Below are 72,089 nucleotides of genomic sequence, written 5' to 3'. Positions count from 1 at the left end.
GGCAAGTCTCATAAGAAAAAATTTGCATTTGGATGTTGGCTAATTGACACATGGTACAGCTGCAGAGCTGTGGGGTCTACCTGGCTGCCAGGGAGAAGAAGAGAGCAGCTGACACCTCTAGAGCTTTATTCAAGCTGTCCACATATGCTGACAGGCAGCAGTGACATACACTTTTTTTCTGTCAAAATTCAGGCTTAGCTCTACAATTATAATGCTAAAAAATATCTATTATGAACTCAGGTTCTAGATGCCAATTCTGTGATTCAGTGTGGCTAATGCGAGGTGAAGATCAATAAGAGTTTGTTTATTATAATTTCTATAGGAGAAAATGATTAATTTAAATGTCAGAAACTCAAATTTCCGCATGTCTTTAGAGATGAAAGATGGAACCAAACTACATGTCCTCTTTGCTCTACTAGAAATTGATGAAATAAAATTGAAAAATAGCCCTCATCACCAGCAGAGAAATTATTAATAACTGGTTAGGCCAAGAGCAGATATGTGATTGGATGGCAAGGAGTTCAGATTTTGTTCTCAGACTCCAGAGTTAACATTAATTCATTAGGGTTGCATATTTTTACTGAAATTTGGGAGTTCTGAAGCTGCTAACGGTTTGAATAGTTTTTTACTCAGTACTACTGTAATTTTAATATACTTTCATTAATTGAATTCCTAAATGCAATGGTACTAATTCCTCATGACACCTGTTCTGCAGAAACTGAAATTAAAGTTAACATCAGAAACGTGTGAGTAGGTTTAATTCTTATTAAAGTACCAGCCATAGAAATAGGGATGGACGGGGCTGAAATAAAGGGGTGTAGAGTTGGAACTAAAGGACAGTAACACAAGATTACATTCTTAGCTGCTGTGGGGGGGCAAATGGTTCTGGCTGAAAACATTCAAAAAGAGCATGAAGATATTCCTGCCACCCTGTTTATTCCACCAGGCAACTGCTGGCACTCTCAAGCAGCTAAGAAAATATTACTGCACTGAAAATTTTCCTGTCTTTCTCTAGTCACAAGATCTGTGGTTACAATGCAGAGACAAAAAATCTTTGCTGCATTTTCTCAAATTTATTAACTGTGATGGCCTTCTAGGGAACTTCACATGCCTTATGGTAGCTGTCTGTAATCAGGAGGCATTGCAACAGGACAGGCTGTTCTAGTACTTCTTTTTCTCATTATAATATTTTTGTGATAATGACAATGAATTCATAGTAATGCAACTGCTTTTATGAGCCTGCACAAAGGGGCGAGTGCTCTGAGCAAAAGCTGAATTGCTGTATGATGGCCATTAATCCTGGGCTGGTGTCCCTCACAGGGACAGTCAACAGTCTGCTTGCAATCCAGCACATGTCCTATGTGTTCTACCATACCTTCTGGGGAGGATTTCTAGAGAAGAGAGAGCAGTAATTGGCTATTCACAGTTTTTGACATTAGACTTTCCAGCTCTGTGTTTCCACACTAACCTGGACAGTTGGTTAGCTGCTTTGGTGCAGCATGCAGGAGGCTCATTCCATGCAGATAGCTCAGTGTGCAGTTTCAGGTTGAGCTCTGGGTGACTGGAGCCCCAGGCAAGAGGCTGGGAACTGACTGAACACCCAGAGATATGGCAGGAGCTGATGACCCCAGACTTTTGCATGCTTAGACTTGAAGAGTATAAAATCCATGGCTTCCTTTGTTCAGGGCTCCTCCCTGGAGGCACCCAGCTTGAGCTCGAGGTGTTATTTTGTTGTTGCACCAGGATGAAATGATTTTAAATATTGAGATATCTGAGGCTCTGTTATGGGAAACCTTGGGCTGAGCAGGAAAGAAAAACTTGTCTGACTATGTGAGTATAGGGTTTGCAGCTCAGTCCCAGCTGAGGTGGTGTGAATGTGGCTGCTGGAGTGGCTCCTGGGCTGGCAGACAGGGAAGATTCCTTCACAGTGATTGACCACCTGTCAGTCAGAAGCATGTATTGATTCAAACCCTTCCAGTGCTCAGCGATCTACCTGCCAGTCTCTCATAGACAAAGTTGTAGATGCATGCAAGAAAACTTGAACTTAGTTACTGAGACATGGCTCTGATGATTTTTAATTTCATGCCTGATACACAGAGCAAAAAGCAAACTGTTTTGGCTGAAAATCACATCTTCTATGTTTGCTCTCCGTGCAAGGTCAGAGTGTTGTTCCATCTCATGTGCACTTCTACATCTCTCAGATGGAGAATGTCAGAATTGGGGAATATGTAGGAAATGTAGGTTGACATTGGGTCAGATGGTGATACAATTCCAGTCCTTTGGTTTGGCTCACGCATGTCCACCTATATAACATAAAACAATGGCAACCAGAAATAATGAACTTAAAAAACTCAAATAGGGAAGATAAAGGAACGCGTGTAAGAAATAATGCTTTTGTGGTGCAATATAAGTGCTGTGTTGACTACAATTAAATTAGCACCTACACACTTGCATACTGTATATTGCTATGTTTGCATATATGTGTGTCTATATATAGTAATAGAAGGAGAAAAATAATGTGGAGCTTGCAAATGTGTAAATCGATGGATGCATGGATTTCAGCTTTTGGGTTTTAGGAAAGTATATAAAACACATGCTAACAGAGAACTGGGAAAATCTAGATGGAGGGATACTAGAGGGTATAGGCAAGATTCTGTTGCTGTAATACAAATCTCCATCTGGTCAGTATTACTGTGTTCCTGAATACTTACTATTTCTTATAAAAATTGTGATTTTTAGTTATTTCCTGGCTAGTTCTCTGTTCCCTTCCCTCTCTGGAATTTGACAGAAGGTGCATATATATGAAACAGTCATTTGTGTCCCTGAAGATACATTTCAGTCAAAACTGCATGTTCTGCAAAGCCAGCCTTGGCAATAGCATGCTCCTTGGCCAAGGACTTTTGCCTTTGGTGGGTTAACCCTACACCAAGATCATGCAGCTGTTTTCCTCAGCCAGATGAATTTCATTCATTGGTGCTACAGGGAAGTAGACCCTTCTCTGCTCCTGACATTTCTCTGCTTTGGGCAGCTGGTAGTGATGTGTTGGTATTTGGATATTTTTGAGTAGCAACAAATATTGCGGGGGAGTTAAAAGTAGCAACAGTTCTCAACTCTAAAATCTCCTTTTGCTGTCATTAAGATGTAACTACGGTAACTTTTTGTTGCAAAGCCTCTGTCTGGGTGATGAAAATAGATAAATTTTGGGCACTTTATTCCATTTTAGAGATGATTTGCAGAGTCCAATGCAGAACCACCGAGTCATTACAAAATCATTGAGAGGGTGTTCTAGTTTTGCATCAGCAGTGGGCTTTGAGGTTGTAACATTCAAGCTTGTCACTCTGGATTCTAGAGCCGTTACTAATTGATCCCTGTATCATTTCTCCCTGGAATTTCTGATTCACTTTTTAGTTACAGAGGACATTTTATTAAAGGCTGTTTTTCTTGCTGAGTTTTTTATTAAGGCTGTTTTTCTTGCTCCCTTTAAAAGAAAGTCCTTCCAAAGACAAGATTGTTGGCACATATGAATTGTCTAATGCTGAAATGATAGATGAGCTGTCATCAGGGTACAAACCTGTGACTGTTAGAACAAAGGTTGGCAAATTCAAATGGGAAATAAAGGCTTTTTTTTGTTTTTTTTTTTTTTTTTAGCAAGGGAAATTAATAATTGAAACAACTCACCTATGGATTCAGTCAAGAACAGATGTCTTCCTAAAAGCTGTGCCCCAGTTCAACAAGATGTTATTGCGCTCCATGCAGGAATCCACTGGTGAAATTCTCTGGGCTACATCTGGCAGAGGTCAAGAGCAGAGGATTCAATGGTATCTGCTGAATCAATAAAGCAAAACTAAACTCCCTCTGAAGGAGCAACAAACAGCTTTTCTCTGTAGATCAGGTGTTAAAGCAGAGAAATGTAGCATTTGGCAAGTGTGCTGTATATAGTAATTAAATTGCTTCTATGCTTATTTACAAATTTCTACTTCCTCTTCTCAACTGCATTTTTTATCCTGTCTTTTCTCCCTTCATTTTCTCTCTTTTATAGCTTTTTATTCCAGAGCCTTCAAACTGGAGCTGAACTTTTGAACCATACATAGAGTTTCTTTATCTTTAATCACCAACTCACACTGTAGTGCTAAAATTCTGTAGTATTCTAGAGCAGACATCCTGAAATTGCAATATAAAGAGGGAATGGACAACCTTTAGGATTAAAACGGTTTAAAATATCTTAGAAAAAGAAATTACAGCAACAAATCAGAATGATTTAACTCATTTACTGGTGGCAGCCAAGGGCATGTGCTAGCAATTGCAGCATTTGTATCAAAGGAAGGTGGGCTGAGTTTGAACTGCTGGCAGCAGTTCAGATTAATTTCACTTTATGAGTGAGGTCCTCTCTTCCTGCAGGGAATGGGAACTGTTGTCTTTCTGCTGGAGCCTTGGCTTCTACTGACCAAAACACAATTCAGCCTGCACAAGTGTGGACTAATGCAGGTACTAAAGCAGTAGGACCTCATTTACATGTTGCTATTTTCTGGTGTGAAAGTAGCAACAAACTTGGGGGGGGTCTCTGCATTGCCAGTGTGTGTTTTTCTCCTGCTTGTTTGTATCCATTCTTCTATTGTCTCATATGACAAACTGCAAGCTGCTCACAGGAGGCTCTGTCTTTCTGTTCTGTCTTTTTAATATACAGGACTTGTAATGCCTGACTGTGAGTCCTAAGTGTTATGATGGTAATTTCAATAACACTTCAGTTACTTTGGCAGTGATTAATTGTGCCAGGCTATTGATACCAAATTAACCACATTTGCATCCTGAATCTCTAACAGCAAGCTGCAGCATAATGGCCTGAAATTTCTCTATCTGAAAATAATTCATCAGTATTAAATGCATTCTTAAATTAAATGTGATAATGTCTTTCAGTCACTTGAAAAACTTCTGATTGCCCAGTTATAAACCTTGCTGCTCTATTTTTATGTATATCATAATTATTTATGAGATATTATTTGTAAAAGCTTTATTTATTTTTATGGCAGTCAGAGCACCATAGATCCTATCTTGTTATACAGCCTTTATTCCACTGGAATGGGAATGTCCATAGTTCTCAGATGGAAGCAGCCATTGCTGTCATCTAATCTGAGGCAATTACAAGTAATTTCTGTCCTTGACTCTGTCTCCAAATCCTCTCATACTGTCCCACTTACTACACCTACATTCCCAGATCAACACCCCAGTAATACATTCCTTGGTCATTCTAAGAGGAATTACCAGCTTGTTTGTTTGTAGCATTCACATTCTTGTAGGATTTACCTCTGGTCATCTGGCCCATTGTTAAGTACTATTTTGCCTGCCTACATTGAAGTCTCTGATGTTAAATATTGTTTCATGGATAACTTCTTTTTCTGTGGTACCTAAGAGTACCTGGAAATATTAGAAGTCACTCTCTGGTAGGATCATCTCTCCCACTTGTATGCTCCCAACACTCACAATGGAAATGTCAGCACTTTCCTGTAGCTCCACAGGAGCTGCTGCAAAGTTGGTGCTGGTCACAATTCATCAAAATCGTGTAGGTACCTAACTCTGATATTAGCTTTGAGAGTCATTGGCCTTGAGATGTAGTTGGTGGGTGTAAGTGCTTTCTAAATGAAGTGGTTTTGGTGTGGATGAGCAAGAATCTCATAATCTGGCCAATAGCCAGGACCCAGAGACCAGGGAGCCAGAAGAGTTTGCTTCCAACATCTGTTTCCAGTGCATCTGCGTAACTCTCAGTTTTTCAACCCTTCACACTGTCGAGTTAAAAAAATGCATAAAATAATTGGATTATATATTAAGACTTTTGAGAGAGTTACTTATTGACCTCCTTCTACTTCAGTGAATTTAGCTGTGAAAAATTGGGTAAAAAGCAGGGCCTTGCTGAAAGCGAGATACTACATCTGAGCAGTGCACTCTTGGATAAGCAGAAATTACTGTGTAAATAACAAAATGTGAAGAAATAAGATCGAAATTGAAGTGTGGAAATTGTGGAGTGTAGAAGTGATTGCTTTTATAAATACTTTTAAATGCATATTTGCACTCTGAGTTTCACTATAAATTGTAATGAAGTGCCTTTAAGTTCAGATGTGAATAAGGCCAAATGTTATTCGGGGGAAAAAACTCCCAAACCCTTTGAAAAAACAATCTTCCAAGTGAAGATAACTGTGTTTTACCTCCCTAAACATAGCAGGTTTGGTTCTGAGTATCCCAGAATATCACAGCAGTCTGATTCTTGTGCTAAGCATTTGCTTTAACCTTTTGGACCTTCCTTGTCATTCATGCTTGATATAAAATAAAGCTACACAAAAAATAGTGAATTTAAAAAAAATCTCATACATTCTGTCTGTAATTATCCTAGTGGCATGGTGTGACCTGCTGATTCAATTCTTATTGAGATGAATATGAGCTGTTAGTAGACCAAGGTTCAGTGAATACATTAAATCTTGAGGCCTCAATCAATTACCTGCTTCCTCATGGAAGTGTCTAGGATGTCTGGAAAATAAGAAGTATCAGAGATAATTAGAAAATACCTCCTTGGATGTAAAATGTCTCAGAAAATTGAATATCAATTTTAGAAGCATTTTTCCTGGTGACTTATTAAGTTTAACTTGTTTTTCCGTATTACAAGAGAAAGCAGAATGTTGCACTGTTTTCCATTGTCAGTGTACTAAGGAGGGACTGGCTAAGCTGTGACACTGACACAATCTGCTTTGTCGGCTGTACTGGGGTGCCAGCACACAGCAGCCTTTTCCAAATAGGAGCAGAACACCTCTTTTTTTTTTTTTCCTGCCAGAATCCACTTTGTTAAGTGGATCTTGGGATGAGGGTGAGGATGCTGTCACTTCTCAGAAAGCAGCTTCAGTATAGAGAGCCAGAAAAGGAAGAGCAGTCACTTTGGTCTAAATTTAAAAGGCAATGCTTTAACCTTCCATGGAAATGGTCAAGTGGCTCTTGTGCTATTTCTTCTCTCAGCAGTCTAACCCAATGGTAGAAAGGGATTTTTAAGTATGAATGTTCCCATCATCTACACAGCAATGACCATCATGACTGATTCTTTTATAGAGCAGAGGGGCACACAGCAACCTATGGAGTGGTTCTGCTTGTATTCTCCTGGTCTTGTTTCAGCCGTTTGACTATTTTTTTCGCATCAGCTTCTTTCTGTGTACTTTTCTGTACATGTATTGTACATAAAGTCTTTCTCACTCACACCCACTTTTTCTCCTTTCCTGGTGGGAGCTGTTCTGCTAATGATACAATCAGGGAATACTGTGGGGAGACAAAGGGTGAAATTTGCATCATCAACTGAGCCTGTTAAACTTTAAATGTTCCATTTCATTAATTCTGTATGGCTGTGCTATAAGAGCAAAAGACTATTCCCATACCCAGGGACCTACTCATCTCCTAGTAAGGTCTTTAGTTGGCATATACTGGAAAATTTCTAGTTCTAATGTGGGTGCCAGCCTACAAATGCTCATGGAAGTAGACCAACTGGACTGAGAGTTGTGGGTTTTGTTTGTGAGAGTTTGTGTGTTTTGCTAACTGGAGTGTGTAATTATATCTAATTATTTGGGCAATTCACTAATTCTTTCATGTTAGAACAAGTTCCAAGGTTCTTTTTTTCTTTTGATCTCACTAAACTTTTCAGATTTTTATGTCTTGTAGATATTAAAAGAAAGAAGTCACAGAAGTCTATTGCTATATTGTGAAGACCGTAGTATTGTAACAGGACAAGTATCTTGTCTGGGATCACCTGGCAGAACTGGGAACAGAACTTGCCTTCTGACTTCCAGCAAGATGCTCCATCCATCACTGCCTCTGAAAGAACAGTTAAGTGGATAGATGAGATCTGAATTCCTGCTTCTCAGGCCTATACCTCAGTGCACCTTCTTCTAATCCAATGGGAATTTTGATAAATAGTAAAATAATTATCAATAAGTATGCAGTAAGATAGGGGATGCTACTCTTACAAGCAATGATTTAATTAGAAATATTTACATTTTGGAAGTGGCTTCTTTTTCAGTTTTCAGTGTATAATTTACAAAGATGCAAATAAACTACCTTTCCTCTGGAAAACAGTTTATCGGGCTGTTCTACGCTGATATGATCAGTCATATGCTGTACATCTCTTCTCCTTCTCTTCCTACATATAAATTATTCAGAACTATTATAGCTAAACTGTGAGGAGATGATTTTATTTCTGTCTTCTGAAGTGCTAGAAAGGATTTGATTTAAAAAGAAAGGGCTGACATCCTTTTGAGGTACTGGGAAAGCAGGAATCAATTGTGACTGGCAGGCTTACTCCTGGAGAAATGGAAAAAATGGTTGGAAAGATCTCTTTTAGTTAAAAATATTAGCAGATTTCATAGAAAGTATTTAAGCCTTTAGAACTTCCTATCAAATATAACAATGAGCACATCAAAGTTTATGGAATGTTTTCCTAAGATAATTCTATTCCCACTCACTTAACTGAGATGCTGTTAATATGGCTTTGTAGAATAAATTTAACCTCTTGCAATGCCCAAAGATTTAGGTCTTTTCACCTGAAAACATTTGATATAGTCTTCTATAATCAAGGGGTTACTGGTTTCTCTTACACACAAATACACGATTCTGTGAACTCAGTCTGTAATTCCCTCAGATCCACAGGCTTTGTCACTTAACTACTTTGAATTGCACTTCCCAGGAGCATTTGGGCTGAGGAGCAGACACCAAGTGAATCCCTTCAGGTGTTTTGGGACTGCAGAGGAGTGTGGTCTGTGCCTCGGGATGAAATTTGAAGCTGTGGGTGTTGGGCTGCTTTGTGCAAGCTTTCCCTTTTGTTCCAATACAACACAGGGTTAAGGTAGGTTTAGCCTCTTATTTGTGTTTTCTTCCAAACCACCTACAGCAGGCTTTACCATCTTTTACATGGAAAAACAGTCCATTTCTTTGACACAGGTTCTGTTTGTGCACCTTGCAGCTCCTATACAGCACTTGCTTTTTGGGGCTCATTGCCCACTCGATGAGCAGCTCTACAGAGCTATGGGACATTTTATCTTGATTCAGCTGCATGGTCTGGACTGCAAAATATGTAATTTTTTCTTTTAGTGATCCTGAGGAAGTACAGTAACTGTAGAATGCTTCTGTGATTTCTGTTTTGACTCTGAGGCATCAGCTTTGTCCTCCATGAGGGGTTATATGCTCTTGATGTGGTGGAGTAGCCAGTGGTTTATTCCTGAATCCTACTCTAAATATCACATACCTAATATTTTCTAAATAAATGATCTTTAAAATCCCTTTCAAACCAAACCATTCAACAAGTCTATGACAAGATTTTCTGCTTTATGCCAAGTGGTTTATAGGGAATGGTATTGATACAGAGAGAAATGAGATGGGGGCATTCTTTAGTAGTGCTGATTTGAATGACTCTGAGCTAACATTTGGCAGGCCAGAAAGGAGCAGCCTATGAACTTTAGGGAGAGTGTTCAGTAAAATCTAGTAGCTCAGGTTGGTGATCTGTGATATTGTAGGATGCCGTTCTAACTAGTGATGGTCCTGGTCATAAATTTTGAGTTTGGATTCAGTACAGCCTGAACTTCAGAGGTGCTTCATTTACATGTTAATCCAAGTATTTTTGACAAGATGGGGTACTTGCAGAATATATAGTGTATAGATATAATTTTCAATTTATTATTTTCAGTATCAATATTTTAAATATTCAATTTATTATTTGCTCTTTCTCTTAAAAGTCTGAATCCAAATCTTTTTGCCTTTGCCTCATCTTTGTGTGCACTTATGCTGAAAACAGAAATGCTGTTTCTGGCAAAAATCCCAAGTTTTTACGAAGTTGTATCTGTAAGAAGTTTCTTCCTGTTATTTTGTTTAGTGCAAAGAAAGAAATTAATTCTGTGGTGACATATAATTTGTCCTCATTAGCAGGAAACAGAATTTATATGACTCAAAAGCTATTTGTTAGTCTAACATACCAGCCTAAAATTTTAGCCACCACTGATTGTGCATTGTTGAGTTGACAGCAGAAGTAACCATAACTTAGACTTAATGAATGCTTTCATGCAGTATGCACAGTCCTCCAAGAGTCCTTATTTCATACTATTTAATGCTGTGCTGAACAGTTGAGTTTGATAAAGGCTGAAACAGTCAGAATTATGCTTCTATTTGAATTTTAATTTTTAAAGGGGGAAGGCAGATGGTATTGTTTTACAGAGAGAATAGCCCAGCGTGTCCTGCCATACTAAAAGTCTCTTTGAGCCCATCTGATACTGGTCTCTGAGTTTTTTCTCTGCTGGTTTCCTCAGCTTATGCATTGTCTTCAAATTGCATATATTAGTTTCCTATCAGAATAACTTGCAGGCATGGAAACTGGCCATGTTCTGTGAAGGTCACTGAAAAATTCATTCCCAAATAGGCAGGTTTTGTATAGCATTGATGCTCTTCTTGGTGCCAAAGCCTTAACTTTACAAATGGACATGAGTTCAAAGGCAAATGTTAATTCAAAGCAGCAGCATGTCTTTGGAAGCATAGTCTCCTTGTCTAGTATCCAGGAACAAATTGTATTTAAATCATTCCCACTCAAGGGATAACTTGTCTGACCAAAAGTTAAAGCATGTTTCCTAAGGCCATTGTCCAAATGCTCCTTAAACACTGACGGGCTTGAGGCATCAACATCTTTGTTGGACACCTGTCCCAGTGTTTGACCACCCCCTTGACAAAGAAATAAGCATGCTCACAAGTAAAATACAATGATCTGATAATTTCCTTTTCTTTTTTGACAGCTTCCCCATTTTTTTTTCCCTGCATGTAATTTACTAGTAAGGCTGCTTGCTTCAGTGTGTAATATTTACCATTCTGCCTCTTACAGATCTTCTCTTGAGTCCCTTTAGCCTTCCTAAGAAGATGCCATCTGACCCTTCCCACCCGTGGTTTCCTGGTTCAAACATCTGTTTTAAAAGCTGTTGTAACGTCTGTATAGGTCTGCCTCAAACGAGACCAAATTCCTCTCTCATAAATCTCTCCTGATGCTTCCACATCCTTGCTTTTTCCCAAAAGCTTAGGAAGCAGTATCCATTATTTGCTTGGCTCAACCTCCTAGATAAAAGTTCAAAGATTTTGATGTTGGCACAAATCAGTTTAAATTATATGATTTTTAAAAACCCCAACAAACAAAAACCCCTCCAAAAATCACCAAGAAAAAAGTACTTTGTTTCATGTTTGGTAAATTTCGTGCAAGTGATAGGAAAAAAAAATGCAGATGAAACAAATAATATAACACTAGATCTGATTCAAAACCGTTAGCTACCATCATTGGCTGTAAAGAAAAAGGCAGCAGTTGAAAACCTCATTCCTTGCAATACTAGCAAAGGTGATAAAGAATCAATTCTTTGAAACCAAAGTCCCATTTAAAAACTTATTGTGAAGAGTTGATGGATAGTCAGAGGTGGACCCTGCTATGTTGTGGGAAGTAGAGAGGGAGCAGGCCAGTAGCTAATTCTGTCATGAGTGACAGTGGAAGTGGGTGAGTGAGGGACATCTAGGAAAACAAGGCTGGAGCCTAGGGAAAAGCTTTCTGCCATCAAGACAAATTCATAACTGCAGTGCATACTGCTGGGAGGTTCTTGGTGATCTTCAGGAGCAGACTAGAGAGTGATGGATATGCCAAAACTGTAGAAAATTTGTTTTCCTAGCTGCTAGAAGGCTTCTCATGTTGTTTAACTCTTCCTTGGTGTGGAACTACAAGTCAGTAGTATGAGTCAGCCTCTCATCTGGGAGCTTCTACTGGTGGGAATAGTTATGATAGAGAGCAACAAGCCAAGGATCTGGGCTGCAGTTAACCCAGAAAAAATAAAAGGGCAGGAGTTGAAGTATTGTTCCCAGATTTCTTCCCCTGGTAACCCCAGTAGACCTACTGGTGCTCACATAGAGGGGAGAACCAATTTCAGTACAATAAAGTAACATTCAGTGTGAGAAAAAGTATTAGGTGCTCAATTTTTGTATTTTTTTTCAATAACTGCCACTAAATATTGTGAGCATTCTCAATATGAAGCTTTTGCACCTCAGGAATTTTTGTGAGTTGACTCCCTGTTGAAAGTAGAGTAATATGGATGATAGCTCTCTTCAAAGTGATATGAGATTTGTTCAAATGTTCAACTAGTTCCTGAAAGAGAAATGGGCTCAAAGTTAAATGCATCATGTCTCCCAGCATTTCCAATGTACATCTTGACTTCTGCTTCAACTGCTGACTCCTGTGAGAGAGATTAAAGTGGAGAGAGAGCCTCCTACACTTTGGAAGACCTGTCCTTTTTTTTCTGCTCCCCAGAAAGAAACTTCACTGGAAAACTTAACAAAGGCATAACCCATCTCCATATCAAAAATACGCCTGTCCTGTAAAAGTGTTAAATTATGTGTAACAGTGCCACCTGCTGAATCCCAGCCTAACACCTTTCTTCTCAAAGGGAATGTGAGTCTTAATGAAAGGGTGTTGGTTTTGATTAAGGCACAGGCACATACCTTGCCTGTTTCTTATGTAGAACAAAGGGTACAATGTGGTTTAAAAATCAAATTAAATATTCATCTTCAGTGCATAAGATTTGTTTCATTAAGTGCATCATAAAGCGAAGCCCTTTGAAATTATACCAGAAATGTGTTTGTCTCTTGTTAAATTGGCCTGATGCATTTTTCACAATTATTAGTGCTGAGATATAAAAAGAAGTAAAATTTGAATTGAAGTGCTAGTAGTAACTTGTCTAGAAGATGCCAATGTTCTCAGGTTTCAGACAAAGAGAGAGTCCCTGCTGAATTTCTAAATTTAGAAACATTTGATTCTACCAAGAACACTGTCAAATGAGTCTAAACTGACTGAGACAGGCAGTCATTTTGTGGAAGTGAGCAATTGCCTTCACTGCATTGAGCAGTTTGGTAGAACAACCCCCACACTGCCTAGAACCACTTAACTTTCTTGAAGCCATTATAGGTTGAATTCTACCCACCTTATTAATAATAAATATGTCTTTAAATGTTCCTGGTCATTTTAATGGGATGCTGATGCAGGACAGTGCTGTTGAGAGTCTGTGTATCTGAAATGAGCTCCTGCTCCCAAGGAATGTCCTGGGTGATGTCAGGCACTGGTGAGTTTGAGTAACCTCAATGACACCACCTGGTGTATGCAGTCCAGCACCACTTGCATGTTGTCAGTCTGTTTTATGCATCATATCATATATGGAAAGACCTTTCTGTTGTGTTTAAATCCTACGCATGCCCTTGCCTTACCCCTTTTCTACCTGGTGCAGTGTTAGCCTGAAGGGGCTGGTTTGTTTAATGACCATCCTCTGCTACGTGCAGATTTGCAAATGCCAAGACCAGTGTCCACTCTTGTCACAAGCACAGCTCTGACACCTTTGGGAACTAAATCCAACATGTAAAACTGTAACATACTGTGTACTTCTGACATTAGTTGGCAGAAAATGTTATGCCAGAGAGTTTGCTGTGCAGCTGTCTTAATTGGGAAAGCAGAAAAGAACATAATGTAGTGGAAAGGACTCATGTAAAAGCATCTAGCAGTAAAATGCAGGATGCATGCCTCCCCTTTTCCACATCCCTACAACAGTCTGAAGAACAACAAGAAAAATAAAAGCTCTCAGAACATGGCAAATACAGCTTTGTTTAATTAGAAAACTTGGGCGTCAAATTCAGGAATCTGAGACTTTATCTGGCTGTCATAGGTAAGATGCACAAGTATTTTGCTGCTTGCTGCCCTGGGCTCTGACATTATGGTTGTGAGTATATAAATAGAGAGAGATGTATTCTTGTGTTTCCATTTCCAGTGTGAGCTCTGTGTTATTGGCCTTAGTGTTTCTAAGCAAGGAGAAAGGGATGTTAACAGCCATGTAAATGAAACTGGACATATGCTTAACAAAATGCGACAGCAAAGTAAAGCCACTGACTCTGTTCCAGCAAAAGATACAAATTTCCCATACTCCAGCAGAACATTCAAAGTGCCAGCATTCTCAGAGCTGTTTTCACTCTGTGATGTGGTCTAACAGTCAATTTGTTTAAAGGGGAAAAAGGATGGCATTGCTAATGCAGCAAATAAAATGTAGCATTGCTGCAGCATGAAATTCTAGCAGATATCCTACTGCTGGAGTCAGACTTCCAAAAAAACAGCCATTCATACTGGCTCTGGATGGCAGCAGTGGTACAGAACAGAGAACCTGTTTTTTTCCATTGTGGAGTGCGCAAGGAGGTAGAAGCACTCTTGTATTTTGTCACTTGTGTTCAATACCTGTGTGCTGAAGTATCTGATAAAAGCTTCGGAGGCATCTTGAGAACCGTGTACCATGAAATAGATACTGTTGGCTTCGGCTTGGGCTCAGCTCAAAACCATAGATGAACTCAAAGGATTTCTATATATTTGTTATAATAAAGATGCTCCCTAACAGCTCTTCATTCTCGACTGCAAGGAAGCCATAAGCTTCTGTGCATTTAGTAGTGACATTGGCATGTTAAACTACTTTCTTAAACCCAGGCTGATTCTAGTGACTTCCTCAATCAAACCTTTTGCCTAAATGTCTCCCAAAAGGAGTTCTGGAGTCTGTACTGAGCAGTAGCTGTGTTAATCAAACTGCTGAAAGCAATACAAGAATCATTGCTTATAGAAAGGACAGGGCAACACAGTTTCTGTACCACTTTTTAGCCTGAGTGAGAATTAGAGAGTAGGACTGAGTAGCAGAATAGCACAGAACACTCCAGATTTAATTTCAAGGAGAAGAATTTTCTAGGGATATATTGAGGTTGTTCACCCTTGTGAGCTTCTGCCTGTTTGATGTGAGTGAGGATGAGGAATCACGGAATAGTTTGAGTTGAGATGTGCCTAATAGATCTTTCAGTTCCAAGCCCCTGCCATGGGCAGGCATATCTTCCACTAGACAAAGTTGCTCAAAACCCCATCCAGCCTGGCCTTGAACACTGCCAGGAATAGCATATCCACAGCTTCTCTGAGCAACCTGTGCCAGTGCCTTGGAGGGAGCTACTCCCTTGACAGGAGAAATGAATGGTGAGAAGGTCTTGGATATAAAGCCTGAGGAATAACAAGCCAAAGGCCCAGGTGGTCTTGTTTCTGAGATACCAATATATCCACATTCTTGGAGAAAGGCCAGCACAAACATTTGTTAAGACATCCATGATCTGAGGTAGTAGTCCTAAAGAAACTATTTGCAATGATAAAACCTGTCTTCAATCTATGAGCAAAAGAATTGGAGATGTTGCTTGGTAATTTCTATTGGAAGCAGGAAGCGCAAACCACTCCTGTTTGATGAATTTTAAATGTGTGTGGTGAAGAATGAATGACTGGGATCCACTGTAATCTTTCTGTAGTTCTGTCATGAGTCCAAATGCACAGGACTCTGTGGGAGAATAAAACCCCTTAAAAATTATTTTGAATCTCTTTTCTAGGCACGCTTTTCTTGGGAATACTTAGGGAAGAAGGAAATGCTATGCTTTTCAGAGTAAAAAGTTGAAATTCTTCACTTTCGCTGCTGAAAATTTCCTTGTTCTGTCTCTGCTCAGTTATTAGGTGCTGGGTCTTAAATTTATCCTGCCTCCTGAGAGAAAAAAATATTCAAGTTCTGTAGGGAGAGGACTTACTTCTTTGATAGGTTTACTTTAAAAAGGGATAAGGGAGAGACTTGCAACAGATTTGACATGATAAAAATAGCCATGGACAGTATGTAGGTGGTGTCAGTTATGTAGCTTTTCTTAATACAAGTATGGGGCTGAGAGGGATAAGATGGCACAGGAAACAAGGTGCTATGGAGGTGAACATGAAGCTGAGAGTGTGTTTTCTAGCCTCACCATTTGTTGAGCTATTTGACATCTGGCTTGACCTTGAGTACTTTGTCTGCAAAGCTGATATCAAGTTTGCAATTGGGCAATATTTTATGGACTTGCTAGGTGTACTTGGTAAAAATGGAACTTGCAGTGACAAAGACTTTGGAATTTGAAAATCCATCAGATTTTATTGAAAGGATTATTTAATTTTATTTTTCCCATTAAATAAATTTTGTGTGATTTTGAATATTTCTCTTACAATTAGAAAAAATCTAATCTTTAAGAAAATTGCCAAGAAAATCAGTGGAAACTTACTATTACCACAATGTAGAGAAAAATTCTCTATTCTGTTAAAACCAATCACTGCTTGTTTTCATTTTGTTTAGATTCATTGCACAAGAACATGGAACAGAGGTCCCACTTGAACCCATGATCCCTGGGATGAAGTGTTTGGGATGTATGTGCTGGAAGTCTGTTCCCTCCCAGGGGAAGTCCTGATGATGCCAGTGTGGTTCTTTTTCAGCTGTGCCCCCCAGCCTGGACAGAGGAGGCAGAGATGTTGAACAGGCAAATACTTCAGAGGAGCAGCTAGGCATTTTCCTGCCTTGGTATAGAGAATGGCTTTGATGAACCTGGAGGCTTTTCCTGCCCTTGTGTGATGTTTAGGCTGGGATTTTCAGGGCTTCTGTAATGCAGACTGTAGATGGGGCTGAAATTTTCTGTTGGGTTGTTGGTCTCATGTTGTTTGGTGGTTTCTGGGATCTTCATAATTGGGAGGGAAGTTTTCTAAGGGCACCAGCAGTGCTGCCTGTGAGTTATTCTTGGTCTTTTTGCACACAGACCGATTAGTATTTTTTCCACTTACAACCTATGGGGCTAACCCAGAACAGCCAAGGGATGTACTGGTCATTCACCTTTTTGATCATTTGTCAAAATACATTTAGTGAGAACAGTGGGGTGTGAGGAGAACATTAGGAGTCTTCCAGCAGGTTAGTGTCAAAGGGGAGAGAGACCATTGTTAAAGTCTTCTATCATAGTCAGTGGAAAAGGGAGAAAGAACAGCCTACCAAGAAACTGTCATTTTAGAGCTCAAGAGATGAGCTCTGAGGCTGCAAAACTCTCTTACTGAATTGATAAAATAGTAAATGAAAGGGGAAGCAAAATTTTATTGAAATTAACATGAAGTCCCTTTAATCATCAAGCTTAATCCTCAGTAGAAAAGGAGTCCAAAATTGATTTAAAATCTCAGTACAACTATCCTCTCTAATGTGAAACAGAGATTCAACTAAATGAATGATTTGCTTAAAAAATTCTGACTAATCTTGAGAACATTAAAATTAATATAAATGTGTGATCTCAAGTTCTATCCATTTTTGGATCCCGTTTTAGTAAGTGCATATAATTTGGAATGGGACCTAAGCCATTTTGTGTGTAAATGTACAGGGAATGCATTCAAGTACCTTTAATCAGAATGTCAAAGAGAGATCAGCTTCACTGTTTCACATAAGGTATGGAAATATCATCTGAGATTAACTGGAATAGAAAGAAAACATCTTATAGAGTGGAAATCCTCCAGTTTCCTTCAGGGTATGAGCTGATTTAAGCAGCTATTTCCATGGGGCAAACAACACATGTAAGATTGTGAGAGCTCCTGGCTGTGTGTGTTCATATTGTAACACTTAGGTGTGGCATATGAGTCTGAAGTTCTATCAAGGACCATGCTATGGATTCCAGGACGCACTGGGAAAAGAGAGACCATCTCCCTATATTCTTGGCTTTGTGGAGAAATGTTTTCTGGCTTCTTCCCCCCAGTGATTGGCTCTTTGGACCATTCATTCCTTCTGCTAAGGAATTTTGAGAAAGGCAGTCTGAGCTATAATCTTAGGTGTTCTATGCAGCATTCAAAGTTCAATTTGTTTTATATTCTGTAAGAGAAAGTGAATTGATTGTATCAGTTTAGAGATTATGTGATATTTCCTTCTGAACATCAAGAGGAATCAGCTATGCGTACTTAAGATACTGTCATCATAGGGTAAAAGGTGACATGAGGGCACTGTATCATCTCAAATATTAAGATTCATCTTAAATTTTGTATAACAGAGATCATTACCTCTCACAGATGCCTGCACTGTCAACACAATGCTTTCATTCAGAATGAAGTGTTTAGCCTTTGGAAAAAGCAGATGTGTATCACAGGCAGAGAAGTAAGGATATGCCTCCCTCCTGTGCCTGCAGCACCCAGGGACACATGGGTGCTCTGATGCTTTAGGGCTGGAGGTGGAGAAGTCTGAAGAACTCAAGTACATTTGCTCAACTGGGAGGAAAACAAATTCTTCGTTAGCTCTGGGAGATGATCAGCCCCTGAAATGAAAGAGCTGATTACAATAATTTTTCAAAAGTTGAGTTGAGTACTGAGGAAAATAAAGAGCTGCTGCTGCTTGCTGTGCCTTGTGGCTAAAAGGCCTGCCAAAAGGCATTCCTAGATTTGCCTCTGCTCTTCCCTTCCACCATTTCCAGGCTGAGTAATGGGTTCAAACCCTGTTCTTTAGTTAGACGTCTGGTGTTTTATGATGCCAGCAATGGTGACTTTATTGATTCCCTGAGTTGTGCTGGTCCTGCCATGGCTTCTCCCCTCTGCCTTCATCCTGCCAGACTTCTGAGACCAGAACTGCCCTGTTACCTACAAACTCATGTCACACTGTGCAGACTTCCTGTAGCTGAGATTCTCCTATGTATTTCTATGCTTTAGGAGGTAGATGATAAGCACAGCAAATAAAGCAGGAAGCACTTCTTTTCACAGAATTAACTATTTATCTTTGCATTTGTACTTTTTTGAAAACAGCATACATATTAACATAAAATGCTGTCAGCTGAAGTGAAATCACTTACTGCAGTTTGTCAGGGATTTTACACATCCTTCTGCAAGCCTAAGAATTAGACATCTGCTAGGATGAGGGTTAGACAAAGTGATACTAAAAATTGCAGAATTTTGGGAAAGCCTGGAAGATGATACTGGGGGCTTCTGAGTTCTGGCATTGCTCTTCTGAGGAACAGAGAGTATTTAAAATTGGTGTCTCTTCATCAATCCAGGCTGCCAGATGTGGACAGGTTCCATTGCAGGAGACAAGTGAGTTTGTCACAGACTTTTCAGTGTACTCATGTAGGAGAGTGAATATGCCATACTTGGAGAAAGTGCTAGGCCAACAGTTTGGGAATGGAATGTCCTTTCTTTGTTGCACAGACACAGCAGAGCTGTTGCAAAGCTAGGTTCCCCATAATACCCAGTGACCAATTATATTGCTGCTAAACCAAGCTACAGTAAAATCTGTGTCACACTTAAATTGCTATTAGAAAAATGTGCGGTCAACTGTATCAGAAGCCTTTGCTGGATCAATAAATAAGGCTCCATAAATGTGGACAATACCCAGAGAAATCACAGTATCATTCCCAGTGCATACAGCTATACTGAAGTAGTTAGTCTGAGCATGGTCCTGCATCCAGAAAGAACAGCAGTTGCTTAACTGGTGTATAAATCTTCTGGGAACACATGGCTGTGTGGGTGGCACTTAAATGAAGAATGGCCGGGTAGATGTGACCTTTTGTGTAATTTTGTGAACCTGGAGGATAAGTGCTTGTCATGTAGCTTCTTTCTGATTCAGTCTGAGGGTAGAATTTGTGCTTTCATGAATGATCAGATGCAGAGTGTGGCTGTCACATATGAAAGGTTCATTGGCAGCAGGTGCCTGTTTGTCAGAACCAACTCACCCGTGCCAGACCAGCAAGATTTTTCCAGTATTGTTTCTTTTCTGATTTTTTTACTTTCTACCTTATGAATTACTTGCTCTAATACTTTAGATGGTTTTTGACTCACTTTTATTGTAGAGATTGAAGTTAAATACTTTTATGTTGGTGTTGGCTGGGCTAGGGTTAATTTTCTTCCCCATGACTGTGGGGCTGTGTTTTGTATTTTTGCTGAACACAGTGATGGTTATAATGGAGATGCTTTTGTTACTGCTGAACAGGGCTTACACAGTGCCAAGGTCTTTTCTGCTTTCCATACTGCCATTCTGGTAAGGAAGTTGGGTTGTATGGGAGGCTGGGAGGAGACACAGCCAGGACAGGTGACCCTCAACTGACCAAAGGGATATTCCAGACCACATGACATCCTGCTCAATGTGTAGAGTGGGGAGAAGAAGGAGGAGAGGGGGACATTTGAAGTGATGGTGTTTGTCTTCCTAAGTCACTGTTACATGTGATGGGGCCCCACTCTCCTGGAGATGGGAAGTAGTGAATTCAGTTCTGGTTTTGCTTTTCTTGTGTGCATGGTTTTTGCTTTCCCTGTTAAACTGTAAGTTTTCTGGCTTTTACCCTTCCAGTTCTCTCCCAGTCCTACTGCTGGGGGAGTGAGTGGCTGCATGGTGTTTGGCTGCTGGATGGGGTAAAACCATGGCAAAATGACTAGAAGTCAGGCTGCACTGTTTATCAGGCATTTATAATCCTGCTTTCATTATGCTTTTTCATTACTAGGTAGCTTTTGAGGGAGGGAGAGTTTAGTGATTAATCATTATTATGAAGAAATTAGAAGTGATGTGTACCTTCTGGTACTTGTAATTCTGACTCAATGAAATCAGCTATGAGTGCCAGACTAAGGTGAAGTCCTGATGTAGGTAATGACAGTTGAATATTCCCCCACTGATTTTAAGAAATTTGGGCTCTACTGAAGGAATCTCATCTGGTATTTTCTGTGCTTGGAAACTTGCAGCAACATATTCCCTCCTTTTCCTCATGCCTGTACCTGATTCACACTGCACAGACATCGGTCACAACTGCAGTTATAAAGTGAATCCTCTCCATCAAAGTCTATGGATGTGTGTACCTTGCTCTAATACTCTTGTGGGCCTGAATGATATGCTGTTTATTGAGCTGGGGATTCTGGAACTCCCCATTCTGACTGTTGTATCCTTCTCAGGGTGTGCAAATTCCTGATCATTGCATACCTGATATAAACTGCAGCTCTCTGGGCATTGTGAAACAGCAAGGGATACAAGTAAGTTCCGCAAAATACAAATGTGATGTTATTTGAATTTTACACCATCTGCCTTCTGAATGCTGACACTTTCTACATAATAATATATATTTGGATATGTGAGAAACCTACTATTCTCACCTACTATTCTAACTCCAGAACATGGAGCAAAGGGCAGACAGAGTCCAGATCAACAGCTGGAGCTGAGATTGTGCATGTGATATTTAACCTTCCAATGAGTGGCAAGAACTGGGGTACAAGGTGACAGAAAATGGGTGAGTGGTAAATCCAGTAAATGGATTTAATATATATGTGGAAAATGTTTGTATGAGTGATTTAACACTACAGTTACTCAAATCTGTCCTGGCCAGGGGCTTGCAACTGAAGCAATTAATTGAGTAAGATGGGCATGGTAACATGAGTTCTTACTGTTCTTAGCTAGGGCTATGTATGTACATGTGACAAATAAATTGCTGGTGACTGGCAGGGATTGTAGTAAAAAGTGGCATGCCCCTTAGCCAGAGGCAGGCTTTGGAGGCAATTAATCAAATGAATTGGGTAAAGATATGTGACACCTGTCGCAGATAGCACTGCAAATACACATGCAATTAATGATCTTGATGAAAGAAAGAAGAGATAATTTAGAATAAGGTGTTCTCTAAAAAGCTATAAACTCTTACTAGAAAATTTCTGCCTTAGCTCCAAAGGAGTCCCAGCATTTTCAAAGCATCTGGTTTCCAGGTAATTCAGTGTATGCACATATGAATAGGAAACACGAAGAATTTTCAGTGTCCTAAAATTCACTCAGCTTGAAAGCTGCTTGTACAAACAATGTGCATACATGTGTTTAAGAAGTGTAGCTCAACTGCCAAATTTAACATAAAGATTGCAGAAATACCCAAACATTCTGTAGTGTTCTTATAAAAATGTTTGCATCAGGTACTAGATAATGTAACCTAAGAGTTTGCAAATGTACTATGCTTTATTGACAACTGGTATTTTAGAGCTTTTTAGGTCATGGCATCTTTTAAAAATCTAAAGGAATATTGATCTAACCATAGTCTTCACCAAATTTATGCTGTACTGCACCTTTGCATGGCAAGCATTAATTTCTAATGGTGATCTTGAGATTTAAAGAAAAATTAAAAATGGTAATAATAATTTTTTTCTATGGAGATGTAGCTCATCAGCTGTTTTTAGCTCTTGTTCCTTCTTGCCCCCTGCCCATTTCCTGTAGAAAATCACACTTATTCCACTGTGAAACTAGTTATCCATTATAAGAATATTCTTGAGTCACTACTGACTTAACCAAAAGTGTCCCAATGCAAACAGTTAACTATGAAGGCTGATGATGTGTTGAGTTTTGTCTGCATATCCTAACACAAGGTCAGATCTCTGTTCTTTTTGGAGTTTCACCTAAAAATGATGACCCTCATACAGAACATTTACAGTCTTCACTTGTTATGTTTGTCTCCTTCTTTTTTGTACTGGAAACTATTCTGTCCCTCTCATATAACTCTGTTCTCCAGTGGATGTATCACTTGGGTTTTGATCCTACCTATCAAAATGAGTTATTTGGGAATGCTGTCCGTAGGTTTATCTTCTACTGCTGGAGCATCACAGGCATTGCTCCCCATTGTGAATATCCCTGATGCAAACTTCTGGAGACTTCCTTAGCTCTTTTGTAGCTGGATTTTGTGTGAAGTCCGCAGAGCTCTTTTCTGAAATATCCTTACCTGGCTGAAATGGACAGGAATTGATACTTAGCCTTTATTAACCCAAGCTTAATATGTCATCAATTATCTGAAGAAGTGTTTAAGATTTTTTTTTCCAGAATTCTCATGGCAACTCGTGGACTTTTAAGATAAAGCAAAGAGATAATGTTAGCTTAAATGATAGGCAAACTGGTTGACAAGCACAATGGGAGATGATCTTTAGTATGTACATTAACAGCTTGCCATTTCAGAGAACTCCTTTTAGTTGAATTGAGTGACACTTTTGTTCTCATTTCAGTTTCATTCCCACAGCAGGGAGAATACAAGAAAAGGAAGAGAGGACCCTACAGATGGCAGTCTGATCAGTTAATTTCAACAGCAACTGAAAAGGAATCTTTTCATCTCCTTATAAGCCTTTGTCCATTGCTTGTAGGGTCCCAAAGAAAGAAAGGGAGCACGAGAGCAAGATACCATGAGGCCCCCACCACTCCCACAAGGTCAAACTTGTTACCCTCTCTGTTGCCACTTCTAAAGTGTACCTGTCAAGAAAAGATTAACAGAGATCTGTTAATTTTTTTCTCCCCCACCTAAGTGAAACACAAAAACAGCAGCAGAAAATTCTTAAGGAGAGCCAAGATGATGATACAGAGGTTCTTTAGCACAGAAGAGAAACAACCTGTATTTAATGTGTTCACAGACATGGAAATTATTTGCAGGCTGGTTATCAATCCTTCCAGTAGTCTGCTGGAACCTGGAGATATGAGGTAGCTGCTGGAGTTGTCAGTATTTTGAGTTAAAGAAGAATGAATGCATTGCTGCCAAATGATCCTTCTATATTTTAATTTTTTAAACTCTGCTTTGTTATTCACTCACAAGCAAAAGAAGAGGAAAACTGTATGGGAATGAGAAATTAACTTAAATCTGGCTGAAACACAGAGACTTAGTCAATAGAGCTGGGCTGTCTTTTTCTGGAGAGGATTTTGAAGAGAAGATTCAGATTGGGATCACATTTCACATTTCTTGTTGGTTTCTCACCAGGCCTGTTCTGAATGTCTTTTAATATGCAGGTGTTAATGAAATCCGTTTAATTCCATTCATTACATCTCTATCGGAATTGGTCTTATATACTCTAATAACACTCAACTTGCTAATTGCTTCCAGTGAAAATAGAGATGGGTCAGTCCGAACCTATAGGAATTTATTATTGATTACCTGGAAGCTTGATTGATAGTCTTTGCTTAGTTCTTAATTAATTAATCTGCATTAGTGATGAGGAAAATTAGAAATAGTTTTGAATTTAGTCCGACTGAAGCTGAGGACATGTCTTAAATTTCACAAACAAGCAATGGATAAAAGAGAAGTCTCCTGCTCAGCTGAGTTCACCACAGGCTTCAGAATACTAATTTTATTCTTTGTTTTGCTTTTTCTTAGAATGGAGTCAGAGTCTACAAGCACTTTTTCTTTAATCTCTAACCTTAAAATTGCTCACTATCAGTTTTGCAGTAAAGGACAAGTCAAAACTGGAATTTGGGCTCCCCCCTTGTAAGCCATATTTAAGTTTGCTGTAAATTCACTTGAGTACTTGGTTGGCAATGAGGTAGGATTTTTGTGCCAACTTAATGTGCCCTGATAGAAAATGACCCAAATAAAATAGAGTTCTCAGAGGAGTACCTTTGGGGCTAAATTTATTCTCCCTAAAATTTAGAAAACCCATAATTCAACAATGTTGTTTTTTTTTCCTTTAAAGAAGGACAATTCTCAGCTTGTGCATGGAGTGCCCATATATGTGCACAAGCACACATATGTATATCTCTATGCACAGACAGCTAAATTTTGAATTTAGCTTCTAAAGATTTATTAAAGTGATGTGGTGTAGCCTCCTGCTCTATAGGAGCCCTTAGTTAAAAATATATGAGGTTAGTGATTGTAAAACCATCATGTTACAAACATTAGTTAATGCTTCTGTCAGTCAGTTCTCTCTGGTGTGCAGTAGTCTCACATCAGAAGGCATTAATCTTACCCTGGCTGATAGACAGAAATGCAGCATTGCTCTTCTGTTAAATCTAAATGTGCCCAGTCCTTTGCAGAAATGTGTTCCACTCCTGCCAGTAAGTGGCTCTGCTCTTTTGGCAACGTGCTATGTTCTTGCCTTCTCATAAAAGATTCTGACTATTCACTAATGTACATAAATCTTTGGCTTCCAACAATGAAAAGTAGTGCAGGTCATTCTAGACCTAAAAGGACCTCAAATTTCCTATATTAGTTCCCCAAACCAAAAGGACTTGAGGGAATGTAGCTGTACTAAATAGTAAAAAGCTACAATACTACAAGCCACAATTTGGTGCTGAAAGTCCAGTTCTATTCTTCCTTCCCTCTGCTATCCTCAGCCACAGCCTTTGTGAGCTCATACCTCTGCTTCAGTTCCAGGAAAGTCTCACCCCTTTGTTTGTTTATATATGTCAGTACACACGTGTATGCATACCTGTATCTTGTATGTTCTAGCTCTTGTCTTTAGAACCTCTTTTACCTCTCTTTTGCAAGACCACCTGAGGAGATTTCTTTGGGTTGCTTATTGTCAACCCTGGTTGCTTCCGTGGCTTCTCACTGCCAGACTCTTGTTTTCAGTTTTTGTTCTTTGTTCTCTGGACTGCTTTCCCTATGGATTCTTTAGTATCTTTGACGTTAGGTTTTTATCTTCTTGAAATGTCAAACCCACTGCCTCATGTACTTTCTATTTTGTAAGGCTTTTGAAGTGGGGAGTTATATTTATTCTGTTTACATGATACCTTGTACAAAGTTACCAGTTTGATAGGCCTCTAAGCAGCATTATATTCTGTCATATTTAATGTTAAAATATCATTATGTGTCATTGGCCTGAAAATTACCTTTTTGTCTTTAAAATGTAGTAGTGTTTTTCTGTTGTTTTTGAAGGATTGATAAAGGCTTTGGCCAACTATGAATGTATAGGCAGGAAGTAAGCTCAGTTGCTTCCTCCACAGTGGTGTTGGGTATTTATTAAATGAGTCCTGTACAAAACCAGGTTGCAACACAATTCACTTCTCCCTCTTTCCAAGTTGACCCCATCTATTGCTAATCACTGAACTTAGGTGTAGCACTGAGCTTGTTTCCTGTGTATGAATTGTGCTATCATTGCTATACTTTTAAATCTTTGTATACTAGTGTTATACAGTATGGTCTAAAAAGCTTTCCAGGACCTTTTATTTCCAGTGCCTTGTATTTCTAGCTTGAGTCCCAACAGCTTTTCATAGTTGTGCTCACAAAAGTTTTGCTGAACATGACCTCCCCTTTAAAAGTCTTCTTGGACCAGACTATGCAGTCTGTCTGAATAGTCTTCTGTTCTTTGCTTTATCACTGAGTTTAGGATCTTTGCCTGTGCTACAGCTCTGTAGTTTTCTAGTTTGGCCCTTAATTCTGTTTTAAGTGTGGATGCGATGTAAGCTTTCCTCAAATGCTTAACCCTATTGAAAAATTGCAGTTTTCTAGGGCGGTGTACAAGCCAGTGCTGTTAAGAATAGTGGTGTTACAAAGGCTTTGAGCTATATAATGCTAGGGATTTTTTTTCAGAGAAGTTCTTTTTACTGAGGGTCCCACCCCAAGCTGAGCTCTCCGCAGTTCAGTGTGAGAGAAGAGCTCACAGTTCTGTGATATTCAGAGGGATTTGAGCTGCTGCTGGTTTTGAAAAAGAATGTACCAAAAAGGGGTGCAATAGAAACCCCTAAAGCACATAAAACCGCTTCTACAGTGTTTGTTGTATTTTTTTTTTCATCTCTCCTTGCTTTACAATTCTGGATACAGCATATCCTTTGTGACTTTTCTTGGACTGAATTCTTCTTTTTCACTGCTCTGATACTGTCCTCAGTTGCAAAAATAAGATATGTTGCCCCACTAGTAGAAGCATATTTTGTTCTTCTGCTGTTTTCTCTTCTTCCCTGCTGTTCATGAGCATAAAGCGATAAGTTTTTAAGTCTCACAGTACTAATTGTGTCTCCTGATCAGTCTTTCTAAAACGTACAACCCTTCTCAAGGACGGTCCTGCCTCTGGGCAGACTCATATTGATGCTTCTGTGTTTGAAGTGTTTGAAATCCTTACACTCTTCAGACTTACTGAGCTGTCTCTTGGTATCTTGGGGAAGAAAACCCCCCCCCCCCCCCCCACCATTTGTATTGCCCTTGCACATTTGGCATATGCCCTGTTGTTTTAGGTCTCCTGGATATGAAGTGTTCCAGTACCTGAAAATGATGGAAAAGTAGTACTTTAGGCCTTCCGTGGAAAGCTGATGTAGGAATGTGGAGCTGGAGAATACTGAGAAAATATTTTATTAAATTCCAACCAAATGTTAACTATCACTCGTATTGATTTGATGCTGTTGGTGCTCTCTTTCCCTGCTGTGTTCTCTTGCTTCTTGTCCTCTGAGAGGTGGAATTTATCACCTTGCAGGCAGATGGGGCATTTGGCAGAAGCAGGATCCAGATGTAAAGCCTTGGAAAGTTCCCAATAGCAGCATCTGGGCTTGGCTCTGGCTTACTGCCTGAATTCTTTGTGAACTCGGAACAGCTGGCTGTGAAACTGCCTCTGAGGTTATCTCGGGGGTGGTTGCTACAGATCCAGCTGTGAAATCATATTCTCCTGACATACCTCTCCACTCAGAGGAAATGTACCCATACGTTTACATGCAGAAATCTTTTTGTAGCTCAAACTTCAAATGTACTGTATAAAATATGAGCATGTATCTTTTTGTACCCACAGGATGAGTAATCTGGAAACTGCATGAGGAATAAGCCTGTGTGTGTGTGGATTCATGTCAATGCATTTCTGTGTGAGAATATGGGTAATTGTTACCAGATTCTGCAAGACTATGACTACTTTGACTCCAAGTCCAGGTGCATATGCCAGCAGAATATTTGGCTAAATATCTTTGCATTTCATGCAGCAGCAGAACGCTGTAGGTTTTGGGCATGTTGCCTTCTGTCCATTTCACTTAAAACACAACCTTATGCAGTTGAATCGTGTTGCCTTCATGATGTGAAACTTAGTTCTGTGCACAGGTCTAATAAAGACTAATTTTTCAGACTTAAATCACTCCCAATTCAGTGTCAGACACTGTTTGCAGTGGGGATATTCACTACAAGATAGGTTTCAGAGCAGTCAAAATAAAACAAATGTGCATTGAGTCAGTATTTTCTAATGTTCACCACAACTGTCTACATCATGAATGGAAAATAGTCTGTCTTCTATTTATAGTAAATAATTAGAATAGATTAGAATACACTTGAAATATTGTGTTGAAAATACATATATGTTTCCTATGCAAATATATTTCAAATATTTATCCCTCTGTGTGTATTGTGGAATATATTTATAATTAAATGACCAGACTTGTGAGTTTTGGTGCTTCAGGACACAAAGAGAAATATCGTTTTTGATATATGTGGTCTTTGTAAATTAAAATTGTCATAAACATATATTTGGAATGACTTCCATTGGATTGACTACTTATTAATATGTAAGAAAAGCCTAATATTGAATTTGACTACTTCAATGTGTATCTTTGGGTGCATCCATGCTGTTTTTTATGCATATTTTCATGGAAAAGTAGAAGAACGGAATAATTTAAGGTGAAAAGTGTGTGAAGATGGTAGCATTTTTACCACTGATTTTTACTAAGTCTTTGGTAGGAGTTTTTCATTGTTATGTCTATTAAAGTTTATTTAAATCATGACTGGTTGAGTCTTACAACATGAACTGGCCCATCTGGCTCACTCTGCACTCATAACCCACTGAGAATGTAGTACTGCTATCTTTCATGATAAATTGAATATGCAAATGACAAAGGCAAGAAAAGAAATTTTGCTTTCTGGCATGTTTTTCTTATTTCCTTGGATCAAATTTTCAATACAAGAATGGGGAGCTGTTTAATTTCTTGAGGTCATCTCTGTTAAAGCACCTGCCATTGTTTTAGTGCTGCAGGTGCTGGACAAGTGCTGTCCATGGAGACATTCTGTCTTTGACATCATAGTGGAAGTCTGTACGGTTGCTTGTAGTGCAGATTCCCTGCCATCATCTTCTTTCCACAGCTCAGCTGTTACCAGAGAATTTTTTGCAATTGGGGGAACACATCTGTTCCTCTCTCTCCTTTTAACATTGAAGATTCTGCTCTCACCAACTCTTGCTGTTCTGGGGGAGTTTGGTGGGTAAAGTCGGAGACATCAGACAGCACTGGAGTTGTACCTTGTGCATGACCTCTGCCAGTCAGGTCAGGTTAGCAATTGCTGCATTAGACACAGCAAGCACTGATTCCCCTGTTGTGACTTTCTCTCTTCGTAATTACTTAGATCCATCTCTTTCCATTACCTAATATTGAAAGTGCAGTAGGCATGGAAAGGTATTTCTATCATGTGGAACAGAGATTCTGGGGGAATCATAAAGGAGAACAGTATTTTCTCTATTTCAGACTACTTTCCTGTGATTTTTATATTCTTTTAGGTATAAAACAAGTAAAAGTATTTACTTTTTTAATTTTAGAACTGTAGCAGGTGGCGGGAAAAGACAGGATGATATAAAGCATTTCACTTCTCATGATGCAGCTTGGGGCCATACTATGTTCACTGCTTTCAAGTTCACATGATTTACACCCACAGACTACTGTCCCTGAAATTGCTGCACTGATATACTTACATCTACCACTGCTTGGTGTAGTTTAGGACAGGTGCTGAGTAGTAAGTCCTGCTGTTGTGCTAATCACCAATAGCTTCCTAAAATGTGTTGGTAGTTGGGAAGATATGTTAAGATTTTAAAAGCAGTAGTCTTACATATCTAAGTAGTCTTGGCTCATCAGATAGATGGTCTAAGAAGTACAGAGCAGAAATTGGTTGAATACATCTAAAAGCAAAAGTAATATCTGAACCTGCTTGGTGTCTCATTCTCTACTGTCAGAAAAGTGGGTTTTCTGGCAACCTCTTGTGATGTATTCTGGAGAAAATTGTAGAATCTATAGCAAAACTTTCTGCCTCTTTAGCTCAAGCAGTGAACCTCTTAGCAAGTATGGTGTGTGAGCTGCTGTGGCTACAATGGAATTAATGCTAAAAAAGAATAATTTTCCTATTGTAATGCCATTTAGTCTGTCACTTGCAATCTACCTTTTAAAAGCAGTTCTAAATCACCAACTTGTTCTTGACTTACAGTTTCAGAATGACCATGGAATTTTGTACAAAACCCCTTTTGAATAAGACAAAAACTGTCTGTTCAGTTTCTTGGTGCAGCAGGACCATATGATTATGAAGAAGATATTAAAAAAATGATAGAAAAAATATCTTCTTTCTCTCAGACAGTAAAGTAATGCTTTAAAAAGGAACTTTTCCCTTTAACAGTCGTTCAGTTTTGGTGTAATCTGAATAATAGAAATTCACTTTTCCAGTGTTCCAAATGACAGCAAAAACTGTTTAATCAGCATTATATCTTTAAAACTGCATTTAGCAAATTAAAATGTGGTGGACTTTAAATATAAATAGGACCCATCTTTTGAATCTTCTTTTTACTGCAAACCTTCAAAGAAATTATATTTTTACTCCCAGAAAATTACCTAGGAGAAAAAAATGACAAGAGTAATCTATTTTTTTCACAGCTGGTCGGTTGGCCAGAGTTTCTCATCAAGGAGTACATGCTGTTTGCTCCCCAGATGGACAGGCTGTATGAGTAACAAATCCACAGAGCCTGGGACATGAGGTAGAAATTATACTGCCTGTGCTTTTAATCTTGCACAGCTCTGCTCATTGGTAATTGCAGGTGGCCCCTATCCAAATGAGACCCCATTGGGACAATATCCTATATCTTGTCAAAATGAGTCCCATCAAAGCCTCAACTGGAATTAGGCCAAAACACTGAAATAATGATGGGAGACTTATTTTTAAAAAGTTGATGCCCCATAATGGTAACAATTAGACACTTAAGCACCATCAACTCTAACTGCAATTTTAATTTCTTCTACTTGGTCTGTTTTGTCTGTCTGGCTCAGTGCTACAATGAGAGCTGCTGAGCAAAAAATAGATGAGAATGTGACTGTGAACACTTGTTCTGGGGCATCTGTATAGGAGCAGCAGTGCTTGAACAGTGCCTTGTGAATTCCCTGAGGCTTGGACAAGAAATGCTGCCTGTACACTGGCACACAGATATTTGGGTCACATCTTGCTCATCTTGCTTTCCCTTTAATTTAAAGCATGTTTGCTGCTGTCCTCATTCTGCCCAGGGGTACTCCTACTTTATCAGTCAAAAGGCATGGAGATTTCAGACCCTTTTTTGTGAGAGTCTTATTAGAAAGTCTGAATTACAAAGTGATTCCATACATAAGCCCTGAACTGTTTCCTTGGGGACACCAACCTCCCCCTCTCCTTATACAGTCTAGATGTTGAAGACAGACATTTTCTTCTTCCTGTGCTTTTGAGATGCCATACCAGAGCTGAAGCATCTCAAAGGTATACTAAAATGCTATTGGGCATGTTTAAAAGTGATATGTCTAATTTCTAAAGAAAGCCTTGAGGCAAAATGCTTTTCTCCTTCTCTGATGTAATCTTGCCGACTCCAAAGTCATTATACTTTTAAACTAGGCATGTAAACAGCAGAATCCAGACTGATTAGTGTAAGACTTGGAGGGCTGCTGTTTGGGATGTCATGGTAACTGGAGTTTTCCGCTTTCTCCCCATTTCATGAGAGCTGTGGGGCTGAAGCAGAGCAGAAGCCAGGCCAGCCCAGTGCTCATCTTCTCCAGGGACAGCACTGAGAGAGTTCTGGTCTTTCAGCTTGGCTCAGTGTTCCTACAGAAAGCAGATGTGCTCTCTTGGTCCCTCTTTTTAAAATCTCACGCCTGCAAATCATGCTGGTGTGTAAACTTGGTTCTGACTGTGTGGATTAAAAGTGAGGTACTTCTGGTGGTTGTAGGTGAAACCTTCTCAGACCTCTTTGTGTCTGCTCTCCCTTTCTGGCTGTTCTGGCCCTGGTGTATATGTGAGGAAGATGTATGGACATGGGTAGGAAAATGTCAGATCTGGAAAAAATGTAATCAATTTATTTAGTTTTTAAATCTTCTACTGAATGGAGATGCTGCAATGTATCCCTGTTTTTATCTGGTGTCTGGAAATCTCTTGGCATGGATACCCACTGGGCTCATGCAGTATCCTCGAGACACTAGGACCACAAGGAATCTCTTGGCACAGCCCTTTATTTTCCCTCATAATGACCAAAGTTGAATTCCTGCAGTGACATTACTTCAGGATCCCCTGTCCACTCCTGTTCTCTTTGCTCTTTCTAGCTATCCTACATGATTCAGCAGGCTAAGGTGGTTACAGCCCTTTTCCCTGTAAAAAAGGGGCCACTGGCAGCATTCCTTGGTGATATTTGATGGAGCAGTTACAGAGTACATGAGTCCTGGGCTGTCAGACTGCAATCTGTCTTGGAACAGTTTTGCTGATAGTTCCACAGCAGATGTGTGTGTGGGCTGATTTCTTGTAAGCCCTATAGACTACTTTATCTTCAGCAACCTCCTCAAACCTCAAGGTAATTTAGATAAAGCATTTGTGCCCTTGTTCAACTTCATGATCAATATTTAACTGCTTTGCCATTATAAAGATACCTTGCTAACGAGCACATGGCATACACCGTCTGCTGGAGTGCACATTTGTTGGTAATTTTTCTCCTCCCTAAGAAAGTAACATAAGACTGTATGCAAACAACAGCATCAGTAAGCAGCATGTTTATATCAATGTGGGCAGAAAGGTTAAATCTGAACAAGCTACAGATAAAAAATACAGTGTAGTTCTTGTGTAGCTGAAAAACTAGTGAAAGGTGGTTTGAGTTTTCTTTTTCTGTGTGTGTTGTTGTTTTGGTTTTTTTCCTTTTTTTCCCCCTACTTTGCTGGGAGACAAGAAAAATCTTCTTAAACAAGCCATATTGCCTGAAATAATACACCTCTGTACCACAGGCATAACACCTGTATAATTGAATTTTTAATCTGCAAAATAGTTGTTGAAGATTAACAGCCTTCTGTTTGGTTTATGTCTGCTCTGTCCTGGTTTTGGCAGCAGCAAGTGTAAATGTTGTTAGTCCTCTAGAGTCTAGAATGACAAGGCCAGTTGGAGTTCTGGAATGCTAGGTGATTCTCTTGTGCTGCTGATTTATCAGAAGGAAACTGAGAGCTTAGAATTTGGACAGTAGCAATTCATGCTCCTTTATGCTCTAAGAAGGAGATGAGAAGAAGCCAAATAAAGTTTGCTGAAGGGACAGGTTTGTTACTGACCTCAGTGAGTGCAGAGAAAATATGATCCAAAATAGGAAAACTGCTATTTTTGCTGTCATTCTTCTGAGTAGAGGAAAAGCTCAGCTGAAGCCTGGAGAACTGTTTGATGAACACCACAACAGCTCAGTGTTCCCCATGGCTGTGCATGAATGACTTTAGGAGTCTGTCTTTCTGTTTGAAAAAAAAATAAAAATATTTGGCTGTTCTCTTCTTTCAGGCCAATTTTGAGCAGAGGTTTCTTATGGCTGTTCCAGCAGCCCTGCATGCAGATCCACTCTCAACATTACCCAGTCATCAGCTCCCAAAAGAAACTGAGAACTGCTCACAACAAACAGGTTTCAGAGCCTTGAATAGGATGTGACTCATGGGTTTGTGGCACCTACCCCACAGATGTCCTGATGAACCTACAGCATGTCAGTATTTTCCCACTGTTCAGAACCACATGCCAGCAAGTGCCCAGACAGATTTCTTCTTCCACCGGGTCATTGCTTTTGTCATTCTGGGCTGCAGTAATCGGGTCAGACCAGGCTGAACTTTATGCAATTGCGTGAGAGAGAGGAGCTTTCCCGATGTCATTTCAGTATTATTTGAGTTGATTTAATTAGCCCTTTTCATTTTTACCTCATGCAGGAAGCATTCTTTTTTCTTACCCACTTAGCCAGAAACATCATGGGCAGTTTTATTGGCTTGCTACAAAAAATATCTGACCAGCAACCTTGAACATTCTATGAAAGCAGTGTCTGTGGCACTTCTGTGTGGTTACATCTGCCAAGGCAGCCATCTGTATCCCAGGAGAATTAGGGTCAGACATTGCCCCTCTAATGATGAGCAAATAGGAGTTTTAATGCAAGCATATTTGGGCTGAGATATAAAACAAGGAAGCAAGCTGTTCATGTATTTTTTGTAGCGTATTCCAAAGGTGTAAGAAAAATAATTGCAGCTTAATTCATTGGGATATCGATACATCTGGTGGGGATAGTGAATAGCAGAAAATTGTTGCTGGTGTGTAATCAGCCACACTAGAAGCCAAATGCTGGGAAAGGCTCAAGCAAAATGTGAGTTGCATCTTGGATCCCATGGCAAAGCCATAGCCTGATCCAGAATTCAATGCCAAACTTCTTTTAGCTTCAAGAAAGTTGGAATATGAAGGCTGGAAATTAAAAGAATATTTACGTAAGGCTGGCCTTCAGTTTGCCATCAGAAATGCAGCATGAGGAAATTAGGAAGCTGATGAAAAGATGAATTGTGAAGAGCAAAACTTAGGTAGCATCTTGGCCATGGCAAAAATGTTTTAAATTGGTGAATGAATACACATGGAAATACACACTGAACTCATCTTCAAGACAGGAGTGCAATAGCAATTGCAACTTATGTAAATGCTGCTACTCATTGGACTGTGGTGTGTTTTATCATAAACAAATCTTTCTTCCTCTAAGCCAGTTTTAGCAAAAAAAAGGGATGTTGCTTCAGCTGTCAAAAAACTGTAGGAAGAACAATTTCAGGACATGTTGGACTCTTTAAACACAATACATTTCTTCACAGCTCAGTTTCTGCTGAGCTTAAGTTTATATATTTCTTTCAAGAACCTTGGCTTCCTTGAAGGCTTGTTCCACCTGAGGAGAGATGTCCCTGTCTTGATGTCACCTTTGATTCAGAAGGTAATACTGCATGGATCCAGGAATCTGTGGCCTTTCCTACCAGCTGGCTATCTATCATTTCATTACAGTAAGGTTACCAAATTGATGTGTCCTGGCTAATTCTTCCAAAGCAGCTGTAGACCTGTTCAGTATCTCACCAGGCAACTGCTGTCTCTGTTGATAATACTCTCTGATAACATTAGCAGAGAGCAGAACATGGCCTACCTGTGAAATCTGACCCACAGGGATCTTCTAACAGTGTCTGCTTTCTCAGAGCATTTTTTGAGACATCCTCTTCTCTTTCTGGTCCAGCATGCAACTGTGTTTAATTTTTCATAGAAATAAAGGAAGGTATCCAATCCCACTGCTGGAATCTGGCCTTGTAACTGCTAGTGACTAGCTAAGAAATAAAGATTTGCATTAATATTAATTCCTACCATTTCTTCAAATGAGACTGCAATGAAATTTGATATATAATTTTTTTAAGTACTGGCACAGGAGGTATTTTAGATTTTACAGCTGCAGTATCTTTGCTTCTTATATTTTTCATTAATCTTGATGTGCTTAATTAGTTGCTGTTCCTCAGTGGAAATGTTTGACTAGAGTAGAATGAGACTAATGAAATCTCTTGGGTTGCTATTGCTGAAAAGGACTAAGTGCTGGAAGGACACCAAACCTGACTAAATAGAGCATTTGTTCCTAGGTTAGCGCTATGTGGCAATATTCGCATATGTAAAAAAAAACAAACCAAACCAAAACAAAAAAGCTTGAAGATAAAAGCACAGAATTACATGCTTTCATATTTCTCTCGTGTCCCATTTCACAAGAAATGGTTTTTAATTTGTGACCCCTAGTTTGTAGGGCAGGTATAGGGAACCTATGTGCAGCCTGGAAGTCTGTGCATAGAAAGAGCTAATGGGACAAGTTAATCCCTGTTTTGAAAGACCAGCAAAGAGCTTTGCAAATACCAATTTACCAAGACCAAAATGTGTAAATCCCAACCCTAGGACAGGCAAAATAGGCTACAGTTTTGAAATTAGAAACAAAAAAGATGATTATGTTGAGTCATAACTCCATAAGTGGGCAAAGTCTGAACTCTGAGGAGAAAAAACCCCTCTGTTCCAAGAAGTGAGCACCCACATTTGCAGTGGGAATTGGACTAGGTCCTGTATTTCCTTACTTTTGCCTGAGAACAGTATTTAACATTTTAAATTTGCTTGTTCAAAAGTCTGCATCCATGGCTTTCTTCATTTTTAGCCAGAGTATGGCAGCTATCAGTGTACAGTATAAGAGCTTACACTGAATATTGGCTTATTTGATCTGATTCAATCTCTTTGTTCATTGTTTGGAAGCAAGAAATAGCATTTATTTTCTCCCCAGCATTCAGCATTAGTGGTCACTATTGCAGAACTCCTTCCATGCTGTGATAACAGTATAACAGATAGTATCATCTGTATGTCTTCAGAAGAATAGGGAATAATGAGCCAGATTCGCTTCTGTTCCGGTTCCATTGAAGTTGGAGAAATTATATCAGCAGGAAATTTGGCCTCCTGCATGTTAATTCAGCTCTTTTCAGTTCAGTGCTTTGTCTTAGTTTAATTTTTAAATTATAGCCATAAATTGTGCCTAACAATGCTATATCAAGACCTGCACTACTGCCAAGTTCAACCTTCAGATTCAGTTCTTGCTGCAGCAGTGAGGTTGTGAGGCACCCTTGGACTGGTTTCTAAATAAAACACAACACTTTCAACCAACAGTTACCTGCTGCCTGTGTGTGCCACGTTTCAGTTCCTGATGAGACCTCTTAAATTAAGAGTAATGCGGCAGAAGAATGGGGAGCATATGTCTGCCTAAGGAGGCCCAGGACTTGTCACAGTGTGAGGACTACGTGTCTTCAGGCAGGTGTCTTCAAGTGAGATTCATTGCCACAAGGGACCTGGTAAACAGATGCAAAGAGGTTTGGTTTGGATTGTTTTTCTCCAGAGATGGCTGCCAACCTGGGCTGATCTGTCTATCTTAGTCTGTTTTCCTTTCCTCACATGCAAGAAGAACAGCTGGGGAGTAAAAAGGGAGATGGCATTGCTAGAGGCTCCCAGGTATGGAGCAGCTGCTGTGAGATGTTGGCAGTGATGGGGGAAAAGTGGCTCACTGAATTAGGTGTGAACTTTGGTGCTTAATGTTCAACCCAGTGCTTATGAAATACTCTGCAGTTCCTGGATGAATAGGCCTCATTTCTTTTGTGTGCGTGTGTTTGGGAAAGTGTTTGTTTATCTTATTTTTCTGGTATAATTTTACCTTATTTTATTTAATCAGTCTTATATTACTATACTCTCTGTCTGTAAGTGATCTCTCTTCTACTAGATTGCTCACTCTTTTTACTGTAGGTACTGCCTGAAAGCTAGAATAGATGATATCACCAAAATTGTTTTTTAAGTTTGTAACAATTCATTAGCATTGTCTAGAAAGCAGATTTTGGATCGTCTTCAGGGGTAAACACATTAAAGCCAGGTACTTGTAAACTCTTTTACAGCATATTAGCGTAATAATATCTTGTAAAATAAGCATCTTCATAATCTAGAAACATCTGATGTTGGTCCATTAACTGCCTTCCTCTTTGGCTCAAACTGCCAGTGGTCTCCATATCCAGCCATCATTTAGTGTTATAGCCAAGGAATTGCCTGTTGTTTTATAGGAGTGACCAAGTTTAAATAATGTACTAGAGGTTTAGATTCTTTTCCTTTAAAATATATTATGCCCCATGTCAATTGAAAATCACCTTGAGAAATGTTTCTGTATGCAAAAACCTAATAGAATCACATCTTGAAATCCTTAATTTTGTCATTATCAATTGTTATTTCCTCTTACATCAAATAATTAGTAGTACATGAGAAAAATAAAATTCTTCCTTCATTTATTTATGGAAGTATCAAGGGTTACATTTGAAAAATGGTATTATGGTACACATCTGTGTCTATTCAAATTAGGAAGATTTTAACGATACCTCAAGAATTAAAAAAGCAATTGCTTAACTAAACTGAGGGAATTACTACAAATGTAGGCATTATGTTTATACAAGGCTTGTTTAATCTGTGAATTGTTACATAATTAGTTACATTATGCAGAAAAAATTAGATATCCTTATTTCCAACTCTTTGTTGGTGTGTTGTCATCAAACTACAAAGAGCTCTGACTAACTGCTTTTCACTGAATATCATAATTACTGTTTTGTAGGTAATGTCCTTCTCTTGCAATGTGGGAAATTACTGTCCTGTGATATTCTGAAAGCTTAAAAGTGCATGTGTTAAAAAGTCCATACCAAGTATTCATTGAAAATAGAGAGTTATTGAGACTTCACTTTCCTATTCTGTAATTTTAATTACTGGTACCTAAACCATGTCGTGTATAATGTGGGGGGAGCAATCTGACAATTGCTATCTGCTTTTTTGTGTGTGTGTGTGTCTTGGTACAAGCTAACCTTGTTGGCTTTATTCTATGGAAGTACAATCTTTACCTTAGATTTTAGTTTCTCATAAGTCTCATTTCCCTGTACCTGGCAATTGGTATTACATTCTAAGGATATCATTACTTTTGTCAAGAAGGGTGAAGGTTTCAGAAGTACTTACTGTCTTCTTCAGTGGTGGTTCTTCCCTGAGTTTGCTGGCAATGTTAAAAGAGAGCCACAGTTCATGCAACCTCCTTTTTTCCTGGCATCTACATGCTAGAATTATGGTTCAGAAGAAGCTGAGGCAAAAAATTCATGTTTCCAAAGCTGTAAGTTGTGGGATTTTAGGACATCCACCATCAAAATAAACTCATTCAAAAGCATGGAAAAGTCAACATTTCCACACAGTGTGAGGGTGAGCCCATGGGAGTTTCCTGGGTTTTAGATCTGCTGCTGCAGCTGGGTGCTAGTCCGGGATTTTGACAATGAAATAGAAGCGCTATACACATGTGGATCCATGTTTTGGATTTTTAAACTGTCTTCCTTCTCAAAGACAGGAGGGGGATGTTAGGACTGTATTGGCTTTGGTTTTTTAAGATGCTTGTGTTCACTTTTTGGAAAAATGTCCAATTCCTACTTTAAAGTGCACAAAACTGTCCTGAGAATTTGTGATGAGAATGTCCAAGAAATGTGATTGCTGGGCAGAGAGCTGACCTGCTGAGATGGCTGCTCACAAGCACCTTTTCAAGTGCTTTTCAAGTATGTTGACATCAGTGAATGTCTGGGTTCTTGGCAAGGTAGACTCTTTGCCTTTAAGTAAATGCATTAGAGAATAGATTAGTTTGCAAGCACTTGAATTGATTTAATATGTGTTTACTCTTCAGATATTCACTGTGGCTGTTTACCTCTGTAAGATAAATATTTAAAATTGCATTTGAACTTCACATTAACATTTATGTTAGTGTCATTATAGTTTCCTTTTGTGAATGAGATTTACCTATCAGTCTTAAAGCTGTAATAAGAACGAGTCTATTTTTGTAATTTCCAGCTTCTAACGATAATCTGCCATAGGGTTGAATTAATTTTGTGGTATGTTTACTCCTCATTCATCATCAGAGTCAAAGCAATGAAGCAGTCATCAGGGGAGAAAAGCATTGTTATTTTGTGAGCAGTGCAGGATGACAAGCCTTGCACTGGAAATCCACCTACAGCACAGTGCAGCCACCTATTCCTAGGCAGTGAACATGTATCAGGGAACTGAACAAAAGGTCTCCAGGGCCAGTCACATCAACTGAACAAGAAACTCGTTACAGGCATTTATTTCCTTCTGGAGCTTGTCACTAGAAGGGAAAGGACTCAGGCTATGGCCATAGTTTTCAGTCTCCAGTAACTCATTTGCCAGGAGCAGAGTGCAGAATTTCTGTTTCCCCCATGGCTGCCCAAGGAATGGCATTGTTGTGGCTCTTATGTGTACCAGGTTTGTGCCAGTGACTTAGGAATGAAGGGGGTTCCTTTGCTGTCTCTGTCTTTGCTGATATCTGAAAATAGCGTCCCTGCCTAAACAGCTTCTTTCCAGTTGCTGTTTTTTCAACTTTGCATTGTGTTCAGGAGTCTGTCTGACAGGAGCTGGGGCACTGCAGAGTTTAGTTTTTTCCAGGTTCTCACTTACTGAAGAAATCTGAAATTCACTTGTGTCCAAACTACATTTTTCTTTTTCCATTCTCTAAGGACTGATATGAATTCATATTTTGTTGGACTTAGGAGTTTATGGTAAAATGCTTAAGTATAATTCTGAATTTCTGTACTTCATGGAGAGTTTCCACAAATGTTTCAGAACTTTTCCACTGCATAGGCAGTTAATAATATCATATGAAAATTTTAGATTTCGCAGTTCATGTAGTGCTAAATTCTATCAAGGGAGCAGCATGGTTATGTAATAGCATGTGTTTCATTAGTGGGAGCTCTGTGCTTACAGATACATTGTACTGAAAGTCAAATACCAAGGTATGCAGTCAAGGCCCTTCTGGTTTTGTAAAGGATAAAGACTTTAATCTTTCTTCCTAATTTCTCATTTAATAATGGAAAGTTATTTAATGGATAACTGCAAATACATTTTTCCCTCCCCTAAGAATTAAGAATGTAATTATGCAGCTAAAAAAGTCTGAGCATATAAAGAAGCAGACTCCAGCTAGAACACATTACATGGCAGGCAGCGTCCTGGTGTGGCTGAAAATCAGTGCAGGATGTGCCAGCTTCCAAATATTCCTTATTTGGGTTTGTACACTTTGATAAAAAAACTAAATAATAATCTGTTTTATCCAGCGCAGAGCACTTCGCTGGTATCTTGTAAAGGATAGCAAACAGTGAAGGCAGAGATTTCTGTGCAAAATACTTTTTGTGTTGAGCTTTGTATCGCCTATGTGATACAATCTAAATATGCTGTTGTGCCTGTACAACATGGATCAAACACTGTATCTGGAGTATAAACAGATAATTGGTGCTCCTTCTTTGGAGATAGAAGATGGTTTAAGGCTGGACTTTCAGAGAAATCACTTAGATCACCAGGTTTTATTTTTTATCACTCTTTTTCTGAAAGGCTATGGGAATAATACACCTTGATCAAAAAGCTGATTGCCCACAGATCTTCTAGGTAGGAGATAAGTCCTCATTTTGCTGTATGTTTCTTACTTCATAAAAGACATGAGGTATTCAGAACAGTAGAGAAAGATACATTAACAAGAAGAAATACTGTTTGGACCAAGTAATATGATCTTGTTTGGTCTTTATTTTGGAGATGAAACTTTTGCATGTGGCTGCCTATTCCAGCACTATTGCAGGACAGAACTGTGATAATTCCCCTTGCTGCTGCTTCTGTGGGAAGCGGCTGCCTGTATGAGGAAAAACTTGTCAGTGTAGGTGGAGTTGGTAGAATCAGGCTGTCAGAAGTCTGGGCATTGTCCTGCCCATAATGTGCAGATGTGTCAGATGACCCATTGCTAAGAAAAGGGTCTGGAGTTGATCCATAAAATTTGTGCAAAGGAATCGTAACAACTGACATAAAGACTTTACTCTGGAAAGCATCTGCATGCAGGCAACAAGCAAGTCCAGGGTGAGAGCAACAGCATGACTCAAGTTAAGTATGTACTTATGATATTACTCTGTACAAAGCCAGAGCTGCACACTGCTGCACTGCTTTTCTGGGTTTGAACTGGAGGAAATAAACAGCAGGTGAAATGTCAGCCACATTCCACTTCTGGATTTTTAGCCCACTTCCAGGTCATTAAATTCTATTTGTCCATGATGTCCTGCTTTATGCATACAATTGTACTGGTAGGATGGTAAAGAAAGAGAAAATAAAGATGTGAAGAGACTTGTTGCCTCCTGTGACTGGTTTGCTTACTAGCTCAGGGTGATACTTTAGTGTAGATTAATATTTTGGTGATATTTGGAGAATGATGGGAAAAGTTTTGCAGCCAAAGAACTGGCCAGGAGCACTCTTGTCCTCCAAAGATAAGAAATAGTCCTGGCCAGATCAAAATCAGTTGCAGTAGATAGAAGTACAGCAAATATTACTATAGCCATAATATTTGCAGTAATGGGTATTGTGGCTCACAAATTCTGAATTATTCTTAGTCCTCAATTTCTTGAAAAACTAAAGCAAAGTCGGTATGAAATGCCAACGTCGTGCAATGAATAAGCACTGAATTTTAAATCTCTGCTGAGAGTATTCATTATAGGTTTCTGTAAGCCAAGTACTTTGTAAATCATTTTTTTAAATTGTTTTACTCCCCAGATAGATAACATTTTTACTGTCTCCAATACATGTTCAGAAGAAGTTACTATGCCTGGGCTTAACCGTATTTATATTCTTTGCTCATTTGTCTTGCAGCAAAATTCACATAGAAGTTAATTTTAGAATAATACTATAATATTCATGGGGTTGCTGTAGGAACTTTGAATAATACAAACTATGAACACTCTAGTTGCAGAGTAGAAATATGGGAACTTCATGCAGAATATAAAAGTAACTTTGAATATTGATTTTAGCTACAAAGACCTGTAATGTGATACTATGGTGGACCGTTGTGAAAATGAAGATAAAATCTAGCCCAATTATTCAGATGTACAACACTGAAGAATCTGGCTAAGGGGCTAAGAGAACAAATGGCACCAATTGGAGTGTACCAATATAACATTAAAGGAGATACCTGTGTCAAATGGAGAAAGGCACTGACAAGTAAAATATTTTCATGGCAGTGTGTATTGGAAAAGAATACCAAATTAGATTGTGTTCTTACTCCACTGGTAATATACTTTTTACTTTCTAGACCTTTGATTCTCAGCTGATACGCCATGTTCAGTGAAATGCTTTCAGTACTGACCTTTCAACAAATACAATTCCACTAAAATTCATATTCTATGCAATATAAACATGCATTTTTTGCTATTAATTCTTTAAAAAGTGTATAGAGACTATAAAAAAGATTACTGTGGGTGAAATGAGAGAAATCATACAGACAAGGCTGGAGTGGTTTTTACTTTATGTCACAAGATTTATTGCGGTGTTCTCAACACAGTGTATGTTAAACAGAATTAGTATTGGTGAATCAGTGGTGGCAGGCAAATGTGGCCTAATTATGAAGTGCAAATGGTAGCACAGTCCTTTGTTACTTATGCATTTAAGTCATTAATAATAAAAGTCATACACTGAGATGTGGGCACCAAAAATACTTTAGGAAATTATAGAACATAATTACATCTTCTCTGCTTTTGGGAACTTTTTTTCCTGCCTGATTTGAATGTTCTATTGGTTTTAGCTCTTTACAGACACTAAATATTCATAGTGTTTTGATCCATAGCCAGGTCTTGTAAAGTAGGGTGGTCTAGATCCTCCATTCACGACAGCTAGAGCAACTTCTGGATTTTCAGCATCTTTCCTATCCTACAGGACTGTGTTGCTTTGTAGCTGCTGAGTAGCTGCTAGAAGACTTACCATTGAGCTGGAAAAAAATATATTGAACTTTGTGGAAATTGTCATTTTTATGGAGTCCGTGGTAGAAGTGACTGTATGGGAAATATTAATGCTCTGGGGAAGACACCACAAGGCAAGGGTTTGTCGTTTTGCATTTTCATTCCTGAGCTGGAGATGGCAGAAGGTGACCTGGAGGGCTGCCTGGGGGAAGGTGTCCCTTGATGTAAGTCAGCATGACAACTGGGCTTACTCAGGCATACTCCGTTTCCTGCCTTGTGATTTTTTGTTGGACTCTGTCCTTGCAGGGCAGGTAATAGCCTTCCATGGTGCACAGGAAAAAAACTTCCTTCCCTGCATTTCTTAGCCAGGTGGTCACCCAACACGAGAGGGGTTTTGAGCTGTAGAGTGAAAAAGGGACTCTCAGCTGTGTGTGAGAAGAAAGTGTGGTGCAGAGAAGAGACTGAGTGAATGGTGGATGTGCAAACATGGTGACTGCCAGCTGTGGGAGGGGGTGACGTGTGAGAGCAATGCTACTGTACCCTTGGTGCATTACTGGGGAGGCAGAACTAATAAACAAACCTCCTGTTTCTGTATGTGACAGCTGAACCTAGAGGCAGAAAGGGAGTGTGGAGATGACTATAACCTCCACATTGTGCTAAACAGTAACAAAACATATTACAAGGGCCAAAAGGACTTGGATGAGGTAGAGATTACATCAAATAAGGACACCCAATAGATATGTTTGTTGCTGAGTTGACATGTGGCCCTGCAGTGAAGTTACCAAAGGGTCAGATCAGCATGAGCAATGTATGAGGAAGGGGAAGTTGCTGATCTGTTCAACAAATGCTGTCTTTGGGGTTCACTGGAGGGTCAGAATGACTTCTGACTGAAAGGCAATATCCTCACTTTAGTGAAGCAGTGGCAAAACTCCTGTTTTCCCAGGTGTCTCTGTAGATATCTAAACAACCAGAAAAAAAGGACTTCAAGCTTCAGTTCTCTCCTACAGCCACAAGTTATTTTGTGAAGCTCATCTGGCAGTGATATTTTCTTCCTCCACCTGACACGCCCTCAGAGTCTACAAGCCTGCTGAGAGAAGCTGCTTCAGGTGCTGGGCAGAGTTCAGCCAGTTTCAGACTAGTGATGTGGAGCATAAGAACACAAGATGCCTTAATTTTTGGCTGTGTGTTCTGGCACATCTCATTCATCCTGCTCATGCACAGTTGCACAACTGAAATGTGGCCTTAAGAGGATTGCAGTAAGGGACAGCTGACATGTGAGAAAAACAGTAATACTAAGACCCACATGCTTTTTATTTCATTTTAATATATTTAAATTTTCAATAAAAAATTGTCAGCAGCAATTACTTGAGACTCAATTCCATATAGCTCTTCTCCTTGACTTCATGAACTTTTCAATATGAACAGCTGTGTCCAGTCTGCAAAGCAATTATCTTTCCTTCTGAGATTTGCTTTAAGTAAGGTTTATTTTGTACTAATTTAACATTTCTTTACTGATTAGTTGACACAATTTTATTAACTTATGTTGAATAGGTTTTAAATAAAAATTGGATGGTTTAGCAAAATTGCCAAACAATCAAATTACATCAGAATTAGGCTAGATAAATGGGAACAGTAAATGGATGGGAAGATCACCTCCTGTGAAATAATAAATTAACAGAGCATCAAAACCCACTTTGATTGTTGTGTAACAACTAGATAATGAGAGCTTATCATTCAGGTAAAACCATTAGCTCATTCCAAAGTGCTTCTGTACGTTCTCCAATATAGAATGTGAATTGCTAGCACAGGGAGCTGAGGACAGCACATGAATCTGTCAGGATACAAACATGTGATAAAAAGTTAATTTATGCACGCAGAGATTCTTTACTCTTTCCTGCTGTCAGTTTTGAAACAGGTTAATTTTCTAGGAGCTCCCAATTAGAACAGTGCCACGAATCTTCAAATCTTTAAACTGACCTTGGGAACTAGTATAAAATCCTACATGTCTAGGCCTTGATCCTGCTTTCATGTCTCTTTATATTTGGATTACTCTCCAAGTATAGAGGTCACTTGAAACTTCAAGTCCCTCGTGATTGTGAGGATTGGAAGTAATATATCCCATCACAGGGCATAATTAGACATGAAAGGCTAATTTATCTATGTGGAGGTTAGTCTAGGTTAACCAATGTAGTTAAGGGAACACTCAGTATAATGGGTGGAGGCTAATGTCAAATAACATTTTTCAGGGAACTTTTACACTGAAAAGTAATAATAAAGTTTAACAGGTAGGTACTTCTAAGGAAGACTGCTGTAGTAGTGAGAAATATATACTGTGTGATGTGGTCCTGTGCAGAGAGATAAAGCAACATGAGTATTGACTGGAGCCTGCAGGCAAATGGAGGTAGTGGTGCAACAACTTTTACTTGAAAATAAGATATTGGATATGTACAAAATTACCTCAATCTGCTTTGAAGAAAGGCTCTCTTACTTTCTACTAGAGATAATAGAATGCTTTCAAGTACTATTAAAATGAATGTTAATTTAAAAAAATCCTAAAGTCCCAGCATAGCTAGAATTTATTTCTACTGATTGGGATGCCCACTGGATGAATTGAACAGGTTGAGGATTATCACAGTTATGTCCTGTTACAGTGATGGGACAAACTGTATGTATGTTTAAGTATGTGCATATATATATATATATATATATATATATATATATACATAAATATGTGTATGTGCAGATTTTTTCCATATTATGCTAGAAGGACAGATCTTTAAAACTCTAGAATTACTCTGGAAAGCCAAAGTGTCCAAGACCTTTGAAAGCACTCGATCTGAGAACTTGTGATGCCTAATACCTGAAACACCAGACTGGAAAAAAGTGTCCTCTCAGTAAGCTTTGGAGTTCAGAAAATTGGGGCAGTACTGATCTATTTTCAGACATAACAAGAGATACAGCAAGGAGTGCTATAAGGAAGCATAATGATGAGATTAATATTTTGCCACATTTTACTTCATTTTAAAATACAGTATAATAAAAGCTGTTCCCTGTGAAAGAAGAATGCAAATGAGTTTGGAGTGCATTAGCACGCTGCTTTGCATACTAGGGGACTATATTATATGTATGGATTGAATTCACCCAAAGATTTTTTGAATGTACATAGGAATTGAACTACAGCACAGCCCAATTAAATTGAGATCTAGGAGGGCAGTAACCCTGTTGGAAGATTACATTACCCTTCACTAAACCTCGAAGACCAAAACAAAGAAGCCCTTCCAAAGATATGCTGGTCATAGGGATAAAGTGCTTAAGCAAGGCATCCAATGTGCAAGCTTGAGATTAGCAGGTCTTTATCTTTGTCTGAAATTATTTCATAAAGGGAATCCCAGCCCAGAGGAGAGTTGAAAGCGCTGTGTGCCAGCCCGGGGGCAGGATCGTCATTAGCTGTGGTCCTTATCTGTGTTCTGCTGGTGGTGGCCAAGTCCAGAGGTCAGCCTTTCCCTTGGAATTTAAAGATTCCATTTTAATTAGGTTTAATCTTTTGCTACTGTAGATCCAGCTATATAAATTATTTAAAAGGCAGAAGGCTTTTTTCTCAGTAATTAATGACAGGTTTGTTAGCTACCGTAACAGCCTGAGGCTTCACTTTCCTTGCGTAGTTCTGTAACCATCTCATGATTACCTAATGTAACAACCAGCCTCTATGGCATTATAAAATTATAATCGATGGTTTGTACCAGCAGCACTTGAAGGGGTGATACAGCAGTAATTCTGGATATATTTACTGTCACTGAGAAAATAGCCTGGGGAGGAGAGAGCAGCTGCCTGTTGCGATTTCACTGCTCAGAAGTGCTGAGAGTTACTAAGATCATCGAGGCTAACCAATTTTATGTCCAGTATTAGTCAGTGTTTCACCACACCTGAGAGATCACAGAGATAGATCGAGCAGACAGAACACCCAGGTAGTAGTGGTAATAATAGAGTCCTACACAAAAGCTTTCACCTTCTTTCTTCCTTTGTCTGCTTGGTAAGGGAATAGTGTTGCATTAAGTGTCCTGTGGATGTTCCTGTGGAGGACTTGCTGTCCTCCTAAATCATCGTAATACCAGAGGTCAGATCCTTAACTGAAGCCTTCTCCTCCATCAGGTGTTAGAGAGTCTCTCTTGCAGGGTCTAATCGAAGGATCTCAGGTTTCTGAAATGTTAGAGAAATGCAGTTCATCTATAAAAGCTCAGCAGTTAAAGTTACACTGCTGCAACCCATGTGTCTTTGAACATTATACCAGGTATTTGATGTCTTTACATCTTGATCTAAGTTAGCTTTTTGAATGCAGCTAAACTGGAGACTGTTCTCCAGAGCTTGAAGCCTCTTCTTTCCACACTTGCTGCAATACTAAAATGATGCTCAGACTTAGAGGAGCCTGTAATTAACAGCTTTTTGCTCATTTCAAAATGAATGATAATGAATTCTTAAATTTTAATATCTTACTTTGAGTAGTAGAAAAATCAAACTTCTTTTGTGCTTGTGTCCAAGCATACCACCATAGAATGAGCAGAAGGGCAATTTGTGGCTATGAAGTCCTGAGGGTTTTTGTAACCCTTTTCACTGAAGTATTTAAAGACTAAGATTATCTCAGTGCTTTTGGGGAATCCTAAGGCAGAGTAGGATCTGTCATGTAGTGAGTGTGTCACACTTAAACACACTCTGACACACACACTCAGACATACACACTCACACACACACACACACACACACACTCTCACACACACTAATCTATGGAGATTAAAGATGGAATATCAAGAAAGGAAAGAAAGGGGAATGGGGCAGTCATCTCTTGACATTAAGAAAAAAAGGTCAGCCTGATCAGTGAATCATGTGGGGTTTTTTTTTGTAGAGTTGCTCCTCATCCCATGTGGCATAGGAAGCCTTGGGGGGAAGCTGGGTAAGGTTTTGCCAAATTACTGCATTGCATGGTGAGGGAATCACACTTTCTACTGGTCTTGTGAAGCCTTTGGTGATGACTTTACATTTGAAAGGAAAAAAGAAGAAAAAAATCTGCCAAGATATCTTCTATAAATAGATCCTTTAGACATGAATTTTTTCCATCTTCTCACTGGCATCAGAGAGGCATCTGATCTTAGGTATGTTTGTAGATGTTTCGTAAATGTGAAAAGCAAGAAAACCTAAAAAGCAAAACCCAGTGTTAATACTGTGATTCTGCAGTGGGCCATGAGCATATTTTAAATGTCTGCCTACAGAGTTGTGAAATTTGGGTTTGGGGGTCTGGTTGTGGAGACTACTAAAGCTGTCATGTAGTTTTCTGCTTTGTATGGAGATCTGATGTATCAGCTCTACATTACAAAGACATCGGAGAGTTAAAAATGTATGGAATCCATAAAATGCTGTGATCTGTTGGTTACAATGGCAGAAGTTACTCTTTTGGCAGCCTGCTCCGTGACCCCTGAGGCACTGATGAACCCGTGTAGCTGCGCATTGCTTCATGCCATTAAGTGAATTAGAGAGAAGATTTGAAAAGGTGAAAATCCTGAGCCTCGGGAGGCTTTGCCATCTGCATTTTCCTCCTGCCTCTGCTGAGAGCTGGGATGCAGGTACACAGGCACAGCCAGTGGCCTGACCTTCCTTTGCTCACAGGTGCTGGAAATGAATGTGAATGACTCAGTGTCTGTCTGAGAGAACAAATCCCACTCCCACGGTTTCAGCTGGAAGTTATGCTTTTAAAAACTTGATGGCCCTTAAAGAGCAACTCCTTTCACATTTAAATTTTGCCACCCCATGCATCTTACTTTCAGGATGATTCAGGCTGCTTCAGGAGTAAATGAGGGGTGCGTGAGAACAAGCCATAAGAATTATGTTATCCTGATCTTTTGCTCCTGACAACCTTGCTGATGTGCAGTGAAATAGAAAGGCTTTAGAGCATAATTCACTGTTAGACGTTAAAGAGAAAAAGTTCAGCTATTCATAAATTAATACTAAATCTGTTTTCTGCAGCCAGTGTAAGGCTGGTGATGACTCACTTGCCTGTACTTAGTAAAGAGCAGTGCTCTCTAAAGAATCACATCCCTTCGTTTCTGCTGACAGCTATTAAGAAAAATATTTAAAATACCTCTTAAAATTGTATATGTAATTCTTGGTGAAGTGACATTACATTCTTTTCATTCAGTCATCACCCTGTGCTAGGACTGAAGTTTGTGACACACTAATTAGCTCTGATTTAGCACAACCATTATTTTTGGAGTTAATGGTTAGCAAACGTTGTCTAATATTATTATATAACCATTAATATGACTAAGGTAAAAAATGATTTAAGTAAAAATGGGAGGAAAGTTAACATGGCAGTTTAGAAATACAAATAGGATTTTGAGTTTCCCAGTACTAAGCCAAACAAAACATCTGCACCATTCATCTTTAGAAAATAAAGCATGAAGATGGACAATTTCTGATGTATTAAAAGGTTCAGTTCAGGCTGAAATTCTTTCATTTGCAGATGGACAGCTCCAACTCTGTGCATGATGCATGCTTTGTATTGCCCTAGTCCTGGGTATTCTGGAGGATGTAGGAGGGAATTTTTTCTGAAGAGTTTGAACCCTGAAAGTCAACACTTTCAGGGAAGGGAGGATCTGCTCTGCCTCCCCTAAGGGGTCTGTCACACACTTTTTTATCTTAGGACAGTTTAAACACTACTGCCTATCAACTGACCAGTTTCTCCAGCCTCCATATTGGTGTGGAAAAGGGCTGCTGAGTCGTGTCAGGGCTCCTGGTGAAACAAAGGCCTGCTTGAAGTCATGACTTCAGTTTTCTTTTTCTTTTTGCTTCCCTGTGTTCCTGAGAGCTTCTGTGACAGCGCTATGATTTCTGCCCTCCCTTTCTTTCCTGCCTGCCTGCTGTCCTGGGACTGGAGCAAGGAAAATCAGAGGAGATATTCTGCTGCCCATGGATTGCTATGGGCAGAACTGCCTATGGAGGCCAGAAGAAAAAGTCCTTACAGAGAACCAAAAGACTGGTGCAAGGCAGGGAGGGAGTAGGGAAAATGCTAAGACCAAAATTGAGTCAAGATTCCCTAAGCTGTTGTTTTTTTCATTTTGTTTATATGCAGGAAATTGTCTGAGATCTGAAGCCAGGATATGGAAAGTTTCTGTCTCCTACGTCCTTCATCTACACAGGCTGCAACTTAAAAAGCAGAAAAAAATCAGCCAGCCTGACCCGAATACCCCTGTCCCTCTCAGATCACCAAAGCATAGTAGGACAGAATGGAATAAAGGGAGCATTCCCACCAGAAGGATCCAATAATGCTTCGGGAGGAAAGGATTTAAAATATTCTTTTAATAGTAAGTTTTGGTGATTTCTTTGTTTTGTGTTTATGAAGGATATTTTGCCTGCAGGGAAGCTCTTTGCTTGCCTGAGTTTATCTAAGAAGATTAAAGTCCAAAAGTTCATGACTAAAAAGCTCATCTGTGTTCATCTGTATTCCTCACCTTGAACATGTAATCTGATGAGTGGTTTCGATACAAATATAGAGATGGGCTCTGACTTGGCTGAACTAAGCTCAAGACTTGTCTCCAGCTAGCAGGAGATGGAAGCACTGCTGGGATGGTGTGTTTGTCAGCAGGAGTGTGTGCCAGCACACTGACAATCTGTAGAGTTTGTCTCCCCAGTCTGTGCAGAGGAGAACAATGCTCGTGTAACAGGATCCACTCAGGAGAGCCTTTGGTGGATACACTGACAGTCCAGTTCCAGCGGATGGCAAAGGGATTTCTGAGAGCCACTGCCTCACATGCCTGATGTCAGCTCCTTGCCCCACCATTCTTGTGCTGCCTGGGCATGGAACAGGGAATAAGAATTATTTATAGGGAGACAGCTGCACTTGCTGGATTGGCAGTGCACGTTGGGATGTGCCTTGGTGAGAGGCTGCAGGATTGTCCTTGTAGGCTGTCAGTTCAGTTCTGGTCCCCAGTGCATCACTCCTGCTGCAGTGGGTTAATCCAGGCTGGCCATTTGCCCCTGCCTGCTCCAGCTTTGTTTCCCCTGTGGAATCCCTTGTTCCTGGTCACTGAGTACTCAGCTGTTACCTTATTTTACCTTACCTGTACCTGTATTTTTGAGGACTCACAAACATGAGCAAAGGGAAGGAGAAAGGAGGTACCTTACTTCTAAAATCTTACCTTACCACCATGCAGGTTCTTCACTATGCAGTGATACAGACCTGAAAACCTGTGAGGCACAATTAACTGCATTTAAAATGTTACCTACCATCAATTCCTAAAGGCTTTGTGATCTAAAAGGAATATGTGCTTTCTGGGTTCCAGCAGTGATCTCATTTTCTGTGTAAATATTCAAACAGGTTTGTTATAAAAAAATTACCTCTAAAAATACTGGTAAAATTTTGATTACTATGTAGCTTTACAAGGGATTTTGAGTTAACCACCCAAAGTAATTAAGTGAAATTTTCCTAATTTGTTTATTATGTTAATGATTTGAATTAATTTATAGTAATTTAACATGTATTACTGAAGATTTATTATGTTTCCCACCAAATGACTTAAGAGCTATAAATCCCATGGTTAACTGTAATTACTAGAGACATATTTATCGAAAGGGATAATTACATCTGATAAAAGTTCTTCAGTTAGGCTTAATTAAAACAGATTATTCCCCCATATAAATGAAAAGTAAATATGGTAATTATTGGATAGATATTCATTGCAAAAATGAATATTTCAGCATTTAATTTTCTAAAGGGGTGGGTAACTCAACTAAATAACTGATTGTTTCTCAATAAAGTGTAATTAACAATCCCTAGGAAATGGATATTTTTATAAGAGTAAACATTTTGCTAGCTAATGACTGAAGAGTAGACACTAGTCAGAAAAATCAACAAAAAATTTACTTATTTTTTTTTTGTAATGGACTGTTGCTGCTTTGAACTAATGATGAGCATGCTAGGAAAATTATCTTTTCTTACAATAAGACTGCTCCCAGTTTATCTAAGTAGCCGGACTAAGCAAAAACCACAACTTCTGCTGTTGATAATATAGATTATAGTTTCTTAGGCATACACCAAATTTACAGTGGTTTCTGATTGAACAATTTATTTAATACACATCACTGCACACAGGGAGATTAGATTGTAAATCTGTTTTTTTTTTTTGTAATTTATTAGTACACTGTGTTAAAAGAACTTTCTCTGAGGCTGTCACTTGTAAATGAAATTCCAAAGAAGGGTCAGAGCTGAGAGTAGAAAAAATGTAAACATGCAAAATCAGATCCTTTTCTTGGCTGAAATTACTTATCAAGAGCACTTGGAGATATAAGGGAATAAGTGGGCTCTAACTCCTTGATTCACAGTTGCCCAGGTATAAATGAGTAGAAACAGAGACATTTAAACTCAGATCATTTCCACAAAATGTGACTGTCTACTGAAGAATTAGGACAGTGTTTCAGTTGGAGGAAGGGTTGGTTTTCCCCATAGTACTTAAATTTTCCAACATTATTGACATGCTATGTGAATTGGCTGCAATTTGTCGTGTCAGTGAGAGCTGCTGTTGTGTCTCCTGGATTTGTAATTGTGGTGGTACATAGTGCAGGATATAAAGTTTTGGGATTGTGCATATGAAGTACTTCCAGTTGTTATATCTTGTGAAAGGTTTCGTGGATGGAAGTATGTGGTTAAGTACAGGCAGCTGAGAACTGTGCTTGCCAAAGTGCTGTGGGAGCACACTCCCAGGTCCAGCAGGGAAGTGTCCCAGGAAAATGCTGATGAGCAGAGTGGCTGGGGAGGAGTGGGAGTTCACTGGGATAAAAAAGTACGGAGTGAAAACTTGTTTCATGTGTGTCTTGTTCATGTGTCCAGAAGGTTTGGAAGGAACTGATGCTATTTTGGTGAAAAGTGTGTATGCTGAGAAAGGAAGATTTTGATGGTGTGATGTATGCCATTTACAAATTTAGATGGAGTTCTCTTGCTAATTCAAAATAAAACAGGAACAGAAACTTAGAATATGTCAAAGCTCTCTTCCACAGGTAGCTGAAGCCCTGTCTCCTGAAGGCACTGCCAAGCCCACAACGGAGGCTCAGACTTCTGATGTGGCCTGAGCCTCACCTCAGTGCAGCATCCTCATGTACTCTTCCCCACAGTAATTAAATGAAACATTTCCCTTTGGCATTGTAAAACCACACTGCATCAAGAAAAAATTTTCAACCTGTTGTTGAAAAGAAGCATTTCTCATGAAAAACTGTGACCTGAATTTCAAGGTTAAAAAAAGTAAATGAAATAATCTGTGTAGTGAAGCTAGAAATATTTTCTTTTGGTCAAATGAAATGCTCTGGATCAATCCAAAATGAATTTTGTAGAAATCCCCCAACAAGTATTTCAGGTTGAGCAAGACAAGTCCCTTCCATCTCCTTAACATGTTTTTCATTGATCACTTCCACACAGACAGAACAGGGTGAAAGTCAAGACTGGGGTCAAGAGGGGAACCTTGAAGTCCTAGGAAGGAAGAAAACAAACAGGTTAAGCTCATTCACTGCAAGGAGCTGACTTCTGCAGCTGATGTTTAAGAATAGATTTTGCTTTTTGCACAAACAATCCCTGTACACAGGAGGAAGGTAGAAATACTTGAAATCTCAGAACAATAAAAGGCTCTTTTTCCATTTTGAAATGAAATTAACTGAGGCAAAATATTAAACTAGACTAATATGCTCTATTCTTGGAAAACATAAATGCACAGACCTTATTTATCTGTTTTTTAGCCAATTCATGATGTACATACCTGTAACAATTGACATAAAGATGACAGTCAGTGATAAACATAATTAATGGTAAAAGATGAAGAGATGCTTAATCCAAACTGGGTTAAAACTCCAGCATATATTCATTATAACTTGCCACTCGAATTAGGAGCATTTCAGCAAGCCTGTGTAATATAGCACAACTTGTACAGCTTGAAAACCCTGAAAATGCAAATGGAGAGGTTTGTGCTTCTGCTTTTACATCTAGAAGAGAGTAAAAGAAAACAGTTTGCCTGGACTGCTCCTCATCTTTCCTAACTTGTGGGAAATTATTTGAGGATATTTTTCAGGGAGTATATCTTAGTTTTGCTATGGATTGCAGACCATTGCAAGGAGCTCAGGACCTTTTTGAAATACTGCTTCTAAAGTTCTCTTCAGTGAAATGAGCTAGGGCACTCAAAATAGTACTTAAATTCCAGTGCTGGTACAAAGGCTGTGATATGAATCTCAAGACTGAATTATGCTTGTGTATTCTAGATTTGCTATGCAATTTGATCACTGTCCTTAGACATCATCAAGATTAGCAACTTTTCCAGCAGGGATGCAATGTACCCCTGCTCCTCCACATCAGTCCTGGTCCTTGGGAGCTCAGTAGACTTAGTTCTATGGTATTTGACTGCCTGCCCATGTAAGAGAGAATGTGGAAGTGACTTGTACTAAGTGAAGAAAAATCTGAAGAAACCAAATGTGAAGACACCAAGTGTTACTGTGTCTCTCAAACAAGCCTGGTGATACATTACAAAATAGAGGCTGAGACTGCAAAAGGCTGTCCAACGGAGGTTGTGATTTCTCAGAGCAAACAGAGGGCTGGTGCTTGCTGTACGAAGCAGCTGAAGAAGCTGACCTGATTATCACAGTTCAGTGTTGGTGGATTCTTGGAGTTTAATTTTGACTAAACCTTAGTAGGATCTGGTTCACTTTATCTCCTTAGGAAGAGTTTGTATCTTCATTTTGACAGGCTGTTTCCCACGTTTTCTCCGCTGTGTGACCTGGATGATGAACACTCACAAACTAATTTTGTTTTTTCAAAATCAGAATTTTATTTATCATTCTTTCCTTTTTCCCATAGTGAATGACAAAGACAAGACATTTCAGAATGATGAGTTGGAGATAATCAGTATATGTGTATAGATATGCTTGTGTTTCCTTTTAAAGAACTTCCTGTCTTGACATTGAGTTTTGTCTGCTGTTTTCCCATCCCATTGTTTTATGTGTGAGATAATCAGAGCCTAAATTTTCTGTGAGGTTTCTGGACCATTTTTGTATGTTCATTAATATTGGTTGCTCGAGGATTCCCACCAGTTTTCCTGTCACCTGTGAATGTAGTGAGATGATCCCATAGGACACGTGGCTCCTTCCTATGCTGTGTTTGCTGCCTCTGGCCCTGTTAGGGGGCTTAGAATATCACCATGTCTCAACCCAGGAAACCTGCAGCTCTTGAAGGGCTTTTCAGGAGGAATATGACCCATATTTGGGTCAGTTTTTCTGAAATGGAGGTAAAATACTTCGCCTAGGTTATTCCTCCCGCTTACTTGTGAGCCAAGATGTCTTTCAATAGCCATGTTGGTGCATTCTCACAGCGTTGTGTTTATTTAAGAGCCTGATAATTCTTTTCTTTGTTGCATTTTTAGCCAACCAGTCAGATTTAATGGACCTAGCTCTTTCAGTCTTCTGAAAAGCTTGCTAAAAATTGCTGTAATTTTTTTCATTTCTTCCTGTCTTTAATATTGAAGCAAACATAAACGATAGGGTAAATGCCAAAGCAAGTGCTTTGGCAATTTCATATCCAGTTCTATGTTGGTGCTGGTAACTTGTTACTGGTAATTTTATTAATTTATTTTGAAAAGTCTCTTACTGACATTTCAGTTTGACACAGTTTCTCAGACATATTTCCTTGGCAGAAAAAGGAAAAAAAAAAAAAAACCCTGACAAAAACCCACACTGATATCAGAACGTCCTTAATCTCTTCCATCAAGAAAGCTGATGCAAAGAATGGAGTTATGGCTGGATTTTTCTCCTTTTTTTCTTTTCTTTTTATTTTCTTTTTTTTTTTTTAATCTTTACAATGGTTTTATCTTTCAGTCTTTTTTTATAGTTCAATTTCTTGTCAGCCCTGCAAATTCTTCGGTAGAATTACTTTTTGAGTTTTGGATTGAAAAATTTTTTGCTATTTACTTTTTGTGTTTTTAGCAAGTTGATTTGTCTTTATTCATTTGGTGCATTTTTGCCTGCCTTCTTAAACTTCCTATCTCATGTTTCTGAGTTGAACTTTAAAACAAGGACCTCTTTTTAGCCTGTGTTCTTTATTTTTTATCCTGTTTGACCACATCACTAATTTATTTGATTTTTTGGAAAGAATAAGTAGCAAGTATTTCTTCTGAACATCTCCTATGATCTGCTAAATAGTTTCCATGCCTCCCATAAATCTCTTGCCTTTTTATCTGAAATTTCTTAGTTTCCTAATAATAATAATTTTAGGCAGCTCTTTTTTTTTTTTTAGAGTTAAGCATTACTGCAGCTCTAATCTTACAAGTGGCATCACTCAGTTACATTGTAAGGAATATTGCTGCTGATCCTCCTATGCATGTTCACCATTTCAGCCCAGGCAAATTTTTTAGAATTTTTTTTTTTTACTTTCACTGCAAGTATTTTTCTTGACTACATATTGGCTGTTTGCTCTCCCTTGTCTTTCATCTAGGACAAGCACCTTTTCTGGCATCTCCAGCATCCTGTCTCCTTGTAGGTTTAGTTTTGCCACCTGGACTTCCCTCCTGTCCCTCTTGTTCTTGCTGGTACCCCAGCTCACCATCACCACCAATGCTTCCTCAAGAGTTTTCTGATGTTCCCACACCCAGCTGAAGGATGTATTTTTTGCTATTTATTATTTTAGGATAGTGTGCTTATATCATTCACCTCTTACCAAAAGTAGGGAATGTTTGAAACATGTCTTGGAGAGGAGAACCAAAGGTGTACTGGCTGCTTCTTGTGTGGAGAAATCTGGGAGGTGTTTTCTTTAGAATTCTATTTAAAAGCACATAAATCTTGAGGTTTTATCTAAGAAAAGGAAAAAAAGCTCCTCTTTTCCTGAGCAACTCTACTTGTAAATGAAAAGAGCTTACCCTAATCCCTGCAGCAAGTGGTGATGAAAACCAAGAAATCCAACAAGAAAAGGCCTTTTCCTGCAGCTGCACAAGAATCCTTGGGCCACTTAATTATTCCTTCAGCAGCTTAAATTACAAAATCTCTTGAATATTCTTGACCTATAGTCAAAGAACATGACTACTCATCCTCAGTATTACATTTCCTTATGGAATGCCCCATCCTCTGACAGCAAAAGGGTCATTGTAAGAGACTTAATAGTGCCTGAAGGTTTAATAACCTCTGAGGGGAAAAATAGTTTGAAGACAATGATTGGTAAAAGCCAGAGCATTTTCTTTGATATATTACACCAGTCAAGACTAGACTATGGATGTTATTGAATTCCTACTATATAGGAAGTAGCAATGAATTGATCTTGTGAGATTATTTTTCAGAAAATTTTTAAAATTCAGTGTGAGTATTCCTTCCTGTTTCGTACAAAGAAAAGCTTTCTGAAACTTTCTTGGAAGTGTGAGTTAAAATACCATTTTAGAAACTGAGGGGATGTTGGAATTTTTATTTCTTTTGTGATATGTTAGTAATAAATAATAATATGTCATGCATAATATTGTCATACAAAATATCCTACTTCTTTTAATTGGGACTGTTTAATTCTTTAATTTCTCTGTGAGATATCAGAACTAATTAAATTTTAGGAAGACTGTCTGGACATTCCTGATTGATGTGAATAGTTCTCCCCTTTCAAGGCAATGCTTTGTGTTTGTGAGGTTGTTCTTTGCACACTTTATAAATTTGGCTAGCATGAAGTTTGAAAAATGACTTTTGAGTAGAATGTTTTGGGTTGTAATGCCAACAATCAGAGCGACTTTTTTTATTATTATTATTGTGGAAGCCGTGGGATTGCCTCAGAATTTTGTGTACAAGCTCATAAGTCACTTCTGGCAACTGTGGTCTTACTCAAGTTACACTAATCTGGCTTCAGGACAGAAATCAATCTAAATGCAAATCTGATTTCTTTAAGCAGTGTTTCCCTCATTAATTTCCTTATTTCCCTTGCTTTTGCACATATACCTGCTCCTTTGCACACATGCAGGCAACAGTCTAGTACATGCAGCTAAAGTATAAGCCAATCAATCTCTGTGCCTGGAGGAAAAGGGAGAGATTGTTTATTTCCATACATAATTACTCCTTATTAAAGGAGCAACAGAACTTTTGACAGGACAAATTATTTTCTTGCATAAGTAATAAGAGAAAGTGACAGGCACACACAGGGAATGAATGGGAACACAGCACAAACTCTTTAGTGAAGAGGATAGGTAGTTTTTGTGGGTTTTTTCCTACAGAGATGTAGGCGATACTGCCAATGTTCAAAGGATAGAAAAGGGATAGAGCATAACCCCCATTAAGCAAGAAAACTCTTCCATGTCATGGTGATAATACCATGGTTAAATCCTGCATACCAAAATGAACAGAACTATCAGTTAATACCCACTCCAGGCTGGTATATTCTGGAAAGCAGAGGGACATTCAAGGCTCTGGTTGATAGCACTGAGATGCTCCAATCTGGACAGGATCAAAGACAAAGTGTATGCACTCACAGGAGTACAAAGTCCTACTGTAAATAGGTAATGTTCTCCCTGGAAAGACAGGAGTGGAAATACAGAGTGGCTGAATACAGTGCAATACCTTCACTACTCAGCAGCTATGAGCAGAGGGAAGAGGCATTGTGTCTTTACCAAAAAACTGACCAGCAGAGCCAGGACCTGAGCAATGAATTCCTGTGTGCTCAGGGCTTTCCCACTGAGCCATTCCCAACCTCTGACCCAGAGATACAGGGTGCCAACCTTTTTTCTATGAAGAAAATGACTACACCAACTCTGCAGAAATTGCAGCGAGGTGAATGAGGACTTGAAACAATGAACCACTTTCCCCCTCATTTTTCTAAGAACCAAGAGGAGTGAAAATGTCAGTTTTTCTAAGGTGATTTAGGAGAAATCTTGAATTCTTTGTCTGACAAATAAGAAGCAAACTGAGATAAAGTCAGAGAGCAGGTAGGGAATGCGTAACAGAATGCATTACAGAAATGCAGGAACAAACAGTGATTTACTGAGGCCTGTTACAACAAAGTGACTTAGCAATTCATAAATTCACTGTAAGCTTGCTTTTGTATTATCTCTGCTATCACCAGTCCTTAGGACTGATAAGGCACAGCACAAGTAATCTCCAGTCCTTTCAGTCTTTGTCACCTGAGTTGCAGAGTTTCCCTCTTTATGCTCGTACTTCACTTTTCTCCTTCTGCAGATGTTTGTTGCCTTTCTGTCCATCCTTGCAGCACTGAGCTGAGCACAAGAGGAACAGGAAAAGCCTGTAAGCTGCTCCAGCAGCTCAGTGTAGCCCCCCAGCCCTCTTTCCTCACCTGATGGCTCTGACTGAGGACAGCACCATGCACACAGCTGGGGACAGGCACATTTGCCCTCCAGATCACGTTTGGAAGAGAAGTGCTGCCGAGACAATGCCTTCCCTCTGATTTTGCCTCTTAGGCCCTGCAAACACTCCTGAGCCACAGAGTGCACTTTGAACTTCCTTTGCTGTTTTACACAAAATCAATTTTTTAAAGCAGCCCAATTAGAGGAATGTTTACAGCATTTCTCCACCGCATCTAACATGAAATATTTAAGAGCTCTCCTCATGAGCCAGACTGGAATCCAGTCCTACACATGCTGGGAGGGGTCACTGACACACAGCAAAGTGGTCCTTCAGGAATTAGTGCAGAGCAAGCAGTGGGAGTGCAACTGGCTGGAAGCCCTGCCAGGAGCTACAGCCTGCTGAGCAAGGCAGCCTTGGCATCCCATGCACAGGACTCCCTGAGGATGCACAAGAGAGTGCAAAAATTCATTAAGAACCTAAGCCATGTTCTGGCTTCCTCCATACTCTGCCTAGAATGACCTGTGGGCAACTGCTTAGCACAATAAAATAGCAAGCAGTCTGCCATTGTGTGAACTGTCTGGTGTGGCTGGGAATGAATGTGTGATGTGCTGAGGACTTCTGTATCTTTTTTTTTGATTTTTATGTCTTGGTCATGACAGAGAGAGGCTGTAGCATGAGGCTTAAAAGCAAAGCATAGTTGCTGCATTATCTTGTGGAAAGGAGAGCAGTGCTGTTCGGTGCCCCTGTGACTGTCTGGAAATGGATAGGAACTGTACTCATCCAGCACCTATGGCACCTTAGACCTTTCCTGGGTAAAGTTTAGCACCTGAAATGCTGAGTCACCAGGGAAGGGAACGAATTAGGGTCAAAGGAATGAAAGTCACATCTGCTTTGCTGTCCCTGGTGTCACCATGAATCTGCAGGCTAATTTATCTTCAAGTTTGTTAACCTACTTGCAGAATACTCACAGTGCAGCTGTACTGACCCAGGGCCAAGGAGAAGAAGGGCTGGGTAGGTGCTGTGTGCAGGTAGCCCCTGCTCAGCTCTGGGCTGCTGCAGCTCTGCGGGGTTGCCTGGCTGCATGGAAGCTAAGGACCCAGTGTGAGCTGGTGCCAGTGATGCTGGGACAAAGATCTGAGTCAGAGCTCTCCAAGGTATTTAGATAATTCCCCTTGAACATCCAGAGTGAGGCTACATCTGGAAAGAATCACTACTGAAACACAGTTTGGCTTTTTCTTGGTGGCAAACCCAAATCTGAGGGATGGGCATAGGACATTGTTCAGCTCTTACCTGTGTTAAAAGCATTATGCTGCTCTGGTTTCAAAGACACTGAAATAATTGCTAAAATTATAAATCAACCTTATGATAGCACCAAGGTGATTGTTTATACTGTGCCCAGACAAGTATTTCTCTTAAATTCTCATATTGCTTTTGAATAAGATGAATTTTTCCTGCTGTTTGCATGAGATGGCAAAAGCAAACACATCATCACCTTTAATTCAGAACAGACAGGTTAAGTCATAGCTGAATTTTACACCACCACAATTTTATAAATTTCCATCCAGTTACTGAAGACTTGTACCTGCTGAAATGGAAAAATGCCTGCTTGATGTGTAGATTAAGGCTTGGGAGCAAGGAGCACAGAAATGTGAAGCAGAAGCTGTTCCATGGGAAAGGAATAGAAATGAGAAAGAAGAAGAATTATCCTGCTTTAACCTAATGTTGTTAATCTGTATTGCCCATTATAATCTCGAGTGTCCTGCTTAGTGAAGTGTGCAATCTGTAGTGCTGGTTCCTGCACAAGCAGTGTATCTAATATAAAGGACTGGCTGAACATCCATCATAATAATTACCGTGTCATAATTTTCTGCCCTTCCTACCTCTGTTGCAAAGAGATAGAAGAGGCCTTTCAAGTGTTTGAGAATTTTTGCTAAAAATTTCTCATTTCTTTTTTTTAATATGGAAATCTGCCCTATTTATTTTGCAGGTATGACCTGAAATAATGAAATATACTTCACTGGGGGATGTAGAAACTTAATTTGAATATCTGAAACCATGTCTATTTAATTTAATATCTGAATTTGCTCTGGTGCACTGAATGGGAGCACTAGGCATATTAGAAGTTTCATTTGAAAAATGCTTCCCCCAAAAAATCTTTAATTCAATGATCCACAAGTTCAGAGACTGTTTGACTCTAAAATTATATATGAATAGGCTACACATGATCATTGCAGTTCAGAGTAGTTAAAATTTGATCTCTCTAAGTGTTTTGTATCAAAGGAGATTAGGCTTCCCATGACTCCCCCATCTGTGAGACTGCACCACTCAAAGCTGGTGTTTTGGGCCCAAACTCATGCACATGTACTTGCACCACCTTCTTGGCTTGGCATTTTAGTTTGCATTGTTAATTCTCATAGCTGTAAATAGAGCTTGGAGGTGGGGTGTGCATGAAACCAGCCTGATCAACATGCACAGGACTGCAGCTGCACTCAGCAGGTGCTTGCTCAAGCAGGAAGGGTTGGGCAGCAGCACCTGCGCAGCACGTTGGAAGTATTTGAGAAAGGAGAGAAGATCATTCAGATTCTGCTGGAAGCTGACTGCACCTTCAAGAAGAGCAAAGTCAAAGGACCTGCCCAAAAGATCCAATTTCTGAGAGTAAAGTGGCAAGATGGATGGTGCCAAATCCCCACTGAGGTCATCAGTAAGATCACTGCGATGTCTCCACCAACCAACAAGAAGGAAACACAAGCTTTCCTAGGTGCCATAGGCTTTTGGAGAATGCACATCCCTGATTATGGCCAGACTGTGATCCCTCTCTACCTGGTCACCCAGAAGAAAAATTATTTCCACAGGGGCCCTGAGCAGCAGCAAGCCTTCGCCCAGGTCAAGCAGGAGATCGCTCATGCTGTAGCCCTCGGCCCAGTCAGGACAGGACCAGAAGTGAGGAATGTGCTTTACTCTGCAGCCGGGAACAAGGGCTTGTCCTGGAGCCTGGTCCTTGCTACATTGCACCAGGAAAGCTGTGTCTGTGCAGGTGGCACAGTGGATGAACAGGGCTGTCCCTGTTTCTGCAGGAGCAGTTGATGCCCAGGGCTCTCTGCACCGACCCTCAATGCATTGGTGCTTTGCTCTTTGTGTGCTCTCCTACAACAGCCCCCAGGTGCATTTTTAATGTCACTGATAAGCAACGTTAGTGATAAGTGATACTTTGCTCTAGTTTCTGTGTGGTTTAGGGGCATCATCACAATTAATGAGGGTTCTTACAGGAAAGATGCTGCAGCCTGCAAAACAGTGATTTGTGTCTGTCTTTGGGATGCCTTGGTGAAGCCCAAAACCAGCTGGTGGGACCTGAGCCAGAACACAGGACACTACATTCAAAGACCCTAAAGTGTAGCAAAATTGAGTGATACCTTTTGGAGATTAAAAAGGGTTGCACTTTTACTTTAGTGCTTCAGTAAGGAAAGTCCACATAAAAGCTTTTATTACAGAAAAATATAATTCCATCACTGAAAGGCAATAAAGATTTCTTTGTAAATGTACCATAGTAAGTGTTACTGAAGAAAATACAAAGTCTCAGTTCCACAAAGAGATCCACTTGACAGAAAATGTAATTGGGATCAAGACCTCAACTGACCTGTTCTGTACTCTAGTTGTGTGCTTGGTTTTGTTTGTACATTTTGGTTTTATTTTTAATTATAGAAATGTTTTCTGCCTCTAGGTGTTTTTTAAATTGCAGCTTTTTGATGTGTGGGTGCAAAAGAAACAAAGAATAGCTTTGGACTGTGCTGAGGAAATATAGCTAGCATGCTCAGCTGTTGAAAGAAAACAAAATAGTGGAGAGTGATGTAAGCACCAAATCTTTCCATTAAGTCTGTGCAGTTTACTGATAATTTGTTTTAAGAATTGTCATCTTTTGCTTGTCCACTTTTTTTTTTTTTTTTTTTGGTGTGCTGTTGTATGCGAGAGCTCTGAAAACTGTGCCTGTTTGCCCACCTTTGCACATGGGAGTTGTCTTGCCAAGATCTGAGTAGAGCCTGGGGGCAGTTTCTTTTTTCTCTTAACTCTTTAAATATTGTGTGGTTGTGTGAGGACCATATGCCTGCCCAGGCAGAATTCTGTCACTGCACAAAGTATGGTTTCTGCAAAACACATAAAAATAGTATTATCTTTCATTTCTCTCAGTCACTAAACAAGTTGAACAAAATTCAAACAGAAATGTGATGTTTAAATTGATGACATCTCTCTTAAAGATATAAAAACTGATAAGCCTGCATATGAGCCCTGAGGATCCCACTGTGGGATGAGCTGCCATCCCTCAACACAATCTGGGAGAGGTTTTTCTACCACAGAGGAAAATTTAGCAACTTTGGTGTCAAATGTTGAGCTCAGCTGCAGCTGTCATTAAGACTAAATTTTTGTACATCTGAATATTGAAAACCTTTTAAACTTACCTAATATTATTCTATTACTGGAAGACATCTAACAGTAAATTGGAAAAAAAAATTGGTACCTTCTAAAAAATATGCCTTCCCCATCAATTTTCAGCTTCAGCATTATGTAAAGATGATAGTTATCAGCTATGTAGAAGAGCAGCTATATTAAATGTTAAATAACCTTTAACAGCACCAAATATTTAATCATAAAAATTAAATTGACAGTAGTGTGGTTCACCTAGAATCCCCTCGAAAGCCTGACAGCATCATTTCTCATATATATTGATAAGTACAAGACATCCATAAAATTGTAGGCTCTGTAGCTGCCTATTTATGAGAGGCTATCTAAAACTCATTCATTGCAGGTAATATCAGTAAGTCAATTCAGCTTAGTCTGATAGCTCATAACTTTTCAGACTGTTGTATTTACTGAGCCATGGACTATCCTTTCTTCAAGTGTACTTGAGAAAATGACTTGTACTATAAGACTATTTCTTCTTAAAGTATAATTAAGTGCTTTGAAATGAACTCCAAAACTGCAAATTCAAAACAGTATTAGACCTAGGTAATAATACAAAAAAATATTGCTTTAATAATGCTTTGAAAATTGCACTGAGTATTTGCAGTATTTTTCTATCTGTAGTAACCCACCCAGAAAATCATCAGTGGGAGCTTGGTGCCAGGCAGGTTTCACGGGGTGGCAGAAGTCCCTGTACCAGAGCTAATAAAGCTCCATGTATAAAAGGAAGATGTTCTTCATAAGGTGATGTGCACAACTGTGCCTGGGGAATCAGCTGTACAGAGAGCAGAAGCAGGGACAGACCACTCCATTTGGTGGATGTGAAAATGCCTGGCCAAATTCAGGCCTCCCAAGCAGTGAAAGCACCTCTGTTGATGGTGTTGGCTGCCTGTATAAGCTGCTGATTTGTAGGGTTTGTTGTAGAGTTTAGTCCTGGTCCTGTCAGAGTAGAAGTTAAATGCTGTGTTTCTAGAGCAATCCCTTACTATGGGAAACTCTCATTTCATGTCTGATCTTCTGTCACCACAGCTGAGATGTACACAATAGAAATTATCGAGTAAAACTGTCCTGTAAGTGTTCTGGTGGTGCTTTGTTGAAATTGGCTTGGACAGATTGTTTTTATTTGCAATTAGGGAGTGGGATTAAAAAAACATAGAAAAACTCCCTTTGACTTTAATAGTCTTTTCACTTAGGATAAGAGCTATGTGTAGAATTTACTGATAAACAGAATTGACAGGAGACTTGTAAGTATTACCAATTATTGAAGTGAATCAAAATCACAAATGCCCATAAGTGAAGCTTGAAACCAAGGCAGAATTTGGGCAATGATGTTCCTAGCTAGGGGATCTTTGCTTTGCTCTCCTGTATTGCTTTTTTCCCTTGTTCACCTGAATTTTCTGGTGCTGTCAGGGGCTGAAGGTAAAACTGGAGAGAGGCTTTATTTCCCTTTTTGATAGCAGTGGTCAGATTTTCTCAGCAATCACTTCTGTCCATAATTCAAGTGCTGAATTGCTGTTTTGGAGGACTTCAGGGTGCAGAAACGCGTTACCAAGCTGTTGCATTATTTTTAAATTTCTGTTTCACTGCTTTCTGGCTTCTGAAATTTAGACAGAATTAGGTTTTAGTACTGAAAACATTTCCCCTGGAGCCTGAGCTGCAAAGGAGGAGCTGCTTGCCCCTGCTTCACGTGCAGGGAGAGGGGAAGCCTCCAGCTATGGGGGCCAGGCTCTCTTTTGGGCTGTCGTGTGAGTGGCAGAATGTGTGTCACTGGTGTCACTGATGTCCTCGACAACTGACAGGCTGCTGAATTCCCTGCTCCCAAGGGACTGAGAGCTGGGCTGCAGACAAAAAGCTCTTTACAAACATGGGCAAAAAAGCGGGATGTAGGTTGAGGGAATAGGGTGAGAGATGGTGAAGAGTATCAGAGAGAATACTTGTGATTCTGCCCAAAGCAGGAAGGGTGTGCATTCTGGAAGAGGGCTACTAGTCTGGCCAGGAAATTTTAAGTAATTCAGATGTGAGAACAGCAATCAGAAGATGGAGCTGTGCTTTTAGCCAGGAAACTACAGCTCAGGAGTCTTCTTCAGGGACATGTTGGACTGAACAGGAATGACTTCTCTTGCAAGAAGGAGAGGATTTGGAGTGTGGGTGGGTTTTCAGGGTGCATTTTTTTTTCCCCTTGGATAGAGGCACTGGTGGCAGCAAAATTGTTACCTGAGAACAAAGGTATTTGCAATGGCATGTCAGGCTTGGAGTCTCTGGAGCCACAGTCTTGCTCTGTCAGAACCAGCATGTGACAGATAAGAACCAGCACTGGCTGACCTTCCAGAAATCAGTGGTGGGTGCTCAGGTGTAAGGCCTCTGTCAGTCTGACAAGTATCAGGACTGAATGCTGTCATCACCTGCCCCATGCCATAAAATTCTAGCAGGAGCAATTGCCACCCCAACAAGCAGGGAAAGAAATGTAAAAAGGAGATGTCCTGGACTTGAAGATCAGAGGAAGGCAGACAAATTCATTAAGTTTAGATGCCCAGATATGTACAGGAGCTGTGACAGCCTGGACCAGAGCAGATGAAAGGTATTCTGTGTGCTGGTTCCTCACTGGAAGTGGTCAAAGGGGAATATGAGGTTTTCTGCTGGGAAAGGTCAATGTGAATTTGCTTCAGGTCAGGCAAATTTGACAAAGACATTTGATTTTTTTCTGGCCATCACAACATGGTCTGTCACAGGGTTCCTCAGCTGGAGCCCCCATAGGAGTCCCTTTGCCCAGATAGGTTGTTGCTCCTGGAGGGAGCCAGGGGTCTTGCTGCTGTGTAGCACAGGAATCCACAGGCAGAGCCTGTGCTGTGGAGCCCAAGAGGGGAAAGGGACTCCCAGGTTTGGCATGTTGTTTTTTCTTGATTGAGTACAAAATTGTGATTTCTGAAATTTTCCACAGCACCAATGCTTTGGAGTTAGAGTTGTAGCATAATATAACTGCCTCTGTATAATAAACCTGAGTTTTCATGTCATGGTCACCATGATCCCAAAATACTTTGCTGAAGAGGAAGGCTGCTGATTCTATCCCCATTTTCTAGGTGCAGAAATGATGACAACGAGAGATGAATCAATTTAACCTGCAGATAAATTGATTGAATGAGACTGAGCAAAAAATTGTCACAGTCCCATCATCTCTGCAAACTTGAAAGCATAAAACACCAGAGGAGCAAGAGCCAGGTCTTTGCCTAACATGTCCACCAAACGTTTGATGTTTGTCTTTCTCTGGGGCAGGAGGGGTGTCACTTGCTGACACTAGTGTCTCTCATAGCTCTGTGCTGAGTCTGTGGCAGCTTGTCCTGGGAATTGCTGTACAACAGCATCCTCCCCCCCCCCCCCCCACACACACAGATTGATGGCTCCTGTGCTTTGAATGCAGATATTTTCTTTCAGATGCAGTTGTCTTTTGGGTTTCAGGTGCCCTGTGTAGTGTGTGGCTGGTAAGTGGTCAGCTCTCTGACAGCAGAGTGGAACTCAGCCTGGGCATGCTGCTCATGCTGCTGCCTGAGTGCAAAGTGTTCAGGGATCTCCCCTGGCCCTGGGCATTGAGATCTTGTTTACGTCCTCTGAAAGGCAGTAGCTGTGGCAGCACCAACATGCTTGGTCAGGGTCAGCTCAGGCAGATCTATGTCATCCAAATTGTCACTCTGAGACCTGTCTACATCTCCACATAGAGAACAACCTTTTTCTGTTAACAGGTCAGTGGAAGTGAGAGACACTTGGATTCAGAATGACTGTGTTCAGGAAAAAATACTGTTGTTGACAACTGTTGATGTGTTAGAATGATAATGGGCAGCAGGAATGTGCTCAGTTCAGGGTAGGCTTCTCCAGGGAGAGTTGTTGTGGCTCCTGCTTGTAGCTGGTGGTCTGGCAGGTGAGTGTAGCCAAAGTACATCATATTCTGTGTAAACATCCAAACTTTGGGAAGTCAAAATGTCGGCAACAGTGTTGCGCATGAGGTGAAATCCACATCCTGAAACTAATTTTTTTTTGTTTGAGTCTTTCTGCATAGTTAACTTTGGTGCTGTTCCTGCTTCTGCAGCATGGATGTTCCAAACAGTAATAGGATTAATTGTTTTCTGAGCTGGTAACACATCTCTTAACATATGCAGGAGGCAGGCAATAAATAACTAAAAGAAGCCTATGAAGCAGTGGCTCCCACTGAGGATTTTACTGAGCACATAGAGAAAATGATTCTGTTAAACTTTGCTTGCTGAAGTGGAAAGTTAAAGAAGAGAGAAAAAATGCTAAGAAATAGAGTAGTGCACAAGACTGTCATCTTCATTTTAGGATTCTCTCTATAAAATATGCACATCAGAGGCTTGGAAAGGCTTCCTAAGGAAAAGGAGTTTTGGTACAATGTCTCAGGGGCAGAGGGAACCACAGCACTTGACATGTTGTTTAAGAGACCGAGGGAAATGCTTTTTAAAAAAAATCCTTTTCTGTTCCAGGTTCTGGTTCAGGGTCCACGTGCAGTCTTTTCTCAGTAAACACTTCTGATGAAATCAGCAGGATGCCAAATGGAAAATGAAATGTCTGCAGGCTGTGAAATTTGGCCCTCGCTAGACTGAGGCACTGATCTGGAGACTGGCAGTGCTTGGGCAAATGGTTGTCCCCATAGACATCTCAGCATCTCCAGCACAGCCCTGGCAGTATCTGGGAAAATCCCCTGACTTTTCGTGCAGGAGAATGAGTGAGAGGACCAAAATGGTCCTTGATGGCCTAAAAAATCAATTAATCAAAGAACTGATCTTTCAGCTACTTCTTTCCAAGGGTGCTTCCTTCTTTTTTTCTAATGAGAGATGTAATGAACAGGTTTGTATCCAATATGTAGAACATGCTCTTCGTGTGCCTCTTGACCCTTGAAAGGGGAGACCTCTGCAAGGCATAAGCTTTGATGCGTGGAGTGTGTGCCAGAATCATGGCTGGGCATTTGTAAGTGTATTTTAAGTATTACATACCAAATTAATCTCAACCTAAGCCATCCTAAATAGACAGAAATATGTTGTTGTTTATTTTTTCTTACTTTGCTTTTAAAGTGGGCAATAATAGCACACATTCACAGCTATGATATGTTCCTGGAGCTTCCAGAAGGGCTTTTCTGCTAAAATGAAAAGCAGTGAAATGGAAGATCCCCTGCTGCAAACATGTACATAATTTGCTGTGCTCCAATGGCCGATCCCCTTGATTTCCTGGGCCCTGTTCCCAACTCTGGGATAGAAGGAGCACCCTCTAAAGGTTCTCTCTTCCTCCTCTTTGAGATACTGCCTTGAAGGCAGGAGCTTATTAGATGAAGGATAGGAACAGTCACAGAAACACAGAATATGCAGAGTTGGAAGGGACACATCAGGATCATTAAGTTCAACTCCTGGCCCTACACAGGACCATCCCCAGGGATCCCCCATGTGCCTGACAGCATTGTCCAAATCCTTCTTGAATTCTGTCAGACTTGGAGCTGCGTCCACTTCCCAACCACTCCCTGGGTGAAGAACCTTTTTCTGTTATCTAATTTAAGCCTCCCCTGGCACAAATTCAGACCATTCCCTGAAGTCCAATCTTGTGAATTGTCTACTCAGCCATCAGTCTAGTTCACCCCTCCACTGCCAAGGGCTGGGTGCCCTTGATCGGGGCATGTCCCTTATCAAAATCCATGTCCCTGCAAATGCATCCCCAGGGCTGGCTGCAGACAGACCTGTGCCCTCTGCTCCCTGGCTGGTTTGTCATGAGACAGCTCCCGCCTAGGAGCCATTGGCATGGTGCTGTGCTAGGGAAAAGGGCTCTGCTGAGCAGCTGGGCATGGCCCAAGCACAGCAGCCTGTTCATGGCTTCCAGGCCCAAACAGATCCACATCCAGCCAGCACAGGTAGGGGAGAATGTGTCTGCCTGCACCTATCCATGTAGGCTAGACCCTTAATCTCCCTGTGTCTCAGTCCTGTCAAAGGGGTCTAATAGCCCACTGCATCATGGAGGTAGTATGGGATAAAAACCTATTAATCATTGCACAGTACTGAGACAGATGGGTTTCATTCCCAGAAGAAGTACATATATAGACCATGATCACATAAAGCTAACATTAACACATTGGTATCTTGGATTTACATAAAATGGTCTCTGAAACCACAGCTGGATGGTGGTGTGGAAGAGTTTCTGGACTATTAAGTATTTAATTTGGCAGATACAATTCAGTCATGAAATTATCTTCTCTCCTGAAGAGGCAAAATTGGAGGGTTTGCATTACTTGGTGTGTAGTACAGGAACAGGAAGGGTTACTGCTAAAAATAAACGGGGGCTCTGAGTGGACAGGTATAGGGAAGGTCTCCTAAATGCAGAAAGCTTTGGCTGCTTTAATCTATCATCTGTCTAATTTCTAGGAAAATCCTCCCCTTACTACAGAACATACTGGAAAATTGTGTCTCACATTGTAAAGGAAGAGATTTATCTTGGAAAGGTATTAAAAGCTTCTGTTCCCCAGTTGTCATCTGGGAAGATACAGTATTGATTGACCCTGGACTTGGGTTTGATAGGTTGCATTGGTGATTACAGTATTGATTTGTTTCACATGCTGTGTTTGCTCTGTGCACAGCTCTCTTGCAGCAAGAATTAGTCTGACTTGCCACTTGCTGCATGTTTTTCAGGAGAGGAATCAGGCAGGATTCATTTTTCACCAGGCAGTCTCACAGAGTAATTAACTGAAAGGAGGCTGGTGAGAATTCCTGAATTACCCAGGGAACACAGCAGTCAGAGGTTTTTTTTTTTTTTTCAGTCATGTGTAAATAAAGAAATTTGCATTCTCCAAATATTTAAATCAAATACTGTATTTGAAGGGAAATGTGTAATTTTAAAAAGCACAGAAATATAATTACAGCTGCAAGCAGTTTCAAAGACTGGCTGCCACAGCTAAGGCAGAAGGGAAATCTGAAGAGTAAATGATGAGCTTCCCCTTGGAACACTGAGGGAGGAAGAGGAGGTTGACTGTAACTTCCCATGTCAATTCACACCCTGGCCTGAGACTTGCAAATGGCTTGTCTTGATCTGCCTTTATCAGCACTGTTGCCTAGGGCTGAAGAGAACATCCCTGATATTCGATGTAGGGATGTTCGAAGCTCTTTTCAAGTTGTGCAATGAATTCAAGTTGCACCTGGAATGTAGAATTCAAGAAAAGGCTCCACTGCTGGGAGGAGAGGGCCATGAAGATGATGACAGGGCTGGAGTACCACTCCTGTGGAGACAGTTTGGGAGGGTTAGGAGTGTTCAGCATGGAGAAGAGAAGGCTTCAGGGGGACCTTATAGCACCTTCCAGTACTTAAAAGTGCTGGAAGAGAGCCAGAGAATGACTTTCAAAAACAATAGGGAGTAATAGGATAAGGAGTAATGGCTTTAGTGGATTTAAATTAGATATTAGGAAGAAATCATTGTGAGGGTGATGAAGATGGAGCAGGTTGCCCAGGAAGGTTGTGAGTGCCCCATTCCTGGAACTGTTCAAGGCCAGGTTGGATGGGAGAACCTTGAGCAACTGGGGTCTATTGAGTGGCATCCCTGCCCATAGCAAGAGATTGGAACTGAATGACCTTAAAAAATTTGTGAAGGTCCTGAACATTGCCAGGAGGTCACAAGAGTTGTTTCTGTAGTGACCATTTATGTCCTGGAAGGGACGATTGCTGTCCCATGGTTGGGGTGGGGCCATGTCACTAAATGACATCACAGGCTTCTGCAGAAGGGAAGTTTTGCACATGAATTTTAAACTCAGGGTCTTAGTCATCCCATCTGGTATGATGCTAATTAAAAAAGTGAGACATTTCTAGCCCTACATGTGTAATTTGGGAAGAAATAAACATACGCAGAATGTGAGGCAGTGTCGCATGGTGTTGCTGTTGCACTGAACCAAATTTTCATTGGTAGAGGATACCATAATTAATTACTATGCTAATTGTTATACTCCAGAGCAAGTCTAGAGTCCTTGGGTTTTCTTCCACTGTAGAACTAAAGGTGAAAATTACTTATCCTCACTTGCTTGACTTTTTCCTGCTTAGAAAATAATTAAGAAAAATAAATGAGAAACTCAGAGGTGAAAGTCCCACTTTGAACAACGTAATGTAGAGAGAGGTAAAGAAAGTAGTAAAAGCAAATGTTGCTTTTCAGTGCTTAAAGTGTATGGTGTGTGCATGTGTTTGTAGGCATAATCTGGGGAGCTGGAAGACATGAAAAATGCCTAAAGTTTAGCAAAATGAAGAAAAAAAGCCCTTCAGTTTTAAAGAACTTTCTCCCTTCTGACAGCTGACAAGATGAATGGAACAGGATAATAATTCCATTGTTAACTTTTATCACAAA

The sequence above is a fragment of the Cinclus cinclus genome, chromosome 12 (assembly GCF_963662255.1).
Source record: "Cinclus cinclus chromosome 12, bCinCin1.1, whole genome shotgun sequence".
Classification (NCBI taxonomy): domain Eukaryota; kingdom Metazoa; phylum Chordata; class Aves; order Passeriformes; family Cinclidae; genus Cinclus; species Cinclus cinclus.
The sequence above is the reverse complement of the archived record's forward strand: the minus strand, read 5'-3'. Positions refer to the sequence as shown.